Raw genomic sequence first — 72,089 nt, 5'->3', positions numbered from 1 at the left:
TTGTGTTCCCTCTCTTGCTGTGTCTCTCTCTGTCAAATAAATAAATAAAATCTTAAAAAAAAAAAAAAATTCTGATTTCTTGCATTAAGTCATATCACCCTAAAAACCTTTAAATTGATAAAAAAGAAACAAGTACTGAAATGCATCTGCCCTGGTAATGTTTGAGGTCTTCTAGCATCAGTGGAATTGGGTACCTGATTTTCTAAATACTACATCCAAAATATGATCTAAGAGGTATAAAGCACGAAATAAGCAAACATACGGATTTAGAATAAACTGAATTTTCAAACTAAATATAACTAAAATATTCAGCTATTTGACACTTACTGAGATTTTATTCATGAACTCTTAAGTATTAGTAGATTTTAATTCATATTCCCTATGTAAGTCTTCTCAGGTTCTAAATGTGCTTGCAGGAAAATATTTCACATATTTAATCAATACATAATTTTTATTAAAAAGATACCAATACAGCAAGAAAAGGCTAGTTTTGGGGGGTGCCCGGGTGGCTCAGTTGGCTAAGCGTCTGCCTTCAGCTCAGGTCATGATCCCAAGGCCCTGGGATCGAGCCCTCCATTGGGCTCTTTGCTCCTCCGGGAGCCTGCTTCTCCCTTTCCTTTGCCTGCCTCTCCCCCTGCTTGGGCTCACTCTCTCTCTCTCTGTCAAATAAATAAATAAAATCTTAAAAAAAAAAAAAGGCTAGTTTATTCTAATATAATCCATATTAACTTCTTTAAAAAAGGCTGATAGAATGAATTTTACCAGCTGTAGTTAGTGGGAAACCTACACAGGGCAATTATAGATACATGCTTGGAGATTTATTTGGAGACATTTGTACTCTAAAATTAGAATTTACATAGTTGGTTATTGGACTTTCACTTAGAGAATATGTAGAGTTTCTATTATTTTTACTGTTTCTACAACTACTATTGAACTTCAATGGTTTAGCATTTTCTTCCTGAAACAGTGCTAGTGCATTTTGTAAAATGGGATGTATGGGTACATTAAAGCAGATAAACAGCTCTCTACAAAAAAGCAAATGAACAGATGGTTTAGTTGCCATAGACACATTTTTTAATGTTAGTTAGCCTGATGCAACACGAAGTGGAGCTAGCGTCCTGGGATCTGTGTCGGCTTTGCTGCTATTTCCTTGTGAACGAAGTAATAATATTGATTTATGACATGCCTATGTAGTTAAGATCCATGGCACTCTAATGCTATGAAATGAATTTAGGAAAACGTTAGAGCTTTTCATTTGAAAATGGGTCTGGTGGATGCAGTCAAAAACACATTGTACGCTAATTCTCACACGCTTTTCCATTTTCCTTGTTTTTCTTTAAAAGATCATTAATTGGTGAAGATATTGAAGAGTACTAGAATATGAAAGGGCAAACATCAGGGACATTTAAAGAGGAGTTATAAACAAGATGAAATTAAATAAAGCAAATTTTTATGTGAATAGTGCTCTCTGGAGTGGTGCTGTGTAGTGGCCCTAAGTAATATCTACTATTTTGATATCTTTAACATACTTTTAAAATGAGCTCAGGACTTCAGAGACCTTCAACTTTAAAGGTATGAATTTAATTATGCTCCTATTAAATGAGAGCAGTATCATTTTTTATTTAATTAAATGTTAATTCACCCCTTTCTTGAAGTGTTCCCATTTCATTGTTGAAACCATTTACCTAGCTCCTCGAGTGAAAAGGCACATAGGATAATTAATAAAGAAATAGAAAATTACTGGAAAGCTAGGCTACAAATTTTCTCCGTGTAATCTGGTATTAGGGAAAAGAAATTAAAGAGGGATTGCATGAAGGAGAAAGTCCTGTGATTTTAATTTTCAAAGTCTTCTTTCAAACTAAGTTAAAACAGTTTGAGACACATATTTAATCATTTGCTATTTTTTGAGATGTAATCATATACATTTTACTCTGTAATTTCATGTCAATATCAATTTTTGGTATTCATAAACTATTAGAAATACTGAATTATTGAATATAATATCCGATAACATCATTGTAGGTAAAAACTCAATGAGGTTCCCTCATGTGATGTCTTTGAAATGTAAGTAAGGATTTATACAATGATGCGTTTGGTGTGTGAAGAAGATTTTCAATATTTACCTACCATGACTTAATTTGGCCAATACCATATTAATATACCCAATCTACCAGAAGTGGAGATAATTGATAACAGAGCTACTTCATTGTTTTTATTTTTTGTGTGAATCAATATTTAGTTGATCCATTAAAGAACATATGGGGTAATACTTCAAAGAGTATACATAGTGATATTCCCATTTATGAAGAAAATGGGAAGAAATAGGATCAATTTACATATTTTTATTAAAAATATATGACCTGAGACATAAACCAGAAATTTAATTCTTTCTTAAGCAGAAATATATTTGTTTACCTTTAAATCAGATATAATTATGTGTGCTTGAATCTAGGAGAGCAAAGCTGTTTCTTGGGATGAATGTCACTTAAAAGAAGTGCAAATGAAAAATAAATGTCTGAAGTTTCCTTCTTTGAATGAAATATGATGGCTATGGCATAAGAAAACAAGACAAGTCTACAGATAGTAAAAGTTTACTCCTGATAACTTGATAACTGATCACTGACAACCTTTTGAGTATCCACTATATGCTTAGCTTGTAAGTTAGTCACTGACAACTACTACTTGAAACTACTAAAAAACAATTCTTTCTTTTTATTTTTTCGATTTTTCTTATGTATTTAAATTCAATCAGCCAACATATAGTATATCATTAGTTTTTGATATAATGTTCAATGATACATTAATTGCATATAACACCCAGTACTCATCACATCAGGTACCCTCCTTAATGCCTATCACCCAATTACCCCATCCTCCCACCCACTTATTCTTTCTGAATCTTGTTTTGAGATAGGAGACTTTTGGCTAGCCTTAAGTAGTATAGCATGAGTCTAGAATACATTTTTTCTTCCAGTTAGCTTAAAGGGAATGGACAATTTTGCTAACCTGCAAGTTTTGCAAGAGGTTGTATATTGTTTGATCTTGTTGCTTTAATCAGCTGAATATAGCTTCGTCCCTATGCTAGGTTATATATGTCAGTCTACCCACCCTTGTTCTTCTTTTACCACCCACTTCCATGACTAAGAATAGCTCTTTCTCTGCTAGGCTCTTGACCAAACTCCCATGACTACCATCAAGAAACATCTCCGGGTTCCTCATGAGCTCTTATCTAGTATTTCTTTGTACACGCCTCCTTCTTTCATCCCTCCCTAATGCTGTGCTTCCATAGCCACCCCTCTTGAAAGAATAGTCTAAACTTCCTGTCTCCCCATTTCATTTCCAACTTCCCTTCCAAACCACTGTAGACTATCTTCCGTTCCTAACACTTAAACAAAATATTTATCTCTAACGCTACTAATGACCTCCTAAATGCCAATCCCAATAGCATCTCTTCAGTTCTCTTCCTATATTGACATTCTAGTGCTTGACATTGCCGATCATTCCATTTTTAAACTGATATATTTCCTGGATTTCCACTGCAATGCTCTTTGTTGGAATTTCTCCCCCCACACCCCCCCCCCAATTTTGTCATCTGTTTGCTTCTCCCTTGTTTGTTCTTTTTGCCCATGCTTCCATATGTTTCCTCTCTTTGGTCTCTGTGAAGGAACCTCATCCATATCCACTATTTTGACAATTTCACATATTCTGGTGACTCTCACGTTCATTTTTTCATTCAACAAATACTGATTGCCCACCTGGGATATGCAAGGTGCTGTTCTAAAGGGTAGAGAATACAATGTAAGTACCAGTGACAAACTGGCTTCATGGTGTTTTCATTATAGTTGGTGAAAGACAATAAAGAGGTAAACAATAGGCTTATATATTGTCAGGGAGTCATATGTGCTACATAGGAAATAAATCAGGGTAAGATCTAGAGACTTAGTGAGAGGAAGATGATATTTTAGTTCAAACGGTTGAAGAAGACTTCTCTTAGGAGTTATTTAAGCAGAAATCTGAATAATGTAAAGGCTAGTCCTGCATATATCATCATCTGGTCAGCAGCAGTAACTACAAATTTGAAATTACCCTTGATATTTCTGCTCTCCCATGTTCCTATTATATCTGATATTAAATACTGTTGATACTGGCTCATAAGTATCATACAAATCAGTCTACTTCTCATCTCTACCATCATTACTACCACCACCCCAGTGGAGGCTCCCCCATCTCTCACTTCGGCTATAAAATAGCCTCTTAGGGCGCCTGGGTGGCTCAGTTGGTTAAGCGACTGCCTTCGGCTCAGGTCATGATCCTGGAGTCCCGGGATCGAGTCCCGCATCGGGCTCCCTGCTCGGCGGGAAGCCTGCTTCTCCCTCTGACCCTCCTCCCTCTCATGCTCTCTGTATCTCATTCTCTCGGTCTCAAATAAATAAATAAATAAATAAATAAATAAATAAATAAATAAATAAAATAAAATAGCCTCTTAGTTCTAATTTTTACTTTTACTTCCCCTCTCTAATCAGCCTTGCACACTGTTGTCAATAAGATTTTCTCAGAATGTAACCTGGTTGTGTTACTTCCCAGCCTTTCTAGTTAAAACGCCCCGATGATTTTCACGGCTCTGAGAATAAAAAAATCAAAATCCTGAACATGGATCTAAGATCCTCAAGCTAGCCCCCGCATACCCCTCCAGCCTCATCTCACACCAAGCTCCCATCTCATTATTTCAGCCCAGCTACACTGGCTTTTTTACAGACTTGCCAAACTCCATAATTCTTCTAACCTCAATTCTGTACATGCTGTTCCCTAGACCTGAAGCCAAATTGCCTCAGTTAAAATTCCAACTCTACTGTTTACTGTGTGCCTTTGGGAAAGTCATTTAACATTTTCATGCCTCGGTTTCGTTACCTGTAAAATGGAACAATAGTAGTACATACCTCACAGGATTGTTGTGTAAAGTGCTTATGACACTGCTTATCAGTTAGCAAGTGTGATATGAGTGTTTACCATTACATAGACCCTGCAGTTCTATCACAGTGCCTAGAATATGGTAGATTCTCAATGAATGCTTGCTGAATGATAATGGATTCCCTGGTCATCCACTGGAGGCTCCTTCCTGTCTTTTTCTAAGCCACTTATCTCCAGGCCTCTAACTTACAGGTGAATCAAGTTATCCTTCCTCAGCCAGAGAACATTGTAGCTGATACCTATAATGTTCCTGTAGGTAATTTCTCATTTCCATTAAATTGACTTTCTTTTATTAAACCTAACTTTATGTTTTATAACTTGTCTTTAGTAATGAAATGGGCTATAATATTGATGCATATTTATTAGGGATGAGGACATTTCTCCACAGATGGTATGTGTTCCTTCTATTTCATACTCAGATTTAATCTAAATTGCATATGAACTATGTCTGCTCAGTTTAAAAACTGCTTATAAGCTCCTGTCCTCAACAGAAAAGAACAATTAACACATTCTTGAGTTAGAACTCAATTTATGGTTACATTATAATGAATAGTCATTTGCTAATTTAATAAACTCTATGCCTTAACTGCAAATGTTAATAGATGAAAATAGTAGCTGAACTTTGGACTGAATATGAAATACAAAATATTAGATTTTATAAAACTGTTAAACCCTTGAGGAAACATCTTATTTTCATACCAGTTTTAATATTCTGCTAGTAATCATATATCATCCAAACCATTTCAGAACAATATTAAAATAATGTGAAAATGCAACTTGTTTTTAAGGTAAATTCTGTCTAGTTTTGCAAATGATTCTGATAGAAATTCTGAAATGCCATCACCAATAATTTAGTTAACCATTATTTGTCAAACAGTATGTGTGAGGTACACTATTAGGTACTAATTTATGTTAATATCTAGACATAAATAATTTTTGTCCATAAAGATGGTTAAAGTTGATGCTAGAAGTGAAAATAGAATAGTAGCTAACAAATTTATTAGGGGCCCCTGGCTGGCTCAGTCTAAGTAGAGTGTGCAACTATTGATCTCGGGTTGTAAGTTCGAGCTCCACATTGGGTGTAGAAATTACTTAAAAATAAAATCTTAGGGCACCTGGGTGGCTCAGTTGGTTAAGTGACTGCCTCTGGCTCAGGTCATGATCCTGGAGTCCCAGGATCGAGTCCCGCATCGGGCTCCCTGCTCGGCAGGGAGCCTGCTTCTGCCTCTGACCCTCCCCCCTCTCATGTGCTCTCTCTCTCTCATTCTCTCTGTCTCAAATAAATAAATAAAATCTTTAAAAAATAAAATAAAATAAAATCTTAAAATAAGTACATAAATAAATAATAAAATCAAATAAATTTATTGATTGGTCTTCTTATTTGGGAACCCTGAAAAATATTGAATATATATATACTTGAATATTATAGTTTGCCCAAAGAGATTTTAAATATTGCAAGAGTAGAAAAGGTGCCTTTATTTGTTTATTTATTGCATCTCTCACAATTCTTAGTTCTACATATATTTAGTGAACTAACCTCTCCTACTCAAAAAAGGTATATGATATATGACCTCAGTGCTAAGCAGCATCTAGCATAGATCTACGTACACATTTGAAATATTTATTAAAGTAATACCTGGTTATGGAGAATATCTTACCTGTTCTTGGGCTTAATCTTACAAGAATAAGTGGGCACTTTTTTTCTTAATGCAGTATGGCTCTGCTAAAAAATATTCTGGATGTTATTGGTATCTCAAGATATATTTCAAGGTTTACCTTTGTTCACAAACGTTGCTAATCCTTTCATTTGGAATTCATCTTTTACCCCCATATGTGCATAGGTCTTTGTATTTCCACTGCAGCATTAATTCAGTCTGCATTGCATTCCATCTATGCGTGTGTGTGTGTGTGCTGTTGAGTGCATGTTCACAAGTACAATTGCCCTTCTTTGTCACCTCTAGAAGGTGAGTGACCAGTAGAGTATTTTCCCCAAAGTTATCCTTCAACAGTGTCTGAATTTAAACTCATCTTCTCGGGGCGCCTGGGTGGCTCAGTCGTTAAGCGTCTGCCTTCGGCTCAGGTCATGATCCCAGCATCCTGGGATCGAGCCCCGCATAGGGCTCCCTGCTCTGCGGGAAGCCTGCTTCTCCCTCTCCCACTCCCCCTGCTTGTGTTCCCTCCCTCACTGTCTCTGTCTCTCTGTCAAATAAATAAATAAAATCTTTAAAAAATAATAATAATAATAAAAAAATAAACTCATCTTCTCTGGGATGGAAAATTCATCAGAATCTCCCTCAGTGATATATTCTGATTTAGGTTAAAAATAATAATGATAATAATACAAATACAGATATTTGTTTAGCCTCATTCTGAGGTTTAAGCAGTATTCTGGGTTTCTCCTCACTTGTCAAATCCCAGCCATGCATATATTCTAAATGAAGTGATCAGTTTTGTAAAGACCATTGTTTAAATGTTCTACTAATCACTTGTGCCCAATGTTGGATTTTGTTTCTGGGTAAAATCTTAGAGAGCTTTTAATTTTAAGCTTTGAATAGCTTATATCTCCTGACCCTGACAGTCATTTACATGCAATCACAATATACATAAACTAAGTTTGGTTGAAGTGCAGTAAAAAAGAGAAAAAAAAAATCTGTTAAATCTGAATGGATGGAGAGCTGATTTATAAAAATGTCAGTCTTGTCTGTAGCTTTCATGTGTTTCCAAATAGTCAAAATTAATATGTACTCCCAAGAAGCCTCTTTGTGACTGAATTCAAATAAAGAACCATTATAGTTTAACAGACTTTAATTTTTTGCCAAAAAATACGGTATTTCTACCAGAATATTGATATAGAAAAAATTACTCCATTTTATTTTCGAATCTTTGCATAAGACTGTGTTTACAGCGCCATTATCCACAAAAGCCTTCCATAGAGTATTTTTTTTTCTTGTAATTAAAACAGTAGGAATTAATGACAGGCTGGGGATGCTTGCTGTTTTTGTAATATGAATTGGACCATTTGAATGGGTAAAAAATGTTAATACAGTGATTATTTCAGACTGAGCTAAGTCTTGTCATAAAAGATAAAAGTATTAAATTTGCATTAGATGGTTTAAAATGAAATTGAATACTGTGAAGCCATATAAAGGTAGTCCAACTTTGCCAAACGTTATTACAATTATAAAGAAATATAGAAATTATGATTCAAATAAATTCACTCTGACAGCAAAATAAACTCACTGATTTTTGTGACCCAAGGTCACTGGTTTCATTAAATCCATATATTCAGTTCTTGGCTCTTGTGTGTTTAATTGGACTCCTCTTTCAGGGGTTTATAGTTTTCTTAAAGTTAGGACCTTTTCACTAAATGTTGTATATTGTAAATTGGGAAAAATATCCTCACTTGTTTAAAAGATATATGATAGTTAAAAAAATTAAATTCTGTAGGAGACATGGATCATTTGTTACTAAAAATGTAGACGGGATTATTGGAGGCCAAATTGTTAAAATCAACCAAATAGTAAGAGATGCCTTGTTCATATGATAAAAAGGAAAAAAAAAAAAGTAGTCTCTTTTAGTGTCTTATTGTTTTAGAATATACATCTTTACCTGATGCTATACAATTGTAGTCTGATACTTTCAGGTTTTGACATGAGCTTAAAGTTTTTAAAAAATAGAATTCTGGAGAAACTGATTTTATTTTTTAAATGCTTAGATGGGAAGAAATATTTTGTGGCCTATGTATTTGTGGGTGTTAGTAAGAAAGCCTTTGAAGAAGAAACTACAAAATGCATGCTAATGTCCAAAGTCATCCTGAGTTTCTATGGGTTTTTATAACATCCGTGTATTCTTACAAAGACTTGTTTGTTTGTCCCCAATCTGTCTTCCTGTCTTATTTACCTGATAATACCTTTCCCTAGAAGAGCCCAAATATTCCAATTACTTTCTTTCTCTGCTTCTGAGGATGATAAAATACTCAAGCCAGTTGATGCAATTACAAGCTTATGATTTCTATCTGATATTGACCCTAATTATATGTAGTGATCTTCACCCTGTTCTGTGAACTTTCTGTCCCATTCTCCATGGACACCTGCTTTGCTGGTACACACAACGAAATCTGAGAATGTTCTACTTTGGGCCATTTCAAACCTCTTTTTTTTGTCTTAGATCTCCTCTCACTCTCAGCATGTGTTACCATTTCCTAATTAACAACAACAACAACAACAAAAAAAAACATAGAAGGACATGAACTTCTGCACTGCTGCTCTCTTCCAGCTCCCGGCTTCTCCTTCATTGCTGATTCAGAGAAAGCCTTGCCTTTCTTCCTTTACAGAGCCTACCTTTTTCTACACTCTTGGTCCCAACACAGCTGCAGTATTTCTCCACCATTTCTTCTCATCCCATCTCATCAGCCTCTCCTGACTCATTGGGTCCTCTCATGCATCTTACGTATCAGTTCTCCAGGGATGGTAGGTGAATGACCTCAAACTTGCTTCCTCTTTCTAAAGTGACTGCCTGTTCATTCGTGTACTTTTAAAAAGGGACACAGTTTTTTGTTGACCAGAGTTCCTCAAAACCTTGCTTACCCCTGAGTCTACTGCAATCTAGTGGCTTTCACCAAGGTGAATAATTGCTTTGGACTGATGGTATCCTCCCAAAATGTGTATGTTGAAGCCTGTTACCTTTAAACAGAGCAAAGAACAATTTTATTTAAGTAAAAGAAAAAAAAATGAGTTTATTTGGGAATAAGCAGAGAAATTGCAACTGGGGACAAGAAGCTGTGCTAAACTTCAGGCAAACCTGAAGGGACAAAGGGGAGGTCAGCTTTTATTCGATTTTAGGAGGAAAGTGGGGAAAGTTGTTTTGAAAAAAAAAATCATTGGAAAAGAGTTTAAGATCACGGCGGTTTTGCACTGGCTGTAGGCGATGGTTAGTGCATTGTTGGTGGGGGCAGAGAGGGGTCTTATTTCCTTTTCTTAGAAGTAGGAGATAAAATTCCTATGTGAAAGATGTCCTCCCTTGTCAAAACAATTATCATTCTTCCCGCTGGTTTTGTCCGCTGCAAAAACAGCACGTGCATGAGAGCCCCCTCTTCAGGGCTTCCTGATGCCATCATTTTAAGTGAGATTTCCTTTCTTTATTTTCACAAGCCCTAACACCCAATGTGATGGTTTTTAAAAGTAATTAGGTTTAGGTAAGGTCATGAGGATGTGATTAATGACCTTATAGGAAGAGACACCAGAGGGCTGGCTTCCTCTCTCTCTCTTTCCGCCATGTGAGGACACAGTAAGAAAATGGCCATCTGGAAGCTACGAATAGAGCCCTCCCCAGGGAACCCAATTGGCCGGCACCCTGTTCCTGGACTTACCAGCCTCCAGAGCTGTGAGAAGTAAGTTTCTGTTTTGGAAGCCACCTAGTCCACAGTGGTTTGTTATGCCACCCTGAGAGGACTAATACAGATTTTGGGACAAAGAATGGGGTACTGCTGTAGCAAGTATCTAAACATGTGGAAGCAGCTTTGGAACTACGTGGAGGCTGGAAGAGTTTACAAGTATGTTCGTTAAGGGTGACTGGGGTAAGACCTCAGATGGAAATGAGGAACATGTTGGAAACTAGAGGAAAGGTGATCCTTGTTATAAAGTGGCATAAGAATTTGGCTGGATTGTTTGTGTCCTAGTGTTTTGTGGAATGCAGACCTTGTGAGGGATAAAACTGGATATTTAGCTGAGATTTCGAAGTGAAGTGTTGACGGGGAAGCTTGATCCCTCCTGACTGCTTATAATAAGGTGTGAAGGGAGAGAAACGAATTGAAGAAGGAATTGTTAAGCAAAAAGTAACCAAAACTTGAGGATTTGGAAAATTCGCAGACTATTCATATTTAAAAAAGAAGAAAAAGTACAGGGGTGCCTGGGTGGCTCAGTCGGTTAAGCGTCTGACTTTGGCTCAGGTCATGGTCTCTCGGGGCCTGGGAGTGAGCCCTGAGTCAGGCTCCCCACTCAGTGGAGAGTCTGTTTCTCCTTCTCCACCTGCCCCTCCACCCCTGCTTGTGTGGGGGGGGAGGGGGGTGCACATGCTCTCTCTCTCTCAAGTAAATAAAAATCTTAAAAGAAAAAATACAAAGCATGTTCTGAAGGGAACACCAAGGGTATGTCTAGAATATTACTCAGTAAAGAGTTTATGAGAGCATATGAGCAGGAACACTGCCATTTTGAACTGAAGGGGATGGAGACAGGAAAAAATGAAGAAAGACTGTTGGATTTTTCGAGCAGCTCCTCGTGATAATGGAGCCATTTGGCTCTGAATGTGCACTCTTCTTTAAGAAGAAGAAAAAATGCCTCCGAAAGCAATTCAGAAGTTATCAGAACCACTGTCTTGGTTTTCACATGGCCTCTGTCCAAAGCCATGGGGCTAGACTACCCAGTGGAACCATGGGGATGGAGTGGGAACCCTTCCCAACTCTGCTGTGGAGACAGGACCTCTACCCCACTGGTTCCTGAACATAAGATTATTCTTGAGCCTTAAGATCTGATGGAATTCAGCTTGCTAGGTTTGGGACACATCACCCTTTCTGTCTTTCCTGTTTCTCCCTTTTGGAATCGGAATCTATCTTCCACTTGTTCCCCATTGTACTTCAGTAGCACATAATTTGTATGCTTTCACAGGTGACTAGCTGGAGAGGAATTTTACCTCAGGATGAATAATACCTCAAGTTTCATCCCCACCTGATTTAAGTGATATTTAGATGAGACTTCAGACTTTAGACTTTAGAATTGATGCTGGAATGAGTTAAGGCTTTGGGGGCTGTTGGGATGGAATGAATGTCTTTTGCATGTCAGGACATGAACTTTGAGGGGCCATGGGTAAAATGATCTTTCTTTGTGGTAGTCTGAGATGACTAATACACCAGTATTTCCATTTCTAAACTCAAGGGTCTCCATTCAGTTATCCTTTTTTACCCCTCTATTGCACTTAACAGTGTCCAGCTTCACCTTGAAATTCCCTCTTGCTCCCCAATACCAGTCTGTCCTTTTTCTTTTTTTAATTTATTTTTTTAAAGATTTTTTTTTTTATTTATTTGAGAGAGAGAATGAGAGAGAGAGAGAGAGAGAGAGCATGAGAGCGGGGAGGGTCAGAGGGAGAAGCAGACTCCCTGCTAAGCAGGGAGCCTGATGCGGGACTTGATCCCGGGACTCCAGGATCATGGCCTGAGCTGAAGGCAGTTGCTTAACCAACTGAGCCACCCAGGCACCCCAGTCTGTCCTTTTTCTTTTTCTGTATATCTGACCATTACTTTTAGTTACTTTTGCCTTTTTTTTTTTTTCCTCTTACCCTCTCAGGTAATAATGATGATTTTCCTGAATTTGATCTGGAAAAATTGCATTCTTTCATCTTGTCTTATGGCTTTATTATCAGTGATAAGCTCCCAGCTTTATTTGCTGCTCTCAACCTAAAATTAATTCTCCAAGTTATTGTCTCAGTCAAACCCTAAACCACTGTTATCTGGGTTAGTATTATAACATCCTAACCAATCTCCTTGATTCTTTCCAGTCTCTTTACCCTTATCTGTTCTTCCCTCAACTGCCAAATCTGATCATGTCAGCTTGTTTCATCCAAACTTTCAGTGGCTCCTTTGTACATCATATTAGGTAGTTACAATTAAGTTAGACAATTATGGCACTTCTAGCCTTTGTCAACTTATGTCCCATCCTCATAGAACTTCTTGTATTTTTTTTTCCCAAGCATACCATTACCTTTTAGGACTTTGTGTTTTGTTTTGTTGTGACTGTCGTTTTCTTAATGCTTTTTATCCTCTCTAGAATAGTCTTACTATATTATAGTCCAAAATTTAAATGCCTGTTTTTCACTTAACATCACCTTTTCTGTGAGACCTTCTGGAACAACACGGAAAAGTGTCACATTTCCCTTTCTCTGCACTTTCAGAATAATTCATTTACATTTTTTTATTGTGCCCCTATATCTCTCACACTAACTGAACAATTTGGAAGGAAACCCTTTGTCAACTTCATACGTAAAAGTATTAGCAGAGTGCCCAGCGGCACATAACAGCTATTCAATAGATGACTGTTGAGAGAAACAAGGAAACTTTCTTTATCCTTTTCAACTCTATATAGAGTGAACTGTATACACAAAAAAATATCATATGCACAATAAGCTAGAAAAGTATCAAGAGAAAATAACACTTGGCCTTTCTTCCTATTCTTTTTAGTAGTCTATAACCTAATGGAATATTCATACATATATACAAACATAAGGTGGCCCCAATTTTCATGCATAATATATTCAGAAAAGAGACAAAAGTAGAAATCTTAAATGTGAACAATAGATCTACATATTATAGCTGGAATTCAATTACAGATAACTTGAGGGACACCTGGCTGTCTCAGTTGGTAGGGCGTGTGACGCTTGATCTCAGGGTTGTGAGTTTAGGCCGCACGTTAAGTACAGAGGTTACTTAAAAATAAAATCTTTTTAAAAAAAATCTCAAGACAACTTGAGAGTATCGTAAAATATTTCATTTTTCTATACCTTTACTCCTCATGCAGTAAAGTATTTACAGCTTTTTCTCCATGTACTTTAGTTTTCCTCTTTTAAGAACTAATGTATGGTCATTTAGCTTAAGTTCAGTGAGTATATAGACAGTAGTGGTTGAAGACATGCTAATTTCAACATCCTTATTGATTTCCCTATTTGTCTAAATTTTATTAATTTTCTTTTTCCACCCTATTTTCTTTTAAACATCAAGATGAAGTGTCATTCAGATGATTATACAAAGAAAAGAAAGTGTACAAGCACAAAACAAAGTTTTGTTGAAATAAAACTGTTGTGGGGCGCCTGGGTGGCTCAGTCAGCTAAGCGTCTGCCTTCAGCCCAGGTCATGGTCTAGGGGTCCTGGGATCGAGCTGCATCAGACTCCCTGCTCAGCTCTGCTTCTCCTTCTGCCTCTGTCCACCCCTCGTGCTCTCTTTCTCAAATATATAAATAAAATCTTAAAGAAAAAAGAAGAAATTAAACTGTTGTATGAAAGACAGCAATACTAAAGCATGGTTGTTGGTTGATAGATAATCGTTTGTATTCTAATTATAAAAGTCTGCTTGAGAATGACTGAGAGAACTATAAATTCAAAACGAAAATGTTGAAAAATGAGAATCATCTATAAGCAAGGTGCTAGACAAATGGGACAGTAGTAATAACTACCACTGTTGAGTGCTTACTACCGACCAGGCACTAGTGCTAAGAATTTTACATGCAGTAGCTAATTTAATTCTCCTAACAACCTTATGAGAAAGGTGCTATTGTCATCCCCACTTTGTAGATGAAGATCCTGGCAAACTGAGGAACTAACATGGCTAAGGTCACGCAGATAGCTGCATTTAGTGAATGGTTGAGCTAATGTTGAAGCCTGGGAAGTCTTATTTTAAAGCTGACACACATACTGTACTCTACTGAGCTATCAAAGATGAACAGGGATGGAATGAGAATGACTCTTTAGAGCATGGTTTGTGTGATGTTTATTTTCGGCTTTTTTTTTTTTTTATGTGAAGTATTAATTGCACAAATCTGTGAGCGGGGGAGAAGTGCAAATGAAGAGGGCAACTTTCAGATTCTACTTTGGCAGTGTGTATGAGCAGCACCTAGGTTTTCCTACCAGAGTAGAAAAACATAGTATTTAGCACAAAAACCCAAAGTTTTCTGCAAGTCAAAATAGTCACTAAGCACGTTGTAATACATATGCAAGTAAGCTTGGAAATTAGCAGATATTTAATATCTTTAAAAAAAGAGCAAGAGATGATATAATAAAAATAATCACTAACAATACAAAATTACTTCCAGTAATATTAAATATTATCCTTTTTGTTCTTCCTTTAGTTTTAATCGTTATAAGACTATATGTTTGTGAATAGATTTATTATTCCTGAGAGTTCCTTCTCTCCTAACCCTGTGATTGAAAGGCAGTAGAAGACAAATGGATGAATAGATGGAATAGGGAGGGGGAAATCAATCCATCGACTACTATTTATTGATTACTATTTATTGGCTGTCTACGATGTGATGGAATTGGGAAATGTGAGAAGGATCAAACTGAATTAAGTCATCTCAGCAGGAGCGCAGTGTTTTCAGCTTCAGGCAGTTAAGGACTCTTAAGGGTTTAAAGCAAAAGAATGAAAGGTGGTCAGATTAAAACTTTAACTTTTCAGATTTGAACAAGCCAAAACATAGCTTTGTACTCCCATCCCTCTCTTCAGTGTTTCTGTTAAAAATAATTTTACAAACTACTCAGTCTAGTAGATGAGTGTTCAGTTGGGAATGAGATGTATTCGAGTCTTTTTCTACTCTTCACCTGAAACTGCTGAAGTTGTGTGATATGCAATATAGTCTTTCTAAAGCCTGAGCATAGAAGAGCCAGCCTAACTTATAAATATGTTATTTCTGCTTTATAAAGTAACTTTGATTTAGCCTTACACAGAAAGTTATTTCACAACAATGCTTGATAATCTCAGGGTTTAGTTTGAAATAGATGATAGATGATAGAAGATAGATAGATGATAGATAGATAGATAGATAGATAGATAGATAGATAGATAGAAAGAAAGATAGGGGAAAAGGACATTGTAAGGTCATATAATAGAGTGACATAATCTCCTTGGGAGTGAGGGAAAGCTTTGTGGAGGAAATGACAGCTGATTTGTGATCTAAGAGAGTATTAAATTTACCCAAGTCTGCATCTGAAGCGTGGTAGAAGGAGTCTAGCAGTGTGATTTGAGCCATGGAGTTCCAGCTGAGGAATCCCAAGAAAAGAAGCTAGAGTGACAGTCAAGCTGCTTGAGGACTTTTTTCAGTTATGGGATAGAAGAGGCGGTTCAGCACGTGACAGCATGTGTGTGCATGTGCAGATGTATCAGCGGACCGTGGAAAATGAGACAACGACAAAAATTGCATGGAGTCAGAGAGGAGAATTAAACAAAGACGGATGTATTAGTCCTCCCTGCCTACCTCTTGGACCAAGTCTGAGCTCTTATGGAGTCAGGAGCTAAAGTCAGGGAATAAGTTTTTAAGGGGACTGAGACTAGGGTCTCAAGAATAGCAATTCATGTGGCCAGGGACAAATTACAGCACAGTGTTCAGAAGCGGATAGAGCTCTTCGCTAAGGTAGTGTGGAAGATCACAGGGCTCTCGCAGGGTGAGGAGGCTGGAAGGGCATCATTCACTGTTTACAATTATCATAAGCTGCAGCTTCTCAAGCACCAAGAGATGCCACTAGAAAAACAGCAGTATTTCCACAGCAGCTCCAGCTGCAAGCTTAAAGGATGCAGAGATCAACAAAGAACCCTGAGAAAAAGAACCCAGAAAGTATTCAGGAACGTCAGTGCGGCTCACTGGAGAAACCCCAGAAATATCTGGAAACAGCTTCTAAAGGGCAAATAGCTACAGGTTCTCTGCAGGCAGGTTGGGCCAAGAAACAGTGAAATTTGTGTTATTACTATGACACCACGTATATCCCCAAACTATGAAAACTGAAAAATTCAGATGACAACTTCTTGTCAGTTTAAATACCGACAGACCATTCTCCTCTTAACTGTCATGCGATATCTGATATTTTTATGGTGACATTGGGCTAGAAAATGAGCCATGGCATAAATCAGGAATCCTTTTTCTCTTATTTCCTTACGCAGAGACTAGAGACAAAGCCCTAGAATTCTGTCAAAGAGAGAGTGCAAATTTGAAACAAAGGAAAAGCATCAAAATGGACTTCCAAATCAACTCTAAGAGATTGAAATGAAAACTGAAAGCTGTGCTTCCGATCCTTCTGAGAATTTTAAGGAGGAAGGAACCTCAGCAAGAGGAACCTGGGTAGAGAGCAGGCAGAGGGAAAGTAGCTGGGTGACTTCCGGAGGGGAGTATGTGAGTGCCACCCTAATAAGCTTTACTTGAGCTGGGTAAGCATTTGCACATGTGGGCCAGGTCCATGGCATCCGAATGAGACAGAGGTGGAACGGAATTGGATGATGCATTATATGTGGACACAAAATTGGCTCAAATCACATGAGAGCTTTTAGTGTTCTAGGAATTTTGCTTTTTTCAAGGGAAGATACTTACTCTATAATATTCAGCGGTTATAACTAAACTCAACTGCCTGGACTTATAAATGGGTAAACCACACTTAAAAAAATTGTTATTGAAAACTTTTAGTTCTGGGGCACTGGGTGGCTCAGTTGTTAAGCGTCTGCCTTCGGCTCAGGTCATGGTCCCAGGGTCCTGGAATCGAGCCCCACATCGGGCTCCGTGCTCGGCGGGAAGCGTGCTTCTCCCTCTCCCACTCCCCCTGCTTGTGTTCCCTCTCTTGCTGTGTCACTCTCTGTCAAATAAATACAATCTTTAAAAAAAAAGAAAAGAAAAGAAAAATTTTAGTTCTGTGTGATGACCATTTGCTTTGTAATAAGTATACCTCCTAAAATTGATATAATTGTCTTAAGAAAGAAAATTGTATGCACGTATTCCCACCCACTGAACTTTATAGTTTTCAGTCAGTAGCATGCAACCCTGTGAAACTAAAGAATATTAGGAATGATTTGTTTCTGCTCAATTATAACAAAGGCATCAGACGTTCAGCCTCCTCCCTATAGTGTCTGAATGTATTTGCACAATATGTGTGCTCAGAGAAAGGCTCGGCTTTTATCTGTTAATCTAGAGGTTGCTGTATTAATAGTTTGCACACTTCATTGATTTTTAATTAATTTCTAAAGAGACACAGAGGATAACTACTACAGCCCACAGACATCTCCGTTCTCATTGCAATCCACATCTTTATTGATCGGCTGCCTAAAGAGCAGAAATAATCTATTTTAAGTATACTTTTCTGAGAGAGCATGGACACTCTACAATTCACTTGTCTCTTTGTAATCATATTGGCAAGAGGTCAGTGAGAAGGAAAAACGTTAGCATGTTTAGTATTCTCTTGATCCAGGCAGATGAGCTTTTTCACCTGTTATTTATTTGGTAGGATAGCAGTGGTTTCTCACACATGCTTTTTAACTTATTTTTTGTTTGTTTCTTTATTATTATTATTTTGTTTCTTTAAGAGACTTTTGAGTCCCAAGCAGGCTGTCCTGCAAATTCTTATTTTTTTTTTAAGATTTTATTTATTTATTTGACAGAGAGAGACATAGCGAGAGAGGGAATACAAGCAGGGGGAGTGGGAGAGGGAGAAGCAGGCTTCCCGCTGAGCAGGGAGCCTGATGCGGGGCTCAATCCCAGGACCCTGGGATCATGACCTGAGCCGAAGGCAGACGCTTAACGACTGAGCCACCAAGGCGCCCCTGTCCTGCAAATTCTTGCAATGGAAATTTCCAAAAGCTTATGAAGGGGGGGATGAAATTTCTGAAGAAACATCTGAAGAAAATGTAGAGAACCAGAAGTAAAAAAATCTGTTTTCCCCGCCACCCTCAGGAATCTGTAAATGCTGTCCTCCTTCACTCTCCCTGGTATGCTAATATTACCATCTTGGGTTTGACCCTGAATGCTGCAGGTTTTGCTCTCTTCTACCTATCATAAATATTGTAGACTTCTAAATTTGTCCCACTTCCACTGCAAAGAAGAATTTCTACCTCCTGAACAGCTGTACAAAACTTTGGTCTTATTGTTCATTTAACCCAACTACAAACATCAGTTGAGTAATAGTTAAATGTCAGACAGTCTTCAAATTGTGGAAAATACACAGTTGAATTCACAAGTTGGTGGTCTGGAGAAACCATTCTAGGGGAACCCAGCAAAACTAAAGAGATTTATTTATTATGTACAATACTTTTTTCTTCATTGAAATTTTAGAGCAGCCATTGTTTATATAACAATTATTCAGTTATATATGCTGTCTTTGTTAGTTTCATATATGGTTTAGAGTCTATTGACTATAGTTGGATGTATATGGTCATATAATGTAATGTTTAAGTTTGTTGCCTATGGAGTCAAGCTGCCTACAGTCAAATCTTGGTTCTTTCTAAGCTTTGTCTTGCACTGTCACCCTTGGGTAAGTTTTTTTATTTTATTTCTTTGTGCATCAGTTTCCTCATGATAAAACAGGAATAATAGTAGTACAGATGTCATTCGGTTCTTGCGAGTTCCTATACACACAGGACTTAAGACAGTCCCCTGGCACAGAGTGCTTAAATAAATATTAATTATATATACATACAAAAATATAAAATGATAACATATGCAGTTATAATGTATTCCTCATATGATTTCAGTGTTTTCAGTCAACAAAAAACCTCTACCTGTTGCATTTTCCACAGTGACTATTACTATTTTTGTTTGTCTAGATTCTCCTACACTAAAATTAGTACTGAACAGATTTTTTTTTATATTGTTAAACAAATTTATATCATTTCACATGGTGTTAGTGTTCAATTCAGTCTTGTTTATAGTGTCAAAGAGATGGAGGTAAGTTTAGTACCCATCAAGTGTGGAATAGACTGTAAATTGACAGTGTATGCCTATGTTATATATATAGGTTTATGAGTTTGTGGATATGATTTAATGCGACGAGAAGAAATAAAGTGGATTTTGTATAGCATCATGCTTCAATCTAAAAAAGTATAAGTAAAACATGTTTTTGTTTAGTGCACAGTACTATTTGTGTATTAAAAATATAAAAATAAATAAGCTTATGGATAATGGATTGGAAGGATGTACACTAAAAACACTGTTGTGAATACTTATGATGGGAAGAAGAATGGCATTGGGTTGGAGGGCATAGGGGAACAATGGTAATGGCACACATGGATTATGGAGTATGATTAACTCAAAATTCTGTATACCTGAGATCCTAAAAGAAAACAAAGACAAAAGTCACACACATTACCTTGAGTTGGCTCCTAGAAAACAGTGTCTAAAACAGATTTGTGTGCAGGAAGTTTTTTTGGCAAGTGTTCTCAGGAGCAATGCCTGTAAAGCAATGAAAAATATTAGGTAGAAGGAAAAAGTTGAGCGATGATGAAATTGCAACAGAGATCTCACCCAATCTTAGGAGAGAGCCCTGGAACTGGAATAGTTCTTCACAGTCATCTAAGGGGGGGATGGACTTTATAATTGCATCAGCCAGTGGCTAGGTGTGGGCTGACTCTGTGAGAAGACAAAACCCCCAGCAAAGCAGCAGTTGGGTTGGAGGTATTAAAGCATCCAAAGTGATGTAGCTGAGAGTTACCAGCAGCCAACACTCCCCTATGAATCCATTGGTCCTGAAGAAGTTTCTGGGTGCTACACCACAGCACCCACTACATACATATGTGCCTGTGATACACACACACACACACACACACACTCAAATATGTTATTGGGAGACTTTTTGAAAAATACATTTCAAATATCAACAAGTATTGTCTTAATTATGCACTATTAAGCTGATGTAAATTTAGCCCTCAATATTTCAAAATCTCCTTATGAACTAGAACCTAACCAAGTTTCTTAAAGATCATAGGTGCAATCAGAAGATGTAAGAATGAACCATGAGTATTAACTCCAAGCTAGTTTAGGACAGCCACGTGAATCTGCTTTTCTTCCTCTGAAAAGAATAATAGGAGAACATTCGAGGACAAATAAGCAAGAAACAGAAATTACTTCACCTAACAGTGCTGAGTAGCCAGTAGGTATTTCATTTGGCTATCTTTTCTTTCTCTTACAGTAGTCAAATTGTATTTTTAATAAGAGGGTTGAATTTGAGGTTATTTATTTAGAAAACACATGGTATCTTAGAATATTGAATGTTCTAGGTGCTTATGAAGGCATTCAGTCCTCAAGACAATCTTCAGGGTAAATACTATTATTATCCCCATTTAATGGATGAGGAAATTGAAACACACAAATAAATTGACCAAGGACACAGAGCTACTAAGAGCTGGGGTTTATTTCTAAAGTCTGTCATCTTAAACATTGGATGCATGTGGAAACTGTGGTTTCCAGTTTCCAGTCTGTGGAAACTGACTTTTACTAAAACATATTCACGGCTCTCACTAAACATTTGAAGGGAGGCATCTACTCTATGTCTTTCTTTACTGTTCTCTGTGTCTTTTATTGGCCCACGATTTAATATTTTATATAGATCTGTTGTACAGTTCCATCTATCATGGAATAAAAATTTAAAGCTAGAGGATACTTCAGAGATCATTTAGGCCAATCTGTCACTTTTACAGGAGAGGTAAAATGAGTATCTGAGGTCAAAAGCCTAGTGAACAGCATGTCCAGGATTCCTATCTCCAACATTCAGTTCTGTGTTCTTTCTCTGCTGCCATGAACCAGCTTTCTCTGGTTGAAAAGGCGTCTCAGTTGATTTAATTACGAATCCTCCTTAGTTTCCCTTCATGCACTATTTGGATAAAGTCAGTTACTTCATCCAAAAAGGCCCCTTTCTCCCATTGAACATGCTTATGTCTTTAGCCCTAGCAGTAGAGAGCATTATAGTTGGATTTTTTTCCTCAGGCATAGAATTGCTTTTAGAAGGAAAAGTAGAAAAGAGGAGTGATTTTCATTTGAAGCTAGCTTTCCTGAAGCTTCCTGTGTTATTAAAAAAGCTTCAGGTTATTAGAATAGAAAACAGGAAAAAAAGTGTACTCTTGCTAACTCCAGAGATTAATGCCTGTGAGAGCTGACTGTAGCTTGAAATTTTTAGCTCCACACATGTGTTTGATGAAATTGTCACATGGCCTATATATGGGAAGCAAATATTTATTGTCAAAAATAGTCTGGTCTCTCTTGACTTGCGTTAGCTTCCTGCAGCTGGGCAGAATACATTTTCACATTGGATTAAAACATAATAAGAATGCATTTTTGCTAGACAGTTGTAATTCAAATATCATAAGATTGAAAAGAAGGTCATTACCTTACTTAGGCCTCGGGATCTCTCTGAAGGCTCCCCTCTCATGCACACTTGCTAGGATCTACTAGAGATGATCCTCAAAACACAACTCTCCTTAAATGCCTTTGTGTGTATCATACCGATTGACTCAAGTCCATATTCCATGTCTGCCCACTTCATTAATAGCTCTGTCCTCCTTCAGTGAACAGATCTTCTCTGACTCTTTTGTTTCCCTGATGTCTAGCACAGTGCCTGAAACATAGTGTGTGTTCTGTCATCATGTGTGGATCTGAATATTAACTCGTTGCCAACACACTTTGCATATTCTGATATGAAGGTGGTAAGAGAGGAAAGATGAATGTTTTTGTGGTCATTTCTTAAAGGGGCAAATAATTGAAAAAAACTTTATCTCCAAGGCAATAAGTCTGTTTTTTGATCCCTTAAGTCATATAAAGGCTATGCGTTTTTAGATTCACTTTATTCTAGGAATTTCCAAGTTGGCATACTCAAACAGAAAGCACTGTTTAGGAAAGAGGACCAATCCCTAGAAATCTCAGTTGTGGGCTGATTTCAGAAAACACTAATACAAATGGTGTTACCCAACGACTGACCAGTTGGATTGTATTAGGCAGTATCTCCACCTGTTGTGTTTAATGGGCATTTATAGTATAGGGTTTGGCCCATGATGCTGTTTGAAGCAATCTTCTCTTTACACTACACTGGGTATACAGTTCTTTTTTTTTTTTTTTCCTTTTTTCTACCTGTGTGATTTATGTGGCTGTTTTCCACAGCTTTTGTTTTGATATCAGCAACTGTTAATCCTTCAAAGTCCTGCAGTTGCAATGTTAACTACCAAGAGCTTTGATTTGCAATTGGCATGAGAGTATGCTTTAACCATTTCCTAATAATTCTGATTTGGTTTTGAATGACAAGTTTTTTTCCTCTAAAATCCCCAAATACAGAATTCCTCTAACACTTCAATAAGAATATGTTCACTCTAATCTAGGCCTCTGAGTTTACTTCCTTGATTTTACATCAACCTTTAGTTAAGGCTAATGTTTAATGACTCTTAGTTTCCCTACTGGTAAAGTACAATTAATATTTATCGCTTCTATGGATTATAGATATATACATATGAATATATATGAACTTATATGGATATATGTGGATATATATAATTGTTGGCAATCAGTAATACATTTTATTTTTAATTACCCTATATATTAATGAAGAAAACATACTAAGGGCTTATTTCAAGGTCATTATAAACAATGTAATTTCACTTGTGGGTTCTTATAATGACTACTAATGTCATTGAAGCCGTCTAAAAAAATTATAGGCTTTTAATGCCTCTAAGGTATAGTTCATTTTTTGCATAATTAATAAGAATAATATAATTCTTCAGCCTTGATAGAATCTATGATGGTGATTTTGGCACCATTAAACCTTCATATGAAATATTTTTTAAAAAAATTATGGATGGGTGTCTTTGGAGCAGGTGTGTATGGGGAGGATGGCATGAAGCTGGAGTTATTGAAAAGAAAACTACTAGAAATAATGTGGGTCAGTCCAAGTGTGTGTTAGCTTATCTACTGAGAGACACGCCTCACTAGTGAAAGTGTTTGCAAAAGAGTATAAAGTCTCTGAGGGAAAAAAAAATGATCTAACATTTAGCTCATGTACAGGTAATTCATTCTTTATAGGACTTTAAGTGATAAAGGCTAAAAGTTATTTGTGGTTTGCTTTTTTATCCCAGGTTTTTCCTAATTTTGAAAATATTCCAGGATCCTGGCTTCGCTTAGAGACATCAAGCACTTGCAACTGGAGGCTAAGAAACTGCTTTTTAGATAAATAGAAAAGCCTAGGCATTAACTGACTATCTTTTTGGAACATGGTGTTTTTCAGGGAATGATGTACTTGGAAGAAAGACGGCTTGTTCATCGGGATTTGGCAGCCCGAAATGTCTTAGTGAAATCTCCAAACCATGTGAAAATCACAGATTTTGGACTAGCCAGACTCTTAGAAGGAGATGAAAAGGAGTATAATGCTGATGGAGGGAAGGTGGGTATCTTTTTAGAACAATATTGCTTGAAAATATAGTATGATATTCTTTTATCTTCTTACATATTATAGGAAGAAGCCACTAAGTCTGAAGTTATGAAAGTGTAAAATCTCAATTCTACCGTTTGCCCTCTCTCTCACCCAGGGTCAAATATATTATATATACCAACATCCATTTCTCAAAAGTAGCCAAAATAAGACAATTCATCTCTAGTGGTCCTTCTGTCACATCCAGTATTGGGAAGTGGGTGGATCCTTAGGCAGTTTAGAAATTACACTTTAATCCAGGGCCATAGTAATTGTTTCATTGTTCCTAAGAACACAGGACTGACCATACAGAGAGACACAACTATTCTTTCATAGATTAGGGAGAAGCCTGACCACTACCAAGAACCATAATTCATTGGAAAGTTCATCCTTCTATTTAGCTTCTAATCCTCTTACACCAGATATAACAGATTCCTCTTATCTGGCTCTATTTTTTTAAGCTTTACTGTAGTATATGATTGACCAATTTGCTTTATTTATTACCTCATTCTCTCCACCAGAATATAGGCCACTATATCCCAGGGGTCTTAACAGTACCATTCCTCTTCTACTTTTCTGACTCTCCAGCCTCAGGTCTTGCCTGACAACTGTGTTCCCGCCATGTAGTCTCAGTGCAGGCCTTAGTTCCAGCTCTTGTTTTCCCTCGTTAACCCACTGTTTAGACTTGGCTAAGGATATCTCCTCTCCATCTGGAGGTCCTTCTAGCTTAATGTGGGAAAACTTAGATCAGGAGAGGCCAGATGAAATAAGCAAATGCATCCTTAACCTATGGTGACATATAAACACATGCTAACAAAAAAAAGTGATCGATATGTCATTTAAATATGTTTATCATGTGCCTTATTTATATGAGCCATCCAAATATATATTACAAATATTTTGCAATGATGGGCTTCCAAATGCTTAACATTGATTTTTATATGTCATGTAGTACATGATTTTTATATCTTTATAGGATCTCTTATATAACTATGTATATTCAGATCTTATCACAAGACAAATTTTTAAAAACTTCAGTTTTGTAGTATTTCCTAATCTTTCCTCAATTTTATCAGACTGTTTTGCCTGTTTGCTACCAAATTGTCGCAGTTTGAGACCACAGCTTTGAAATCCACTAGAAGATTACACAGTAGAAGTCTATAAATCACATGACTTCACTTGTCTTAAGAACATATAGCTGTAGGATTTGTCTAAAGCAAGATTCGTTATAGCTTTAAATGCCTAGTAACCATTAAGTCTTTATCAAGCCACCTGTGATTTAAACTTACTTCTTTAACACCATGTCCGTAGTCCATAAAGTCAGCTATCTCCTTGCCTGTAGGGAAATCACTTTCAGTGTGTCTTCTGTTCCCTTTCACTGAATACCATGATTCTGTCATACAGTTACCTTGGTGTCACCTTGGTGAGCAGCAAACCTCATGATTTCAAAGGCCTATTTAGTTTTAAGCTTTCTACTGCAAAGTAGAAGTGTTTATCTTTATTCCATAGAATCTAATTATATTTCCAGCTATATAATGCTGCCCTTCCTAGTTGAAACTTATTCTGCTGACCCCTCATCAGCAGGGTATGTGAGTAGTGATGTAGATTTGTACTGATCCTCTCACATTCTTTTATATAATTCCTAGTTTGAAAATGGTACATGTTTTCAGTCCTGGCTAACCAAGACAAGGGAGATCATTTGTGGCTGGGGAACAAAGCAAGCCTAACTCTGGAATTTGTTATTTTAGGTGTTTCAAGTGACCAACTTATATGAGAGGAAAAAGGTGGGGGCAAGTATAGAAAGAGACCATCTTACTGGTGGCCAGAAATTTTCTGAGGGTAAAAAAGAATAAGTGAAAATGTAAGGAATCTCATTTTGGGACGAGAGGGCGGGGGAAATGTCGTAGATCATATTTTTAGAAGCACATGTCTTAAATGTTTAGAATTGATATTGTGAGTCATAATATTAACTAGTAACTGAATTAATTGCTGAACATTAATTAAGAACTATAGTGATACTATAAAGTAAAGATACTATACTAAAAAAGTGATACTATTTTACTTTTCATTGTTTATGAAGCTTTTAAAAATAAATATATCTTTAGGTTAATTCACTTTAAGAATTTTATAAATTTCAATTCATTGCTCTCTGTATTGAGAAATAACATCTTTATTATTAATATTATATTTGTATTTTCTATACACACAAAAAAACACAATCAAAAAATACAATTGAGGCAAACCCAGAGACTCATATTTTGGGAAAAGAATATAGGAATGACTTTTTATGTAACTATAAAACTTTCACTTTTTATTTCTCTTTTTATTTCTCAGATGCCAATTAAATGGATGGCTCTGGAGTGTATACACTACAGGAAATTCACCCATCAGAGTGATGTTTGGAGCTATGGTAAATAAATCTTCCTTGTGAATTAAGGGTTTTAAGGCAAAAATAAATATATTAGGCTCATGTAAAACATCTTAAGCCAACTTATTTTATTGTGTTGGAAATACCTACTTATGAGCCTTATTTCCTAAAGGAATTAACTCTTTGCTTTTCCACTTAAAAAAACAAAACTCTAAATTGTATCATTTATCTGCCTTTTTTATTATTCCTTGGTTCTCTAAAATGTAATATATTAAAATCTCAGTTGAGTTGTCTACCATAACCTTTGGTTTGGTAACAACTTTTCTGATCATTTTGACAGAAAAAAACCAGCCAATTTTAGTTTAGGAACAATGTCATAGAGCCTCATAGCCTTGATTTTTCAAAACACTGTTTGAAAACATATGTTAAAAATAAAAGAATGTCTGTTCTATAATAAGAAATGTTATTGTTGTAACGAAGAACAATTACAGAAAGCAATAAGGTGAGAGCAATAAATGTGAGGGGAGAGATAGGAGAGAAGATTTCTAATTGCAGCTTTGATTTTAATTTACAAACTACTTTGGAATAAACAGATATATTAGAGAATGAATAACATGAACTGGGAATGGGTGATTTTAAACTTAGAGCATTCATTTAATTGCATTTAACTCAATTGGTGAGATGAGATACTTAGATCTATCTAGCTATTTACAACTTAAGTTCATCCAGGTATTAGTGAGAATGAATCAACACCTTTTCTAAGTTTAAATATGTCACAAAGAACCAATATTTCTTACAAATTAAAAGCATGATGCCCATTTAAGCAAAAAGGTGGTGTGACTTGAAAGCATGGTACAATTTAGTTTACTCAAATTTAAGTCTAGCTTTATCTTTGTTTTTGTTTTTAGAAAAAAGACTTAATCCATTCAATCACTATAGAACTTATACCTCTTATCTAGAAAAGCACAAATTATCTTAAAAAAAAAAAGTTAAGACATTTCTGTAAAGTGTTTTTTACCTCCACACACCTATGCTGTTTGTTTAAAATTTCCACAAAGTCTCCATGTATTCTGCTAAGCTTCGAAGTAGAAAGTGTGCTGTGCTTGAGATATAGACAAGTATAGGAAAACGATTGAAAAATTTTAATTGTTGAACTGTAAAGACTAAATAGAAACACAAATCTAGTATATATATTACATGAAACAAGTATATATATTATATGATATAGGTTTACAGATTATATTTTGTATGATAGACTTATATGTTACCATATAAATTTTGATATATGACATATATATTATTTTTTTCTTTTCCTTTTTTCTATGTATGTTTCCCTCAATTAAATGTGACAATCTGCTGCAAGCAATTTTAAACGACATTAAAATAAGTACATAGATAGATAGATAGATAGATAGATAGATAGATAGATAGATAGATTAGTACTCTGCTTTGAAACATAGTCCAGGTCATCAACCCATATCCATAAGGCATTTTAAGATTTTTATGATATATCATAGTTGATTGCAAAAGACATAAAAGGCAGAGAGAAACATAATGTTGTTTACAATGCACCTTTGTGGAAAATTGCCACCATTATTTTAATAAAGATGCTATGGTTTATATGTTCAAATGATAGGATTGTAAGTTTTGAGGATGTTTCTAATTCAGTTTTCCTGGGATTGTCTGTCTACATGAGGCCATCTCTTTAACCATATCTTGTGGTCACTCCTGCAAAGATATAATTGGATTATTATTGGCAGAGGTGGGAGTTTTGCTGTTCCTACTTTTGTTTTTATATGTATGTGTTTCTCTTTTTTATATTTCTATTATTTTGATTTGTAATTGCTTTGCATTTTGTTTACATTAGTTCTTTTTTTTAGAAGTTCTGATAGAGATGTGAGAGCATCTATTCTTTTATAACTGCATACATAAGTTAACAAAATGGCCTCATTAAATACATATTCTATAAATATGTATATATATTGACTGATTGAATAGAAATAGACAGCCATCTATGCACCTTTGCTTCTTAACTTGTTCCAGCCTGTCTCATGGACACTGAATCTTAATTATTGGTTCTACAGAGCCATTCTTTAATATGCAAAATTAAGTAGGATTTAATCAAGATCAAACAGTTAAATTGTGTCACTAGTTACATTTTTATATTATACCTAAGAATCATAAGATAAAAATATTAACAAGAAAAATCAGGTAATTGCTAATGATATTATTATAAAGGATAACTTGAAGTTCATATATACTTTTATATCTTAAACTTTGTATTTTTATTATTAGTCAATGATAACTGTCATGAGCTAAAAAAGACTTCAGTTTGAATTAATAATTCATTACAGATGGAAGTAGAAAAAAAAGCATAGTCCTAATTAATGGACTTTATATTAAAACATAGTTTGTATATTATATGAACCAATCAAAATTTACTTGGTAAGACTCTTATGCACAGATAGCTATTTCTGAACTTAAAATCCTTATCCTTAAGAAATGACAACTTTTTAATTGTATATTTATGAAATCAGAAAGAGGTCTATAGTGTATATATTATTGTTCAAATCAGAATCATTATTATCAAAGTTAGCTCTTTGCCTGCTGGTATTTACAAAGGGAATCACTGTTCTAGTGGTTCAAGAAAGTGATTTCATATCTATGGAATCACCAATTATTGATTCCCTTCAATTTTGTGATGCTTACTTCATATGTATTACGTTATATTTGGATCACTCAGGCTCTCACAGGTGTTAAAGATACGAATCTGTTTTATTCCACCTGTTCTCTTTGTGTGAGTTAAAAAGAGAGCCACAAGGATTTACCATAACATAAGGTAATCATTCTGGCATCCCAGCTTAGCCTACAAGACTTTTTTTTTTTTTTTTTAAGATTTTTTATTTATTTGCGAGAGAGAGAATGAGAGACAAAGAGCATGAGAGGGAGGAGGGTCAGAGGGAGAAGCAGACTCCCTGCCATGCAGGGAGCCCGATGCGGGACTCGATCCCGGCACTCCAGGATCATGACCTGAGCCGAAGGCAGTCGCTTAACCAACTGAGCCACCCAGGCGCCCGCCTACAGGACTTTTAATAGCAAAAATGTTAATCTCAAAATCAGTCAACATCAGATTTTATCTGCAATCATATTTACTTGATACTGAATACACATGTATATAATGAATTGCTTGATAGGCTCTAATGTGGTGTAGTGAAAATTAACTTGGATCAGCAAATATTAACATTACTTAAAAGTAGAAATGGGGAACAGACTCTGTATTTTGACATCCACTCTGAATTGTCTCTGTTACTCATTAAAAATTTCAAAACAATAATAAGATAATTGAATTTCCCACAAAGATTTTGTCATTGGGCTTCTCCTAATAGATATAGAAATCTGAAGAGCCTTTCTTTAGACTTTTTTTTTAAGATTTATTTATGTATTTTAGAGCAGGGGTGGGGTGGGGGCACTGAGCACAGAGCTTGAGGCAGGGCTCGATCCCATGATCCTAAGATGACAACCTGAGCCAAAACCAAGAGTCCGGATGCTTAATTGACTGTGCCACCCAGACTCTTTAGACTATTTTTGACTGCCTTCCAGGGAGCTTTCTTTTGTTATTGGCACACTGCTGGTTTCTTCATACTATGTTGTTAGTTTGCTTATGTAAATATTTGATCTCCAATTTAGGAGTCACTATATGGGAACTGATGACCTTTGGAGGAAAACCCTATGATGGAATTCCAACCCGAGAAATCCCGGATTTATTAGAGAAAGGAGAACGTTTGCCCCAGCCTCCAATCTGCACTATTGATGTTTACATGGTCATGGTCAAATGTAAGATTGCAAAATAATTTTTTTTTTTTTTTTTTTTTAAGATTTTATTTATTTATATTATTTGAGAGAGAGAGAATGAGAAAGAGAGAGAACACCTGAGAGGGGATGGGGTCTGAGGACGAAGCAGACTCCCTGCCGAGCAGGAAGCCCAATGCGGGACTCGATCCAGGGACTCCAGGATCATGACCTGAGCCGAAGGCAGTCGCTTAACCAACTGAGCCACCCTGGCGCCCTGCAAAATAATTTTATCATCACCATCATCATTCTTAGTAAAATAATAGTATGGATTAATCTACCTGCATAATGTTTTTGTATATGAAAAATATGAAAGTTCAAAAATAATTATGAAAAATCATGTAAACACCTGTGTTTTTGGCTTATTGTTAATAGGAAGCAGTATGCATCAATATGCATGCTTCCACGTTATAAAGTCAAAATTATATGACTCTTACTCTTCTGATTCATTTCACTTTGATTCTTATCATTTCCATGACAATCAAATTGTCTTTCATAAAGAGATGTAATTAGTCACAATAATGCTACTAATCTTTATAGGAAAATAGCAGTCTAGACAAATGATCTAAATATAAAGAAAGAAAGCTTGAAACTGATAGTTTAAAAAAATGAATTAAATGGAAATAGGTTTACCAGTTTTAGTCAACAGGAAATTAGCAGGGCAGAATGGGAAGTGAGAAGACATGAATCTACAGTGAAATAAAAAGATTATGAATGTTTACTTTTTTTTCAATTTGATCATTTGTTTACATCAAACGCTCTTACTTTTCTTCCTCCTTCCTGTGCCCCATACTCATATGTATTATAAATGTGTTTTGGCAGCCTCAGCTCTTAATTTAAACAGAATTAGGGAAGTCTCTGGAGTTTCCCACTTAATTTAAGTGAGATTAACATTCAGCAATCTTTCTTGTGTAATCTGGGGTTTTCCGCTTTTGATTTACACAGGGTTAGCAAAGAAACAAACTGGTGAAGGTGAATAAGCATCTTATTAATAAGAGACTTTGGACCCAGGTCTACTCAGATTTATATTCATGACATGTGTGATACATTCTGACAGTGAGGGAAGAAATAAAAAATGTGCTTTCCAGTTCAGGTCAGCATGCCCTTTTCTCTAAGCACAGTTCTATTTACTCAATATTCAGTTAGAAAGAAACCGATACCTCCCAGCAAAGTTAACCTTTTTTGATTCCAGTAGTTCCAGAAACACCTATTTTCTCATTAGCATCTTGGTATCAACAACATTTTTTTTTTCTAAGTGGATGCATACAGTTGAGCTTTGTTAGAAGAGAAAAAATTCAGGTAACATTAATGATACATGAAATGACACCCAAAGACTTCCCAGAACAAGAATAAAAATCGAACCCCCGGAAAAAAGAAATAAACCTTATAGCTTTATTGGATCAAACATCATTCAATAGTCATCTATGGAAGGAACTTTAAAAAAAAACGCATGCGTTATATAATTTGATCTCATAACTAGCAACAGAGGTGATTTAGATACTTCATTTAGATACTCTGATGAAACAATGAAAAATCAGGAAAATATTTTGCCTAATAGGGAGTTTTACCTTTCTTTTATGAGTTTTAATACCTAAGAAGAGGATCATTTGGCAAGAAAATCAAGGAAAGCTTTGTGCTTTTATTCTTGTGATCTCATCAGCTAAACAGAGCCTGGGGAGATAAGACCCACTTTATCTGGACTCCCAGCTAAATAATAATACATACCTTGAAAATTGCTGATAGTATTTTTATGCTGCAAAGGCTAGTACTTAGATAAGCTAATGGCTGTTGCTGAACAAACATTACCAATCATTTTGGATTGTTTTTTTCCCACCAGGAAAAAAGTAGCATGAGAAAGTTGCTTTCTCTTCCCTTCCCCCCTCTGTGCTGGTGTACTGCATTGTAACCAAAGCTTCATGTCACTCCTGACATAAAATAATAAATTATATCCCCATCAAAGAAAAGTTAAAAAAAAAAAAAATCAGAGATTCTGTAAGTTCCTATAGTTAGTCTAGGTTATGTTTTCTAAGAAGGAAAATTATTTTTAAATTAGATGAACAAAATGAAAAGTTTCTGTTATTCTATCGTATATTACATTTATTTCTGAATATCAACAAACTGATTGAGATAGAACCTCACCTAATTGGATTGTTTCTTTCTTTAGCTTTCTTTGTTTGTTTGGCTTTTTTAGATCATTGTTATTAAAAGAATATTTTTCAAACTGAGCCTATGTTTTCATAAAATTTACATCCTACTTCCTCTTAATTATGGGTAGAGTGACTCTTTTATTGTATGTGAATTTCTAGGTTGGATGATTGATGCTGACAGTAGGCCTAAATTTAAGGAACTGGCTGCTGAATTTTCAAGGATGGCTCGAGACCCTCAAAGATATCTAGTTATTCAGGTTGGTACATATCTCATCTTTGGGACTGTGGAAATCACCACTCATAAGTCAATTAAGCAGAATATCATGTGAAATGACTTATGGAAAGAGCCTTTCACTCGATGTCACAACCACTTCTAAGAATCTTCCCTTAGTATTCAAGTGCCTCTGGTACTGAACAGCAAGATAATTATGATTATCCATATACATAAAAAGTCCTTATCCCCAGACAAGCCTTCTAGCACTCTGCTTTTTATTAACATGCATTAAGTCATGTCCATTATTATAATCTTCCTTTTTCAGAATAAAAGGAAGATGGATTTTTAAGAATTATTTTTTAAATTTTTATTCATTTGAGACAGAGAGACACAGAGAGAGAGAGAGCACATGAGCAGGGGGGAGGGGCAGAGGAAGAGGGAGAAGCAGACTCCCCGCTGAGCAGGGAGCCCTGACATGGGGCTCTATCCCAGGACCTGGAGATCATGACCTGCGCCAAAGGCAGACACTTAACCATCCGAGCCACCCAGACGCCCAGAAGATGGATTTTTGTTTTAATCTTGTCCAGGGTTGAAGACAGTGAATTACTAGTTTCAATATATTGATATTTAATTTCCTAAAAAATATTTATAAATATAGTTTGTTTGGGGAGATATACAGTATCCAAGCAATAACTCAGATTCAAGTGAATTGATGTATATATGAATCAAATGATAGCCCAAAAAACATTTTATATTAAACACTAAAAAAAATGGATTGGAAAATTTTAAAGTTGTAATATATTTATCTATGATTATTTTTACCTAAATCATAAACAAATGGACCTTGGGTTGCACTGAATTAATTTTCCTCAATAAAACAAGGTAGCATTTATCTTCCTATCAATAGTCTGACATGAAGATAAAAGCCAGATTTTAGAATAATTTCCAGTTATCCTTTTCCCAAATTAATTTGCATAAACAACTTGTTTACAAAAATATCACATAATTTTGAAAAATTCAAAAAAATCATATTTAAGAAATAGATGAAGTAAAAAAGAGCAGGGTTTTGGTGTCTCTCCCACCTTCGTTTATGTTATTTGCTATTTGTGCTGTGATTTAGGAAGCTACAATGTTATGCCTTAGGACAAATCATGGAGCAGCCTGTATGTCCTGAGAACTCTACAGTATCAAACCAACTAAATAAAATAAAGTAAAGATTGATAAGTCAATTGTCTTTTATTATTTATTCTTAAAGTCACAGCTCAAACATCCTGGCAATGAAGCCTACTGTTATTCTCAGATCTGAAATAGATTATGCCTCCTTCAAAGCAGCCAGAACATTCTGCTTTATTCATCTCTGATGGCATTTATCACATTCTGTTAAATGTATTTATCTTACCCTGTCATATCTAAGTATGTTACAGGCTCCTTCATGACTGGTAATTGTGTTAAAGAATTATTTTTTTAAATGAGTGCATGAATTTTCAACCACTTGCTTTGATATTACGTAAATTTGCTGCAAAGTCCACATGTTTAAGGTGAAAAGAAGACTCATTTTTTGTTTGTCTGGTGGGCAAACTTTTAGGGTGATGATCGCATGAAGCTTCCCAGTCCAAATGACAGCAAGTTCTTTCAGAATCTCTTGGATGAAGAGGATTTGGAAGATATGATGGATGCTGAGGAATACCTGGTCCCTCAGGCTTTCAACATCCCCCCGCCCATCTATACTTCCAGAGCGAGAATTGACTCAAATAGGGTAAGAAATAATCATCTACCACCTCCCATATTATTTCTGAGAAATAAAATCATGCAAATATATTGTAAGCCCTAGAATTACAAAATAATTATGCAGCTCATTTCAGCAGGAATTCAGCAGAATTCCTAGATTAAAAACATACTATACCAATGAAAGGCCATGTAGCGTTAATTTCAAAACACAAGCATGGGTAATGCAATATGTACTCTGAAATATCTTTAAGATTTCAAGAGGAGAAATGTTTTCTTTGTCTTATGTTAGTTAAATCTTAGTTTTAAAAAATCTACCAGTTCGGGGCGCCTGGGTGGCTCAGTTGGTTAGGCGGCTGCCTTAGGCTCAGGTCATGGTCCTGGAGTCCCGGGATCGAGTCCCGCATCGGGCTCCCTGCTCGGCGAGGAGCCTGCTTCTCCCTCTGATCCTCCCCCTCTCATGCTCTCTGTCTCCCATTCTCTCAGATAAATAAATAAAATCTTAAAAAAAAAAAAAATCTACCAGTTCAACTAATAAAAAAATCAACCCATTCAAGCTAATAAAACTATGTGTTTATAAATAAATGAAAATTCTTAATAAGGTAGGCTCTCTTAAAAAGATGATATAACCGTAGTCAAGAGGTGATAAAAGTACAACTCTCTTTCCCTCAAGAGATTAAATATTTTCTGTCAGTTTGAAGCAGAAACAGAAAACTGCAATACCTTGGACTATATCAATCATTTTGGGAAGACTACCGAATCATTTCTTTTTTTTTTTTTTAAGATTTGATTTATTTATTTGACAGAGAGAGACACAGCGAGAGAGGGAACACAAGCAAGGGGAGTGGGAGAGGGAGAAGCAGGCTCTCCAATGAGCAGGGAGCCCGATGCGGGGCTCGATCCCAGGACCCTGGGATCATGACCTGAGCCAAAGGCAGACGCTCAACGACTGAGCCACCCAGGCGCCCCTACTGAATCCTTTCTAAGATGTAGATTTAAGTTTCAAAAGAAACTTGTGAAAAGAATTTGCACTTATTTTAAATATTAAGCCCACTCTATATGAATACCATTCTTTTTCTGAGAAGTGTCAACCCATGTGTTCATTTATTTTTAAAAATTCATCCATTATTCACTCAACATGTATTGAGTACCTCTGCACATGAGACATCATCAGATACTTGAGATTCAAAGAGTTTTGACACCACTCCACCTTCAAGAAGTGGCCAGGCTCCTACGTTTAAGAACATTATCATAGTCAGTGGAACAATCATCATCCTATTTGTCTTGACCATAAGCATAAGAAAACTTTCAACTTGCTGCTCATTTCCTAAAATGAAATTATTTGCTTTGTTTCAGATTCACAATAATAAAGTAACACTCATCTGGTGTTTACTCTGTACCAACACATATATACTAAGTCTCCGAATCCTTACAACCATCTCCTTGGGTTCTATTATCGTCCTGTCTTTTTTTTTTTTTTTAAAGATTTTATTTATTTATTTCGTCCTGTCTTATAAATGAAGAAACTTGTCACAGTTAAGGGATTTGACTGGTGTCATACAGTTAGCCAGTGGAAGGGTAGGATTCTAATGCAGGCAGTCTGCCCACATACCATTGCTTCAAAGTTATTGGAACATGTGATTTTCATGATACCATTGTTTTTCTTGACATCTACCCCAATGTTTGAGGTACGTATTGCTTGGAAAATCCGCCAAGTGATTTTCTTATAAAATGCATTCTGCAACCTACTCCATACCTTTTGCTCATTTGCCCCATTCAGAAGGGCTGATGTAGAAAGAGGCAAAAACAAACAAACAAACAAAAAACACACAAAACAAAACAAAATTCACTTTTTCTTTTATATGAAAAATATGTCATTGCATCCCAATGGGGAGAAGATAACTAAAGGTTTTAAAAGTTAAATCAATTGATAGTCACTGAGCATCAGTCCTATTTATGGGAAGGAGCAGTCTTTCAGGTATATAAAGGAAGTAGTTTTTCCCCCTCTATATGCTTAGCAAAGTGGCCAAATTATAACTTTGGTATTTATAATTTTATGTGACAAATTCATTACTTTTATTAAAACAGAGACATTTCAGAAAATAGTTTTCCCTCCTTAACATGAGATGCTATAAAGGCCAATAACTTGAATCTTTTTCTTTTATAAGGCTTCTCAGATTCCGAATCTGTTCATTTTAATTTAGGCTCAAAGCAAGGAATTCTTAATAAAGGTTTGAATTAACTAAATGAAATTAGTGAGACAAAGAAGAAACCACCTGAGGAATTATTTGGCCTTTAGTCATCATTTCTTATTCTACATTATTATTTAAACAATGTTATCTGTAGATTTCTTTTTAGTTCTTCAGGTCTTTGTTAAGGGAATTGTTCTTAAATATCATTTTATTTTCAGGCATTAAAAGGCCTTATTAATCATCTATATTTTCCTATTTTTAAAAAAAAAATCTAGTTTTATGTAGCTTCCATAGTAATTTCTAATTTGTGCAAATGCTGTTTTTCCTGCTTCTTCCTATAAAGCTAAGTTATATTATTTTATAGTTAGAAAATAAATTACTTCAATGCATTTAGGTTCTGTGCCAACTTATGTGGTAAGGGAATATGTTAAAGTGAATTTTAATCAGATGTTTCTTAAGCATATCTGTTGAACTTTGAAACCAAAAATTATTTCAGTTTCTGAATATAGACTGTTTTGCTCACTAACTGATAAGTTTTAGGTAGTGTTCTTAAATGTCTTTACAACTTGTTTCTATTTGTAAAATAAATACAATGGTAGTTAACTTATGCGATTGTTAAATAATTACCTTTTAAAAAGTGCCAGGCAAATTCTTATTCTCTTTCAGAATCACTCAAATTTCATTTTTACTTGTTTCCTTGTCAGTATCGTAAATAACTACATTTTCTTAATGAGGTTTTTCTTTCTTTTTTTTTAAGATTTTATTTATTTGGGAGAGAGAGGGAGAGCGCGCACGCGCGTGCATGGGTGCACACACACACGAGCACGAGCGGGGTTGGGGGGAGGGGCAGAGGGAGAGGGAGAGGGAGAACCTCCCAGAGAGGGAGAGGTTCTCCCCTGAGCAAGGACCCGAACTCAGGGCTCCATCCCAGGACCCTGGGATCATGACCCCAGTGGAAGGCAGACACTCAACCGACTGAGCCACCCAGGTGCCCCTCTTATAAGGTTTTCTATACATTATCTATAAAAAAACCCTGTTGCTTCGGTCACTACTTGACAAGCAAATTATTTCTGCTGATGTGTTTTTATAGCAAATAAGATAGAGAAGTCATTTCTTCTATGGTGCTTTTGATTATTTCAAACTCTGTGTGTATTTTGATTCATTATAACTTTAAAGCAATGAGTCAATTAAAAATACAATGTTGACATTTATCCAGCAAATTGATAGATACGAATGCAAATAATGCTAAAAAATACCCAACTAATTTATAGCTGTTGTTGTTATTATTGTTGTTATTGTTAGTGCCCTTTTAATATTATCTTAAATACCTTTATCACAATAATGTACCAAAAACTATGATTCTAGCATGATGTAAATAGGAAAGCACAAGAAACTGACTTCTACACACTTCAGTTCTGTACATCTATGAAATGGGGATAAAAAAATCCTCTCAAAATATTGTGAAAATTAACTTTTTAGGATATCTAAGTGTGCTCCCCATTGATGGATATGTAGTAGATGCTCAATAGTGTGGAAATAAATGAAGACCCACCAAATGAGAAATGTAAAGGCTCTTTATTCAGACCTTGCTACATAGAAAGGGAGTTAGCCACCGCCACTTGCATTTTGGCAGAGACTCAAAGGCAGACAAAAGAATGGGAAAGCTTTATAGTGGAGAAAAGGGAAGGCTTGAAGTATGCCTTGGTTGGAGGCTGTTGGTGTGGGGAAGCTGTAAGAGGGGGTAATTAGAAGTGGGGCATTCAATGTGATTAGTTCGAGGTGCATATTTGTCCTTCTCTGGTTTGTCCTAAATTGAAAGTGGTGACAAAATTTAGGGAAGCTGTTAGTTAATCAAGTCTTGACTACTTTGGTTCAGTTGTTATAGATGTTATTGTTTAGCTTCCTGGATTGCTGCTGGAGGTGACAATCTGACTTCCTGCAAGTCTAACTTAGAGCAGACTGGCTTCCTGGGCTGTTTATTGTAGGTATGGTTTCCTAGGTGAGTTGCTCTAAGTTGGGAGTTAGACTTGTATTTTTATGTATGATCTGGCCATTGTCCATTTGTGTATTCAGTTTTTAGGTTTAGGTTCCGCTGCTGTCTTCTTTCTCTCTTGATGTATTTATTTAAGTACATAATGCCTGATATTTTCAATTAAGTGCTTGCACGTTTTTTTAATTTCCGTGTAGATATTTTTCTCTTGATGTGGATAAATTTTTTTTCTTTTTCTTTTGAGTTACCTAGATTTATATTTCTGTGGCATAGTGAATTGCATACCAAATGCAGCAGCAATTAATAAAAATAGCTAATAATCTGATGTGGCTAAAGATATATTAGCTTTAATGATATTGGAAATTTTTATCTAATTTAAAAACTTCAGTGCATTTTTGTAGACAAGGTCTCAATTGTTGCAGGATCATTCAGTCATTGGTGATGAATAGTTTTAGAGATGCAGTGTTCTACCTCTTTCAAAGCATATCAGCTAATTCTCAGTTATCCAGACCAGGGGAAGACAAAGGAATTGTAGCTGCTGCACATTGGTGTAGCCGGAGACCCATAATGGGTCTCTCGTTGTAATTTAAACTTTTCTCCACTTCTTTTAGATCTGCTAAGAAATAACTATATTAACGGATCTGTTTTTTTCCTTCTCTTTTTGCCCTTTCTTTTCTAGAATAGGTTATATAAATGAGTTGAAAAATAGAAAAAATGAGGGCAGAAGAAATAAAGGATGAAGAAAAATAAAGGAGCTTAGTTTCTCAAAAATGCGATCAGTTTCTAAATAATTAATTATAGGCTGAATATTTGCTTATAAAATGGGATTTTATATATTTTATTTTGTGCTACTATCACTTTTCCCTCAGATTAAATTTTGTAATTTTGATAAGAGTATACTAGGAAGGTTACCACACACATTGTAATTTCCTTTAGGATTTTTACCAATTCACCACACAAAAATAAATAGAAATACAAGAACACTTTGGTCTCCTCTATAGGATTTATGATAGTGTGCTAAATATGCTTCCTAATGATATATATAAACTAGAAAAAATTCAAGCAAATGGATGATACAGGAACAGTGATGTCTTTTTCTATAATGACATTTCAAAACATAAGTTTCAATTGCATTTGTCGTTACTGTTCAATAAATCAAAGCCATGATTCTTATTTTATGAAATAATGAAACTAATAATAGTAATATCCCCTTAAACTCATTGATGGCTTAACTCTAATCAAGGTACTATGCTAGGTGTTTTAAGTTAACTATTTCATTTCACTTTTATTTCACAAAGCTCTCTGAGGTAGGCACTAATATTCGTCCCATTTTAAAAGTTAAGAAAATTGAGCTGTGGAGAGTTTAGATAACACAAATAATAAGGAGCAAAGCTAGAAATTGAGGCCAGCTTTCAACAATCCCGCATGGAGGCCATACCTAAAATAACAGTGGGGTGGAGAAAAGTTCCTCATTTCAAGCTGCTATTAAACTTCTTACTACGTATGAAACTAACACTTTTCATTCATTTAATGGCAATCGGATAAAAGAAAATAAGTTGGTTGTGAGAAATCTCACATTCTAGAACAAACTCTTTGGCATTACAGTCTTAATCATATCATTTAACCAAATTCAGTTTCTCCATTTAGGTGATGAGAAAAGTGAACTAGATAACTGATAAGTTCCTTATAATTTTAAAAATTACCTTATTATCGAATGACTTTTTTGAACTAATTATTATATTTTATACATTTACATAATATATCTTCTAGAGAATATTTAACTGGAAAATGGCCAAAAGCATTTTGGGTTACCTCTATATACTTTTGTTCCTATGTGATTTAATACAGAAGAGAAAAACTTAAGGACACAAGTTAAGGAAGCATCTCATAGCTAAATGATGTAGTGGGAGAATTTTGTGATGATATAACAAGGTTACTCTGGTTGCAATTTACCAAGGATCAATATCAATTCTAACAACAGCTGCTACTTGATGATAAATGATTGTAGTCTCAGGATATTGGTTTTACATTTCTTCCAAGATATGTCAAGGATTCCTGCATGGTATCCTTGATATGATGCTTGGGATTTTTTTTTTTTTAATCTATTAAGCCCGAAGGAGGAGCTCTTCTTACTATGGCATTCCATATCACTAGGTATTTTTTTGTTCCAAAGTTTTCCCCATCTACGTAGTAATTTTTAAATTGTTCAAGTTATTATGATTAAAGAATAAATGAATTAATATGTTGAATGTTTATCATGGGCTAGGCACTGTGTTGGACAATGAGGGTACAGAGTTACAAATCAAAAGTTCTGCCTGAAAAGAGTTTATATTCTAGGTGAGGAGATAATATTCTGCAAGCAATGTGCCAGATATTATAGGAAAAAGACAAAGGAGACCAAATCAGCTTAAGTGGCTACAGAATGTCATTTGAGCTGTATCATTATTAGAGGATGAGGATGTAGCTTGCAACAGGAGTTTTGGTAGTGTAGGTCTGAAATGGGTCAGAAGGAAAGCTAAACAATAAAACCAATCAAACAAACAAACAGACAAAACCCACATGAACAAGGGCAAGGAGATGTCTTTTTGAGTATACTTTTAAAACTCTGTGTTTTTGTAATATTTCCTATTGTACATGTTGAGAACTCTTCTATGTTATCAGAGGAGGTGGGGTGGGCTTCCTCCCAAATTTCCTATTTTTGTCATTGTTATGAAGGCTTGAAATATGATTTGAAATCTCTTGCTTCTCATTAAAATCATCCAATTCAAATCAACATCCTTTTTTGGCGTTGCTCAAAACAGCTCTCAAATATCTCTCTTCTCTTTCGTCATGATTATAATTCAGGCCCTTATCACTTCACAGAAATTACTAAGATGTCTCCCCAACAGACATCCGCATTTTTTAAAAATGGGCTCTATTTCTAAATATAGTGTTTACGTTGTACCCAATACAAGACAATATTACTGAATATTTTGAGCACTAAGTCCTTTCATTTTTTTGTCCTCATCGATTTAGAGCATACCTATCATTTTTATCAATGGGATAACTTTGAATGATATATGTTATATTAGCTCTCTCTTTATATGATATATAATCCTATTGTCAATAATAGTTGAAGGATTTTTGAACATTTATCCTGGGAAATTCCATGGTCATTCCAGTTGACCAGTCTCTGCAATTTATTTTTTACTACTCTCTAGCTCAAACACATAAAATTGCCCAGAGCTCTAAGCATTATCCCATTGTTGATCTCTTTCAAAATATAGATCATGTTGGGGCTTTCTGTTTTAGTTTGGAGGTGTGAGTAGGTAGTTAATTTATTTTAACAAAGAGGTATCTTTCCTAATGCATTATAGATTTGTCTCTTTTTTTCTAAATGAGAATATAATGTCAAATTGCCTTTGCTTATTCTTCAAAGTTCTTAGCAATGTCAGGGATATTAAAAATGGTTCTAATACCTCTGATTTACCACTAATTTGAGAATATCCCTCACCCTCTCAAATGATAGTTTTTATACAGTAAAATATCAAGTGACCTTTTTGTGCAATGTTTTCTCTACCAGTGACTTTCTTAAAATCTGGATGTATTAGCTTAGTTACACTATTCTTTGTAAGCTTTTCTTCTCTTTTTCTTTTCCCCATTGCTATCATTCTTTTATTTCTTACTGACTTCTTGTGGGTTTTCACTGAATTTAGATCATGACATCCTATTAAACATACAGAGAAACCCTAGATTCTTCATTTAACCTTATATTTAGAAATTACAAACAAAATCAAACTATCAATATCTTAAGTAAAAAAGAGATAATTTTTAGACCTCTTTCTCTAATGGTATCTTCATGTATCATAAAAATCACTTCTAGTAGATTTGGACTTTGGGTAGCACCTCTTTGTTGTAGTACATTATGATTTCCTCTACAGTTGTTTATTCTTTAGAGAATCTGCTTTTTCTATTAGCAAATGATTGTCTATATTCCTTTCAACGTTTTTTCTTATAATAAATATTACTGTTATTCTCTTTCTTTTCAAGCTATAAACAAAGTCTAGTTCTCCATATGTGTAAAACTCACTACTAATGCCTATAAATGTGTGCTTGCAGATTTGATAGAAGTGGAATATTTCCTATGTCATGGTAAATCAGAGTGATTTCTCCACTCCTGCCACAAGTTAAAGTGGCAACAAGATATTTAGAACTTTCCAGCTTCAACCTTGATGAAGGAAATGGGGTTGGCAGTACATACATACATACATACATACATACATACATACATGCATACACATATAGCAATACATTATTTCGTGTACATTAAAGTCTATGCTCCCACTTACACACAGACTAGAGCTCTCCTTACCAAATCAACAACATAATCTTCTTCCCTATCATTTATCACTGCCTTTTCCTTCCTTTCTTCTAGCATGTATAACTTTCTCTGGACACTTGTTTCAACAAGATTTTCCCTAGGTAAAATATAACCAGTAAAATAGAAATATAACCAGTGTAGTTTGTCCCTGGCCCAGGTAAATAGATCAAATAAATACAGTAATTTGCAACACTGACATGCCCCATTGTAGTATGAGATGGATGCGTAAGTAATTGTAAATTCATGGAGTATCAGTACTGGAAGGGGTCTTAAAGCCCTTCTAGCACAAACCCTCTCATTTTATAGATGTATAAACCAATACTCAAAAAGATAAAACCTATAGCTCAGCATTCTTTACTTTTACGGGAGAGGTGGGAAGCCATGTTCCAATCTCTCATGTCTAAGTCTAACATTCAGTACTCTGTTGGCTCATGGTTTTTTACTGGTCAAAACCATGGAAATCTTGATTTTGACCTCAAGTCTAATGAGATTTAGCATCAATTGGTTTAAAAGGCTCCCGCTGGGAGTGCAATGAGAAGCCAGAGACCCTGCTGCTGTTTTGCTTCTTCTGTTTATTCTTCTGTGAGACTCCCCATAATCAAGAGTTAATGGTTTAGGAGGGTCGAATGGAACTGACAGCACCAAGAACAAATTTTTAAATAAATAAAAAAATAAAAAAGTAAACCAGGGAGAACAACGTCTGCATTGGGACTTAGTAATTATAGGCTTGAAAATAAAATGATCTTTACAAGTTTCACAAATGTTTCAAAATTTTCACATACATACCTAAATATAGCTACCATTTATTGACCACATAGTTATGTGTCAGGTTCTGCTCTAAGCTTTTTACACTTACCTCCTTAATCTTCACAACAAGGGTAGGCAGAGAATATTACTGTTCACATTTTATGACGATAGAAACTGGAGATGAAGATGTAAAGTCTTTTTGTTGAGACTTCCAGCTTGAATGATAGAAAGTGAGATTTGAACCCAGGTCTGTCTGGTCTACACTCTATGCTTTTAATTTCCAACCTTCATTTGGGGAAAGAACATGGGACATCAATATATCCAATAAATAATAATTAATTATTTTAAAAGCCCAATAATTATTCAAATGAAGTTCGTTAAAAAATAGTTGGTACAGATTTCTAGTTTCTGTCATTTCAAAAAAATATTTGGGACAATCTTTATGAAAATTTTTTTTACTCTAGCTTACAAAGTAATATTTCAAAAAATCCCCTCATCCTTCCTTGAATCTTCTGAGGACTCAAAGTCCACTACAAGCAATATAATTATAAAAGCAGAGAGTCACTTCCATTCTTGAAATATTCTCAAAAATAAGTGATAGCTGAAAAGGCTTTGAAGTTTACAAAGTTGACATATGTAGGATTTTATTTTCACACCAGAATCCCCATTTCGGAGTAAACAAAATTCCTGTCCTAGTAAAATGACTTGGTAACTTAGTTAAAACCTTGGTTACTCAAGAACCAAACTAAGTGTCAGGTCTTCAGACTCCCAAGTGAGTGACTAATCTATTAAATAATGATTGTTCTGAGAGGATTTGTAGTCATCATTGTTTGTAGCTTTTTATCGGTACAGGAGTTGGATACTGCCAAACAGGTTCCTACAACACAGAGACACCATGGACCAGTGAAATGCTGTTTGTTTAAGAAGAGTCCGGTGTTAAAGAACATTTCAGTGATCTTTATGAAATTATTTTACACTTGAGCAATTGTCAGCTGTCATAAGAAAGCTTTGTAAACAATCAGAAGAGGCTTTTTCCCTTCTTTGTCCAAATGTACTAAAGAAGAAAATCAGAGCTAGGAAAGGAAACAAAGAGGAGGGAGGGGCAACTAGAGACAATACTTAGATTTGGAATGTTAATGACTGTTTTATCTAAATCATTTAGACGGTTATTTTTTAGTATTATTGCCACAAGATTCCTAGCTCTGCTGTACGTTATTGGAAACATCTCATCAAGAAGCCTATTCTTTACTGTACTAGACCTGGAGAGCACAATTGTGAGTTTCTTTACCCTTTATACAATAGAATTGGGAGATTATCATCAACTTTCTATTCATATTTTGTGGAGGTTATTTAATTAATGTATATCTGTATTTATTTATTTATTTTTACAAATCCATCTTTGTCTGCCAGAGCTCCCTGTTCAGGCCAGCCTCTTACGATGATTACTCCTGCAAAGGCTTTAGAGAGAGATGTTCTATTTCATTCTCAATAAGGATTGATGGCATTTTGAGAGGTTCAGAATATCCTTTGATTGCTCTGGGAAACGGAATGGAGAAGATGGTTGTGGATAGTGGGGGGTGGGCTTGCTCATCAGCTTCCCTTTGTGCACTTCCTGCTGTTGAACTTACCCTAATCACAAGCATCTTGTGTTTCAGCCCCTTCCCTCACTCACCTGCCCAAATGAAAAGTTCCCTTTTTCAGTTGAGAATTCTGACATACCAGAGTGTTCTAAAGCAAGGCTAATTTGTGCTCTGTAGTTTTTACTCAGATGCTGTAAATGAATGGCTGTGGACCAGCCTCTCATTATACTTGAGCAAAAGCTGAATTGAGAGATGGGTAGACCACCGTGGGAAAATTCCAAATGCAATGGCTGTATTTCTTATTGCAAGATGTTTTCTCCATTGTGATGACAAAAGTACTGCAAATCAGAGAGGGAAAGGAATTGGAAGTTTAATTCACAACTAATTCCAACAATAATCATACACTGTGGTTAGTAACATCCAGGCTTTTTTTCTGTCCCTGGAAGAAAACAAAAACGTTTAAAAGTCTTAGCATATTGGAGATGTAAAATATACATAATTCAGATTCATCTGGAGTCTGGTATAGTCTGTTTTTAGTTAGAGCCAGTAATACCTGTGGTAGCTGCAGTAGAGAGACCAGGCTATTGGATATTCTGGGTTGAAATGAATGGACTCATTCTTTTATTCCTGATAATCCCATATATTTATAAGAGTATGAGATGATTTAAAATAAATAAATGATAAGAGGTGATGCCTATTCTTATGTGCCAGATACCGTATTCTCTAATATTTATTAGTTCATTAAATCTCATGAAGACTCTGGGAAGTATTTAAAAAAATTTAAAAACCAGGCAGCCTGGCTGTAGCATCTGGAGATGCTGTGCTCTTCACCAGAGTGATGCATCTCCTCTCTCATTCTGACTTTTTTTTCTGTTTTATTATTGCTCTATGTTCAGTACTCAGTACTTTAAAGATGAGTACATCAGTAAAGTATTCTGACTTTTTAAATTTCTTTTTAATCATCAAATTCCTTATGAAGGTTAATTTCGATCTTTAAGGGGTTATCTGAATAGTCTTACTCGTAATGCTTATCCACGAATTCAGACAGACATTTTCATTCATCTCTGTCAAATAAGAGATTATTACAAGCAAGTAGTGAAGAGCAGCTATTCATTCAATCATTTATTCATTGATCAAACATTAAGGAGTTGTTTACCATGTATCCTAACTTCATGATTACCTACTATGGACACATCCAACCCTGTACTCAAAAAATTTACAGGTGAGTAACTAGCCAATAAAATGCAATGAGAAGGGGCGCCTGGGTGGCTCAGTCAGTTAAGCGTCTGCCTTTGGCTCAGGTCAGGATCCCAGGGTCCTGGGATGGAGCCCTGCACTGGGCTCCCTGCTCTGCGGGGAGCCTGCTTATCCCTCTGCCCCCTCCCTCTGCTTGTGTGTTCTCTCTCTCTCTCTCTCTGTTAAATAAATAAATAAAATATTTTTTTTAAAGTGCAATGAGAAGAGTGTTTACAATAGAGACAGAGTGCGTAAGTGGTCATTTGAACAAACTGGTGTTTTTAAATGGGGAAAGCAACAAGGTCAGATTGGCTTCTAGTGAGAAAATTCTGGCAGCTTTTGGAAACATGAACTAAAACAGAGATGGATTATCTGCTGAGGCAAAGGAGATAGTATGTAAAGTTTCATGTAAATGATGGTTTCTTTTTGTTTTTGTTTCTGTTTTTATTTTGTTTTGTTAGTTTGTAAGTGATGGTTTTGGAATAGAATCAACAGGATTTGGGTACCAGTTGGACATTACAGAATGAGATAGAGAAATCAAGGTGATACCATGTTTTCTAATTGGAAGATTGAGATGATGTTAACATTGTTAGTGAATTAGAACAGAGGATGTAGAATAAGGACATACAATTAATATTTTGGAATATAAGTAGATAACGCTCTAGATCAAGTGAAATTAAGTCTTGATTTGGAAGCCATTATTATTCATGATTCATGACATATTGTTATTCCTCTTTTTTTTTTTTAAGATTTATGTGAGAGAGAGAGAGCTCATGAGCTGAGGGAGGGGCAGAGGAAGAGGGAAAAAGAATCCTCAAGTGGACTCCCCACTGAGCATGGAGCCCATCAGAGGACTCAATCCCAGGACCCTGAGATCATGACCTGAGCTGAAACCAGGAGTCGGCCATTTAACCAACTGAGCCACCCAGGCATGCCAATATTGTTACTCTTTCAGAGAGGAGTTTTGGTAGCGTGGAGAGCAGAATACAATTGACTGAAGAGTAAAGGCGGGAAGTGGGAATTTCTTTGAAGAATTCTGCCATGTGAAGGAAAGAAAGGAGACAGAATGTGAGCTCAGAGAGAAAGTGGTCCCTTCAGTAGGAGCAAGTTCTTCCAGACTTCACTTAGTCCCTTCTTTCTTTTTCCCAACAACAAAAGTAATTCTCGCCAAGACTTTGTGAGTTTGCTGGGTTTTACTGAAGACAGAACAGGTGGGCAAGACTGAAGGATCTCATCTAGAGAAAAATCTCCTGCTAACTTACCCTTTTCTCTACTCTTTGCCTTTTTCAGCTCTGTTTTCTCTCAGATTAACCTGGGGTTCCAAATTTTTCCTTCTGGGTTGTATATATATTTTCTCTCTCTTATCTGAAGGTTTAGACTCCGCTCTTGGTTGATTTACCTTCTACTCCAAACATTTCACCAAGTTTTTTGGTAATTTTTCACAAAGTCAGTCAGTTATCTCCCAGGAGATATTCAGACCAGTTGTAATAACAAATAATGAATTTTCCACTTCATTTTAATTTTGAGAGTAAACTGACTCCACATAGAGCCATTTAGATTTTACTCTCCCTATTATATAGAAAGCAAGGTTGTCAGAGAGAGGAGAACAGAGTTGTGCTAGGGAACTTAAAAAGATTGGCTAAGCATTGAAAGAAATGCAGTGGTAAGATGTGAACGAAGACTAATGAGGGGCCAGTAAATCTGAGGACTCTCAAAGGTAGAAAACATGGCTTTTTAGAGGCAGCATTCCACTTGGATACATGATTGTTCAGTCTCACCGAGAGAACTATGAGCAACAGAGAGAAAAAAATGTTTGAAATATCAAGAATTGAGAATTTGTAGGTAGCTGCACCAAAATAATACGAAAACTGAAGACGCTAAAGGTTATACTGAGGGTAAATGAGGTAATTAACCATTGGTACAATTGGGGTGCCTGGGTGGCTCAGACAGTTAAGCAGCTTGCTTCGGCTCAGATCATGATCCTGGAATCCCAGGACCTAGCCCCGCATCAGGCTCCCTACCCAGCAGGGAGTCTGCTTCTCCCTCTGTCCCTCACTCCACTCTCGTTCTCTCTCTCACTCTCTCTCTCAAATAAATAAATAAAATCTTTAAAAAATAAATGAAATGAATCTATCATCTATTATCTACATGATTGTGGATAATTGTATACTTACTATGAACTGAATGTTATATTAGTTCTTTCTTTATATACATTCATATAAAAAAAAGAATGCTAACAAGAGAAGGGGCATTCTTTCCCCCATTTGGGCTAAGGAAACTGGGACTCAGAGAGGTTGAGTAGCTTGTGACAGAGCTAGTAAGTACACAGAATTCAAACCAGTATCTAGCTTACTTCAAAGCTCATGCTGGTAAAATAAAGTGTCAAGCAGTTAACTGAAGAGCACACAAAAAAGGCAGAAGATCTGATTGAATCAGAGAAAGGGGATCACCAAAGTGAATGAATAGAAGGCTATGGTCAGAGAAAAGGATATTTTTAAAAATTCTATAATGCGAGTTTTTCCTGTTGTTATTATATAGCCATGTGGTAAAGTGAGGTAGAGGTCTTAGGCAAGGAGGAAGCTCAGAAACTTAGATATACCATGCCATTCATGGTGAAAGGGATTAAGTGAGTCAGATATCACGGAGCAATTGGAATGATACCAATGAACAATCTGGGTGTTGGAAAGTGCCTGCAAAGACAATAGATAATCACAAGGATAAGGACCTGTGGAATAATCATTTAGTATGAACCTCAAAAAGAGGAGGGGTTTGAATGAATTTTGAAGACCTATGATCTGGAAGCTTACAGCATATTAACCCAGGCTCTGATGCCTGAGTTCAATCAGGGAATGAGCATTCTTTGCTAGAAAGGATATTCCAAGGAAGCCTTCTGGATATGCAGGATGACTGCTCATAAATGTCAGATTTCTTTTCCTTTTTTTTTTTTAAGATTTTATTTATTTATTAGAGAGAGAGAGAGAGAAAGCACAGGCATGCGTGTGTAAGTGTGCGAGCAGGGGTGGGGGACAGGAGGAGAGGGAGAGGGAGAGAGTCCCAAGCAGACTCCATGCTGAGCATGGAGCCCAATGCAGGGCTTGATCTAAGGATCCATGAGATAATGACCTGAGCCGAAATCACGAGTTGGTTGCTTAACCGACTGAGACACCCAGGCACCTCATGAATGCCAGATTTCTGATAAAGAATAAACTTAGGAAACATTCTCAGAAAAGTGAGGGTAAAGCATGGATGGATCAAGATTATGTGGAGCCAGACACATCATTGGAAGTAGGGGTGGAGCCTCTTTAAGAAAAAGAATACAAAAGTAAAAATCTTACTTTTTCAAAATTTACCAAATTCCAAAACCATGTGAACCTATGACGGGCTCTTTCCCAGGCTTTGGAAGGGGCTATACAATTGACGAGCCTAAAATTCTAAGCTTTATCGCTTTAAAGTAGATTCACTCTGGGCAGAGGTGAGAAAACAGGCAAGAGTAATGGCCGCCAGGAACGAATGTATTCTTGGCTTAAATAGCACATTAGTGAAAGCTTCCTTTGGGGCTTCTGGTATTTAGAAACTCAAGATGGATAGTGTTGGCCCTGAAAATTTAATATAAAAACAACAAACCCTTTATTTATTGTGCTTCTTTCCTCCCTTCTGGAGGAGGATGGTCCAGCATTTTTAAAAATTTTATTTGTGGGCTGATAAACATTTTATGAATGTTCACCTGACCATATGCTTAGGATGAGCTTGTTACTTTATTTTGCTTTTCTCTTCACCAGAATTTATAAGCAGGAGAATATGAAGGTATTTCAAAGCAAATAATTCACAACCTGGGCTTGTGTCAAGCTCTCTTGGAAGTATCTTCTCCTCCTGCATAATTGACACCCAACATGCTTTTGTATGGTAACGGGCTGGATGAAAATCCTAGAAGTTCTGTCAGAGTGCTAATATTACTTTGAATTGCTCCCTCCTGAGCTTTTGGTTACCTACCTTTCAATAATAATTTGAGAGATCAGTCCTAGGAGTGATCAAAATGTCCTCTTCTCACTTACTGTTTTTGGCAAAATCTAAGCTTTTACTAGCTATCTTTTTAATACTCAGATAAGTAAATTTGGAACAAATAAGAGAGATGAGATATTAACAGAACTGGTTGCTCATTATATTTCAAGAGGTTGTTATCCTAAAAGATGATGCAGATGAATTAGAAACAGCTTCTAAAACTCTTAGATATATTTATAAGTAATAAAAACAGTAAAGTTTCCTAAGAGAGCCTGGGGTGCCTACCATTTAAGATTTACAGCAAGAAAGGCAACCTTCCTCTCCTTTGTGATTATATTTGTAAGATCGAGCATTAATACTTTCTTTTGTCAAAACATAGCTACACATTAGCTTATTATCTTCCTTTCGATATGATAAATAATAATTGTGCTGGTGTAATAAAGGACAAAGCGACCTGGGGAAAAATACTAGGGTCTTTTCATATCTGTCTAGTACTTTTTTGGTTTGTTTGGTAGTCCTTGGGAGAAAGCCCAGGGTATGTAATATGTGCGAGAGTTCAATCTATTTTATTTTTCCCAACTCCCAAGTCATCTATCAAATTATTTCAGATTGTAAATCTAAGCACTTTTCTGTAACTTAGCTACTTTCTTTCCGAGATGTATCTTTCTTAAAGATGTTAGGTATGCTTTTAAAATCTATAAAATGCTTAATGTATTAAAGAGGTGACACACAAGAATTCTCTCTCCACCAGAGTCTGAGAGTTCAAACATTTCCTGCATTACCATGTGCCTCCCTTAATGTGCTAGCTTTCCCTGAAAAGATCAACAATCACAGAGAAGAAAAAAATCAACCTAAGCACACGTTCAGCACTGAGGACTTCTCCTTGGCCTGTTGACAATGCCTCAGCATGAATTCTGAGACATATCTTATTAGGAGTCTGTCTGGATGCGTTCAAGTGTTCACTAGAAGTGACTCAAGAAAATCAAGTCCAACACATACTCTGCCGAGATGTGCATTTCTAATGTTTGTGTTTCATTGACTTTCTCACCCCCATCATCTAAAGAAAACAAAAGTAATGAAGATTTTATTTCAGTTTATCATAATCTCTACTATTAGGTAACTCAGTTAATTTATTTTAGTGGGTTAAAGAATTTATCTTTGGACATAGAATATGCACCTTTCTGTGACTAAGTGGTGTGAGAGCGTTCTGTGGGGTCTTGCTTGGATTTACTGGTGCACCAAGAAAAACATACCATTATTCTTAATTTTCAAAGGAATATTTTACAATGGCTTTGAATGGTGTATTAACCCATATGCATTCAAGGGAAACCTGTCGATTATCTCCCACTATTTTATTTACATCAATAACACTAATCATTTTTGACAGTTGTTTCCAACGAAATATGTGATTCCAAATTTGCAAAATAGCCTCTTGGCACACAGAGAAATCTGTAGCTGCATGAGGACTCTTATCCTGCTAAGAAACATGTGCTTATTTGATTTGCAGCATTTAATGTGGTCTTCTGTGAGTGATACTTGGACAAAGTCCGCTGTATTTTCTTTCTTTTTTTTTTTTTTTTTAAAGATTTTATTTATTTGACAGAGAGAGACATAGTGAGAGAGGGAACACAAGCAGGGGGAGTGGCAGAGGGAGAAGCAGGCTTCCTACAGAGCAGGGAGCCCGATGTGGGACTCGATCCCAGGACCCTGGGATCATGACCTGAGCTGAAGGCAGACGCTTAATGACTGAGCCACCCAGGCGCCCCTCCGCTGTATTTTCTTTAATTGACTAGAAAAAAATACCATGTCACACGTGTATATGACATTATTTTATTCAAAGATACTTAACATGAACACAAACTTGTAAGACTCATCAAGCAGGCAGGACAGACATTATCGTTCCCCTTTTACAGAGGAGGACACTGAGCTCTGAAGAAAACTTACCTAGGGCAGCAGCGTGGTAGAATGGCAGTGTTTCCTTTTCAAGGGCTCTCCTCCTGCACCTTCTTCCCTTTGTGAGACACCCACTCTGTAATTTTGATTTAGAGTGTCATTCACTTGTAACTTTGATTTTCTATACTATTCAACCATAATTATCCTAAAAATGCCTTTTGAAAAATTTAAAGTGGTCCTTCCCTTCCGGTGTCTGCGTTTTGCACCAGTGTAGAAATCCAGGTAGGCGGTATGTACCACTTAAAAACGCATACTGGTCAGGATTTCTGTTTGACCTGATGAGCCAAAACTGCATTTTCCATCTGCCTGATGGCAATTTATCCTTGAGTCTGTCTTTCCTAGTGTTCTTAGTTAACAATTTATATCTTCAGGGATAAAGCTAAAGCCTGAGTTTGCTAGACCTCCAAAGCATTAGGAAATACAAAGATGTCTCAAGAGGTTGTTGTCATACTAGTGATAGAATCTTGAAGTTTTATAACTACATGGGAAATGTGTGTTACATTTGGAACTACTCACTATAAGAAGACTTTTTTTTTTTCCATAAGAATTAAGATTTCAAACAATGCCTCCAGAAAGAGTAATCATTGATAAGAAGAGTGAGTGTTCTAGATGAGAGATAATATTCAGATTACTGTATTGGGGTTCAATGTCAATTTAAGACTCACCATCAGTATCTATAGGCTAAGATGTGTATAATATATAATTCCAGGAATGCTAAAAGCATATCCTTTAAAACATATCTTGCTGGCTGGCTAGCTGGGGTCCCTGAGATTCTCATTAATAGAGCCACTCTTTGGGTTTCATATACTGTTCTATCTATCCATCCATCCTTTGATCCAATATACCTTTTACTGAAAATTTCGCCATGTCCATGTCCCTGTCCTGTGTTAGGCATTGAGGATATGGTGACTATTAGAGTAAGTCCTCTTCTGAATAAGCTTATAGTCTATGGAAGAAGGCATACTAATGAAGTAAATAAACAACTAGAATACAGTGATAAATCATTCATATGGGGTACATGATAAGTTCTTAATAATTTTTTTGGATCAATAGTTAAACATAGGGTGTGAGTTACTGCGTCAGAATGGTACATCTTTGCAAGGAGGATATAGATATAGTCGTATTTCCAATAGAACCAGGGCAGGAATCAGTGAACTCTGGAGTCTGTTAGTGGGGAGTAAATAAACCTGGGCCAGAAACTAAGAAGGCAAGCTTGGTGAGGAAACATTGAGATCAGACCTCACCTGCTTTACAGTTTTACTATGTTGCCCCTGTCTTAGGCAAACATATTCTAAGGACATCAAGTAGATCTTTTTTCTCCCCATTATAAACCATAAACATATTTTTTCTAATTAGGGCTATTGATTTTGGCTTGCTAGTAATTAGCTGTGTGACTTTGAGGAAATCATCTCTGTTACCATAGCTGAAAATAGAGTGTGTGGTGATTGGGTGATCTTTGGAATCCATGTCAGATTTAAGTTAGATTCTCTTATTTCGAGTCTATTTTATATTTTGCCTCCTTCATATTTTTTTTTTTTTAAATTGAAGTGTCAGCCATTTTAGAATTTAACAGGAAATGATTATGACCATGGTCCTGGCTAATTTAAGTTGACTTTGGCAGCAAAGAGTGTAAATGGGAAACTAAGAAGTATTGGCCATTTTTTTTTTATTTTTTTATTTTTTGAAATTCCTAAGTGGTTCACAAATAGGTACACGAATTCTTTGTATATTTCCTTCTTCCTTTTTATATGCAGCAAAATCAAATTTGGGGGCTTTTGAAAATGGTACAACTGCTTAGACTATAGTCAACAAGTAACTCTTGGGGAGAGCTTTTTTCTCTTGGGGTGCTACCTTCAATCTAATATTCATTTTGGCTCAGATCAGTTGTAAATACCATCCTGTTTCTGTGAAATGTAACTGGTGTTTGCTCTGGGCTGATGGGACAGCCATGTGCTGTTTGCTCTGTCAGTTGCTGTACCCGAGTATCCACAGTACATTATTCAGATCAGCTCTCATGAACCAGCTGTCCTAATTCCAGGTGGACTGTGAGAAATCTTTTTACTTACAGCAACAGCTGTGCCACCTGGTAGCTTAAAGAGCAGTGGTTGGATGAATCAACCATTGTTACAAATTCACTTTTTATCTGGTAAACACTTTGCATAAACTAGTGTAACTGAAGATATCTCCAACCTGGTCCATGCTGAAATGATGTGAACACTGTAAGCCTTATCTGTATTATGTTAAATTGTTTGCTTATTGTCAACACCTATCATGAAGACACTGAATAAAATCTACATGCCAAAACTAGATTTATAAAATTTACAATTCTATTTCCCATCATACTGCTTTCCATCTCTCAAGACACAACTATGTCCTTCATATTCTTTACATTCTCACACAGAGATTGCTCTAAATACTGTTATTGCTATTTTTAATATATAATAAAATTTCCCAAGCTTGGGTTACTGCTAAGGAGGACGTTGAACTATACAATATTTTACTATTGCCTTATTATTAGCAAGTAGATAAAAATAACTCCAAACAACCACTAGAGAAATATTTCTAAATAGAATTCTTACACATAGTGTTTTAGTGAACAAGATTCATTTAGTTGATAAACAATATGCACAGGTGAAAAATAGTAAAAACAAAACAAAAACAAGCCACAAATGATCTGACAGTCTGTTAAAAAAAAAAAAAAGGTTCATTTTGAGTGGGTTAAATAAGCCTATTATTTTGTTTCAAGCTATTAATTTTCTTAGTGTGTATATGAATGCATTGGCACATGCACACACAAAGCCTAAAATTGTGATATTAAGTCTTTATTAATAATACAAAAGGAAGCATACTATACCTAGGCCAAGGTTTAGCATTTCAAATTCCAGAATAATGTCATTAGGCAGAATATTCATTTTACGTACAAATAATTCGACAGTTAAAAGTGATTTTTCCCAGGCGCCTGGGTGGCTCAGTTGGTTAAGCGACTGCCTTCGGCTCGGGTCATGATCCTGGAGTCCTGGGATCGAGTCCCGCATCGGGCTCCCTGCTCGGCGGGGAGCCTGCTTCTCCCTCTGACCCTCCCCCCTCTCATGCTCTCTCTCTATCTCATTCTCTCTCTCAAATAAATAAATAAAATCTTTAAAAAAAAAAAAAGTGATTTTTCCCACTGCCCGTTCCATAGTCTGACTTCTCTTTTCAAAGATAAATAAACCGAGGGCCCAATAGATCAAGGAATTTGTTAAAGGTCACATGGCTTAGTGGCAAAAAGTTCAAGAAAACAACCCTACAGGTAGAAGGACTGCAGGTGACTACTTGTTCCAGATCTATGGAATTGCTGTCTTCAGAATTTTCCTGGCCTCAAGTCATCGCTCATGTACTAAGAAGTCTTCATTAAATAATCTTCGTGATGTTGGGATAAAAAACACTCAAGCAGAGAGGCAATTTTAGGATTCACTTTAAGATTTAGATTTCCCAAGAATTTGGACATAATAAAGACTTAATGATTTCATTTTTACTTTTAAACGAAGATGCTGCAATTGAATCAAACGTTCTTAAGGATAGGTTAAAAAAAATAAGAAAAATGACCATGCTTTTTCTAACTGAAACGAACTAGTGAGAGGTCTTTAAGAAACCTCCTAGAAGTTCTCCTCTTTAGATTTCTAGCAGCATATGTTAACTAGAAGCTAGGTGATAACTACAAAAAAAGTTTAAATACAACAACTGAAAAGAAATATAAACATACAAAAGAAAACTGCCAGAAACCAAACAACCAACCAACAAAAGACATATAGAATATGCACCAGGATGAAGAGATATAAATGCTGTGTGATTACTAATCTCAGGAAGGGTGACAAAATTCTTATTGATTATCTTGAATGAAGCTAAGGAATGTTGGCACCAATGCAAAATCATGCTTCTTTATACCCTTTATTTTTTGACTGTGCTAATAATGCCCTTCGACTTCACGTAACACCAGCAGATTTAAAACCAAAAGGTAGGGGCGCCTGGGTGGCTCAGTTATTAAGCGTCTGCCTTCGGCTCGGGTCGTGATCCCAGGGTCCTGGGATCGAGCCCCGCATCGAGCCCCGCATCGAGCCCCGCATCGAGCCCCGCATCGGGCTCCCTGCTCAGCGGGAAGCCTGCTTCTCCCTCTCCCACTCCCCCTGCTTGTGTTGCTTCTCTCGCTTTGTCTCTCTCTGTCAAATAAATAAATAAAATATTTAAAAAAAAAAAAAGCCAAAAGGTACAAAATGAGGAATTTTCAGCTTCATTTTATGGACTCATCTAGCCATGAGTATTTTAAAGGGGAATATCCTCTTGTTCTACTGATATTTGGAAAGGGTATAAGAATTGTTGCTTGGCGATAAAATAGTGTACTTGCCCTTAGTCAAGCAGGAAGAGGAATTTATTGACTAAGCCCTGGGGTAGGAACAATAAATCCATAAGCAAGAGTGCTGTCATGGAAAATCTTTGGATCTCTCTATCTATGGATCGATCCCTCATCTCCTCTATTAGCTCTTAACATTCTACTTATGGTTTCCTTTTCAGCTCAAGTCCTTGTAGTTAGTTAAAATGCAAATAAGCTGGGAGAGGTGATACTGTAAAGCATTACTAGTATTTTATAGCTAAGGGTAGTGAGTTAAAGTCCTCCTTGAAATTAATTTTTCACAAGAAAAAAAATCGTGAGAATTCATTTGAGAGAAGAGTTGAGGCACTATGCAGGGGCAGAGAGAGGGTACAGATAAGAGAGAAAAGAAATGCTAAAGTCAAAATCTACAGGTGGCATGCATGATAAAGAGTAATAGATTCAGATAGCCACTAATGGCTATGTGTACATGGGAGGTACTTTTTTTTTTAAAGATTTTTATTTATTTATTTGAGAGAGAGAGAATGAGAGCGAGAGATCACAAGAAGGGGGAGGGTCAGAGGGAGAAGCAGACTCCCTGCTGAGCAGGGAGCCTGATGGGGGACTCAATCCCAGGACTCCAGGATTATGACCTGAGCCAAAGGCAGATGCTTAACCAACTGAGCCACCCAGGCGCCCCAACGGGAGGAACTTTTAACTTCCTTGTCCTCAGTTTTCTCATCTGTGAAATGCAAGTCATGATTTTTAGTGATGATACATACCTTGAAAGATTATAAGAATAAATAAAACCTAAGATAGTCTCTGACATATGGTAGGTACATGATACATGTTAGTCTCACTTCCTATTTCTCAGTTTGCCTAAGAGTAGTCATATATTTTTCTATGAAACAGAATAGACATTATAATTAGTTGGACTTCAAGAACTGAGTTAGGAAAGTAGAGTTATTAATGTTTATAAAAGGCACCCTCTACAATTTGTAAATTCTGAATTGACTCCTATTCGTCTTTACTGATACCATTCATAGCTTCCCTTCATTAAAAATTATTTTCAGTAATAGAGTAAATGAGACATATGAGAGAGATAAGATGTTCTAGGGTTAATGAAAAAGGAATGAACAAAGGATGAGAGCCCAAGTTAATATTCCTTCAACTGAATCACAGGCTTATTATTAACTATTTGTTGATGTATTTAAAATACTATTATATAATTTTATATATTTTTATTTATTGTTAATCATTACTAATTTATTTTGTGTGTGATAGAGTAAAAAAGTTTATTTTTCTATTTTTTTAATTGTTTTTCAGTGTGATTCTTTTTTGCTTCTTCTTCACTAAAGAGTCCAAATTATCCTATATTTAAGTTTGCTTTATGTTTGATTCTTAAATTTGGAATGTAGTTTTATATTTCTCATGGGGTTCCCAATCGCTTTTCTTCTTGATTATCAAAGAAACATATGCCTTTTTTACAATATCTATAACAATATCCATATTTTATTGAGGTATAATTGACATAAAATATATATTATTTTCAGGTGTACAATATAGTGATTCAACATTTGTATACATTGCAAAATGACCACCACAATAAGTGTAGTTACCATCTGTCACCTTACAAAGTTAAGACAATGTTATCGACTATGTTCTCGAGGCTGTACATTACATCCTCATGACTTTATTTTATAATTGGAAGTTTGTAGTTCTTGACTCAAAAAGCAGCATTCCACATAATCAAACAAGTAGATGGAGAGTGCATTAATAAATAAACACATGCATAAATAGACAAAAGATGTTTTGTGTAATTTGTATATACAAATTATATGTGTGCGTGCGTGCAAATGTGTGAGCCAACTGCCTAGATTCAATAGGGTTTCTCCTGGTTCTTGCTGGTTTTTCGTACGTGGACACACTGCTTTCTCCTGGCTGCTTTATGAAAAATGGAGATTCTAAATCTAGGTGTCTCAAACATTGATATGTTGAACTTGGTTGTGAAAAAATATGTAAGTTATAGCCATGCATCAGGAATTGGACGTAATGCCAAAAATATTTTATCTGTCTGCTACCTGACCTGTAAAAATGTGAAAAGGCCCATCAGAGTGTTAAGAATACATGCCAGGGAGGATAAAAAGTTGAGAACCCTTAATAGTTACATGTGTTTAGGTAATAAATTAGTGCAGATGGATTAGTAACATCTTACAGAGATACATTGTGTTTTAGTTAAAAGGATTTAGAGTATTTCTTGACCCTATAGGATTAAAGTTTCTAGGGTCAAGAAATACTCTACCTATAGGTAATATTGATAGGTACAATTATCTGAAGATAAAAAACCTCTCTCTCATTAAGTGCATGTTTAATTTAGATAGAGGTTAGGCATTAAGTATGTATTTTTGTTTCCTAAGAACATAGATTTGTCTGATATTAAAAAAAATATTAAAAGACAAAACCCATCTGGTTAACAATTTAAAATTTCCCAGGAGCAATATTAAACAATATAATGTTTTAATTAAAACAATAGATATGAGAAATACAGTGCATATAATAAGACAGCTTCATATTTTTATCATTCAACTGAAATGCAAATTTCGGAACATGATGTATGTAAAGTGCATTTAACACCATATTTGATATATTTGCTGATATTTGCCTTCTCTATAACCTCGGGCATTTGAGTCTAAATTAATCATACAATGTCCCAGTGAAAGGGCCACAAAATTAAACTTGACTCCATCACCCTTACAAATCCCCCCACCAGAAACAAATTCCCTATCACCTGCCAGTTTATAACCCACCTCTTTCTATCTCTGCCCTGCTGACCATAAATCCCCTCCCCAGCTAATTGAACAGATGCACCCAGTACTTCCCGAAGATCCGCAAAGCTGGGCTTTGATGGACAGCAGAAAATGGCACAATGAAAAAAACAAAAGCCTTTTAACTGAGAGCACTGCTTTGTTCTGCTCAGAACTTTAAGGTCACTCCAGCGTGTTCTGACTGTGGGGATCTTAATTTTTACTCAACCAATTTACTTGCAGCTGTCATTCTGATATTAAAAGTTCAGCTCTTCAAGTGTGGGAAATTGGGGCGGCGGGGAGGGAGCGGGGCGGCGAATGAGAAGAGCTTGCTACAAACTAAAAACAGCAAAAACAAGTAAAATCTGGCTTGGCTCTCAAGTACAAAAAGTTATTTTCAAAGCCTATAAATTATGACATAGTGATTAACATGTAATTTAAATATATTTAAACAACAATTATATCACATTTCCAGCCCCGCTAATTGGCCTCACAGATGTTCCCTTGTAGCTACATTGCCCTTCCAGGGGGAAATGAATGAGGTACTTTTTATCATGGAAAACAGAAAAAAAAAAAAAGCAAATTAAAAAAAAAAAGGAAACAAAAAAATAAAAAGCAGCCAGTAACCCCAAAAACAATGAGTTCTAAAGGGACTTTGCTTAGTATTTTTTTTTTCCATTTTAATGCAGAAAACTAGGAAAAACATGAAGACACTCCTATTACTGTGATGGTATCTGGCAGTATGTCCAGATCCAGATTTGGCAGGTTGCTGATGGAAAGACTTGTCAAAACAGGGAGAGCGCCTGCATTCTAATATGGCATGGCCTCTCTTCAAGAGGTCTAGTTATTTTTAACACAACGTTTTTATAATTGCAGACAGCCTAGCCCAGATAATGAATATATACAATAAAGTATTTCCTGATGAAGAATGACTTGCGAGTTATTCCTTTGATCACTTCTCCCTCAAGTTTTATAAAATATAAAATGTAGAGCCATAGCCATCCGTGCTGTTCTCTGAACTGTGAATCTAGTCAAACATGACCCAGTACGGCAACTGTTGTGAAGTAAGAGGTCAAAGGAACAGCAGTAATTACTAATATTTTGGAATACTTGTCTTCTAATATGTAATCATAGAATTCAAATAAATTCACCGCAGCTTCATCTTACTCTTGCTTTTTCTTCTAATAATCTCAGGTAATATTTGATCGTTCAGTATAAATTGCAAAAGGCCAGTGGTCACGTCTCTCCTAGTGTCTCATGGTATCTCCAGCATCTCACAGTTCCTGTGCTTTCATTGGAGAGGTTTAATAAATATTTGTTAAATGCTTGCTCAATAATCAGGGTTTAATGATAGGGTAAGGCCAAGGTTTATAATATGATCAAGTTCCACCAGGCACTTGTCATATTTCCCATACCATCCCTCTATTTTACATCTCACTGGACTATACAGCAAATTCCCCTCAGATTTTATGAAAAAAAATGTATTTAATTTCATATCTTTCTAAAAAATAATAAAATATACCTATACTGAAGGTGATATGGAGAAGAGGGAAGCACTTTTCAATGCCTCTTTGATGAGTAGCTTTGGCATTTTGATTGCTTGACTTTAATAATTTGATTTAGCAAATGTGAATATTTAAATTTTATATATCCTTTACATTTTTATAGTGTGCAGAGCTTACAAAGTTCATTTATATACGCCTTCTTACTTTGTCTTCACTAAGATATAAAGAGTGAGAGGCCAAGAATAAAAATGATGATCTGAGATGTTTCACGATTGACGACATCATTTGTAACTGGGCCTGGAGCTCAAAGATCTAACAAATCATAAAACAATGTGTCTACTGGACAATACTACCTTCTATGCTTAGCATATTAAATGTATCTCTAATTTTCCATGTCATGATCTTCAAGACGTTCTTAGTTATTAGAGAAGGAAAGAGATCAATAGTTTCTATCCCATCATGTAAATGACTCAGTTTTGAGGAAAGTTAAAATGTAAACCTAATGTAGGAGTTCAGAACTTGGCCCCAGGGTTATTAGTCCCAGGAGACTAAGTTAATTATGGGAAATTGTGTTATCTGGTTGCTATTAATTTATATTAAACAGTTAATATCCATGGAACCATATTCTTCTTAGAGTTTGTTTTATGAATCTCTAAATTGTAAAAACACTGGCCTGGAATAATACTTAGCCAAGTTTCATACATGTGTGCAGAGAATGCAAGCTTCATAAAATCAACTGTTTTTATCTGCATTATTCATTATCTCCAGTGTCCAGAAAAGTGTCTGGCACATAGATAGTAAGTTCTCAAGAAATATATTTAAAATACATATATTATTAAGAAATGGTGTTGATACTCATATAACCCCCTCTACTTACTCTAAGTATATTGTCCTTAATATTTTATCATATTTTTATATCCACTTTTATTTAGCTCATAGGATGGAGTATTAAGCTATAAGAATACGGATGCCTTTTTTTTTTTAACTGAAATCTAATTTTAACTGATTCTAAATACATGAAAGTAATATATGCAAAGCATATTTCCAGGACTGGAATTAATTTTCCAAGATTTTCTTCTGTTTCTTAACTTACAAAAAATCAGACTGAGGAGAAAACAGTATGTATTTTTTAAAAGGAAAGGCTAAGAAATTGACCCTTTGCTGAAATAGTGAAAAATAAATGTAACCTGGTAGTAAAAATTATTCAAGGAAAATTGAAATTCACTTCTATCTCCTTCTAGGTAAGTTTCTTTTTACAAGAGAGAACCAATGCTGTGGTATATGGCCATTTCAGCCATACAACCTGTAAGGAAGGAAATGGTTCTTTATTTAAAACTATAGTTAATTATTTACCATTTTTATCTTTCTCCCAGGGTTAATGAGAAAAATAGTCATTGTCAACTTCATTTTTAATCCATTTGAAATTTTACTTTTTCTATGTAATTTTTCTTTTCAGGGATTGAACTAAAATATTTCATACAATATTTAATATTCTCAAAACACAAAAATAAACTTATTTATAGTCAGAGTGCATAAAATTTTACCATTTAGCAAACTTCACTGTTGTGCATGTTTTCCCCTTAGGTTCATACAATTCATGTGGCTTTTCTTTTCTTTTTTTTTTTTTTTCTTTTCATTCATAATACCTCTTATTATATCCATCATTCCATTTTTCTTTCCTATTAGAGTGAAATTGGACACAGCCCACCTCCTGCCTACACCCCCATGTCAGGAGTAAGTATTTCATGATCAACCTTCATCTTTTCATATTTTTGGCCTTTGCTTATCATGTTTCTTCTCTCTTGTCTCCCCATAGTTTCCTCATTTTGCTTTTGCCAACAGTGAGTAAGACTTTGCTGTAGATTGTATAGCTGGCTTTGTGGATATGTTTTACTTCAGCAGATAATCCAAAACTGAGATGCCATGCACCAACAGTAGCTTTTGATTTTTACCTGAAGGATTTACCTGGACTCATAAATTATGCTTCTGGTTGAGGAGGTTATCATTATTTCCATGATTATAGGTTGTGTGCTAAAAAGTCAGAGTCTCAGTAATGATTCCCTAGTTAGGTACTTGGAGACTCAAAGTCAGAGTGACCACAGAAGAGACGGCAGTAAGGAAATATCACCAACCAAATGGCATTACTGTGCTTCTGTTCTTAATGTCGACTGTCTACAGTTAATAACATTTCCATTTGTCATGAAATTTGAATTGTATATCAAAAATGGGCGACTGTGGGAAAATGACATGAAATATTTTGTATTAGGTCATATGTTAGGTGGTCAGTAAAATTTAAATAGGTATTTCCAAATTCTTTCCCCAGGATCACTTTGTAAGAAAAATTGGAATTTTAGGGGGTTGTAACTCAAACTTGTCAGCCATTCAGGGGGAAAACTCAATTAAGAAACTCTGACTTTTGTCTGAAAGACAAGGTTGCACATCCTTTTGGTTATTTTTTTTAAGGCTATTCCTAATAATAACTTATTGTGTCTAAATGTGTCTCTCTGTTGACAGAACCAGTTTGTATACCGAGATGGGGGTCTAACTACAGAGCAAGGAGTGCCTGTGCCCTACAGAGCCACGACCAGCACGATCCCAGAAGCTCCAGTTGCTCAGGGGGCCACAGCCGAGATTTTTGATGACTCCTGTTGTAACGGCACCCTACGCAAGCCAGTGGCACCCCACGTCCAGGAGGAGAGCAGTACCCAGAGGTACAGCGCTGACCCCACCGTGTTTGCCCCGGAACGGAGCCCACGAGGAGAGCTGGACGAAGAAGGTTACATGACCCCGATGCGAGATAAACCTAAACAAGGTACAAACAGAATGTGCAGAAATGACTGTCATTCGGCATTTCACTTCCCTATCAAAATGAGCAATACCGTGTAGAAGGGAAATTGCCAAACCCCTGGACTGCGGAACATCTGTGACCCAGAAGAGGCCTAGGCTGCTGCTCTGTGTAGCATATTGTCCAAACCCACACCATTTACACCATCCGGGGGCTTTTTAGAAATCCGAACCTCAGGCACCACCTGAATAGGAATCTGCATTTTAACAAGATCCCTATGTGACTTGTATGCCTAGTCAAGCCTGAGAAGCACTGATCTAAACTTATCTTTATTGGACCATCTTTATTGAATATTTGAGTGAGGTGGCACATCACAAGATTTTGGAACCATGGCTTCATTGAACTTATTGTGGAGATCATAAAGACTGGTATTTTGATGGCACCAATAAAAGATTTGGTCAGTTCTTTAAAATTTGGCATCACTGGGATGATCTTGTTCATTACAGGAGATTATTATTCCTTATATGACACATTTCAAAAATTAAAGTTCTGATGCTGCATTTACTTCAAGGTGTACCATCATGTCTTGAAAATATTCAGTTTGTGGTTCTACAAAGCTCAGCGATGACTTTACGAAGTTAGTAGTAGAAATGTTAGACATCCAAATCAAATGACATTTCAATTTTGAAAAAGCCACTTTCCTTCCACGTTAACAGCATCACAGAAAGGAGAAGATGGATGATTGTTATTAAAAACTGATTATTGTGTCTCAGAGTCTTCAGGGTCAAGTAAACTTTATTTTAAGACTCCATATGAAGGCCCATTATGTCCTTGAATATATGGTTATATTTAATTTTATAAAATGCAACTAAGGGATCCCTAAGTACATATTGTAAGTAACCTATTAAAGTGTCTCTATCTAGAGGTATAGAAAGGTATTACTGTACTGAAGAATTAGATGTATTGGAAGAATTGGATAGTAGCCCAGTAGTGACACAAATGTAGGTTTTGAGAAGATTTGGCAGATAACCCCCTGAAAGTGCAATACTCTCTGGGAAGAGTCTCAGCTCAACCATAGAGCTGTTTCTCCACTTAAAACTGCAAGGCTGCAAGTTTGCATCAGGAAATCGATAAGTAGCTTGCATTGCGAAAAGGTAACATGAATCTTCTAAGAGAAAACACAAGGCAGCCTATATAGACTCACTGTAGAGCGTCCCTTGATTTTGTCCCTGAATGTAAGTTTCTACAGAAGATTATTGTACTCCAGCCTACTTCTCGGAGAGTAGAGAATTTTAGTATAGACATTCCTACACTTTCAGTTAAGAAGTTTCAGGAACCTGGTAAGGAAAATCAAATTCTGCCTCCCTTAAAAGCATTTTTTTTTCATACATTTTTCTTAAAATGACTGTCACTTTGAAAACCATTCAAATTCCAACATGTTATGAAGTGAAAAGTTCTCCCTACTCCTTTAGGGACAATAATGAAAATAGTACAGTAGAACAAGAAGACTGCTCAGTAGGAGTTTTAGATCTGAGTTCTAGTTCAACGCTAGTTGTATCCCTCATACATCATTTAATCTTGGTTTTCTGTTTATAAGGCTGAAAAAAATACAGCTTCACTTCCTTTCTCACAGGATTGTTGTGAGGATGATGTAAGCTCCTGTCATTCCTATATATGATGGTGGGATAGTCATTACTATCCTTTAACTTGCACATGATGCTAAATACTTAAGTATATCAAGCAGGCCTATATCAAGGGACAAATCACCCTGATTTGATGAGATTATTTTTCTCTACTTGTCAGGCTAAGTATAGAGGACAGAAAGTTTGTTTCAGAATGGTGGCATCTCAACAAACAATTGTACCTTTTCCCTGCCCCAACACCAAAATAGCAATAGCTAAAGTGCCATATCTGTGTATACATTAAAAGAGGTCTACTGTATGTGTGAATATAGGTCTGTATGTAGTCTATAGACATATAGACATAGAGGAGGAATTAAATTTAAGAAGAGCAGCATTGATTAACACCTCTTAAAAAAATTCCCCGGTCAATATTCTATAGTAATTTATTAGATCAAATCACGCAAAATAGCCACTATTATGACTGGTTTCAACCTACAAAAGAGTTATTTCATATGATCAAACTAGTTTCTATTTCGTGATTATGGTTAGCCAGTGGAAGTAAATGTTCTAATTGCAATTTATTCATAGGCATATGTAATGTCACACAAGTCAATTTAGTGACATGTTAGATGTCTAGCAGATTTTATTAGTTGAGTCTTCTCTTTGGATGTTTTCTTTCTAATGTGTGAAGCTTTCTGGAAAACATTGTATAATCAAATCCATTTTACCTATATGGACATCACAGCAAAAAACACACAGACTGAAAAACGCCATTCCTTCACTTCATCCATTCGTCTTGGCATGGAGTTAAGCTATAGACCTTTTGATTTTCCAGTACCCTTTTAGAAATTCTAATTTCTCCACATTTAAAAGCTATTTAACCCCGTATTTTCAACCCCGTTGTCATATTTTCCAACAACAAAAAATACTGACTTTTAGAAAACAGAAGCCTTTAAACAGTGGCCTCCTATGTAGCAGAAACAAATGGAATTAGAAGGAAAAAGGAACAATCTAGGGGACAGGAACTCTGCTTCCGGCCTGAGTTTGCCTTGTTTAGTCATTAAGAGTTTTGGCCCACCTACTCTTTGTTCATATGACAAAAGTAATCAACAAAATAGTTTTTGTGAAAATTCACGAAAACAAATCCATGGCTTTATTGTTCTGGAAAAAGAAGCTAACCATCCTGTATAACCTTTGTCTGATTAACATTTTCTGGAAAGTAGATATTAACTGATACTTTTGTATTCCATCAGAATACCTGAACCCCGTGGAGGAAAACCCTTTTGTTTCTCGGAGGAAAAATGGAGACCTTCAAGCTTTGGATAATCCCGAATATCACAACGCTTCCAATGGTCCACCCAAGGCAGAGGATGAGTATGTGAATGAGCCACTGTACCTCAACACCTTCGCCAACGCACTGGGGAATGCCGAGTACCTGAAGAACAATGTACTGTCTGTGCCGGAGAAGGCCAAGAAAGCATTCGACAACCCTGACTACTGGAACCACAGCCTGCCACCTCGGAGCACCCTTCAGCACCCAGACTACCTGCAGGAGTACAGCACAAAATATTTTTATAAACAAAATGGACGGATCCGGCCTATTGTGGCAGAGAATCCGGAATACCTCTCTGAGTTCTCGCTGAAGCCAGGCACTGGGCTGCCTCCTCCACCCTACAGACACCGAAATACCGTGGTGTGAGCTGAGCAGTGGCTTTAAGAGAGAGACATGCCCGCTCCAATTTCCCGGCCGCCTCTCTTTCTCTTACGGTCTTCCTTCTATTCCCAAGGCCAGTAGTTTTGACACTTCCCAGTGGAAGATACAGAGATGCAATGATAGTCATGTGCTTATCTAACTTGAACATGAGGAGGAAGAGCTGAAAGAGAAAGACAGGAGGAACCACACTGTTTCTTCCTTTCTCTGCATGGGTTGGTCAGGAGATTGGAACAGCTAGAGAAGGACCAGCAAATACAACAAGGCAATACTGCCTGCTGTCAAGCTAGTTCTCAATGTTTTCTCTTTTTTTCTTTTTTTCAATTTTTTTTTTTTTTTAATGCAGATCCCTGAAAGACCCATGCTATCTGTTCCTATCTGTAGGAACGGACGTGTACATTCTCAGTACCCTTGGAAATCGTAATAAAGTTTCCATTAGAACAAAAGGATAACCTTTTCTGTAACATACGATAGTAACTGAGATTGAAAATCCAGTTTCTTTTTCCAACGGTTTCTATCCTAACAAGCAAGGGCAGCCAACTCAGCTTTCATAATTTCTTAATCTCTCTCAAAGTTATAACTAGTAATTATGTTTGGAGGGATTTTTTTTTTTTTTTTTTTGGTCTTTTCATTTTGTTTCATTTTGCTTTGCTCTTTCCCTTTATATTACTTTTTTCCCCACATATTCTGACTTTAATTTCTGATTGCAAATATTTTTACATCAGAGTTTCTTAAGTGTTGCTATAAATTGACAGAATTGTAAAAAAATATTTTAATATGGTGAAATGACCATTATTTTAAATATAGAGCCTTTAAAATTAGAAGGGGAGGCCAAGATACTAGTCAAGTGTAACATCAAATCTGTCATGTTTTACACTTTTGACTATGTACCCCCACGTCCTTTACATTCTTCAACATTTTCTTCTCCATAAATGACAGTACTTGATAGGCAGTTGGTAACGTAAAGAGTAAAAGGGAAACTAAGAGACAGTTCTGTGTGGTTCATGAAAACTACTGACACTTTCAGGGGTGGTCCAATGGGGAATCCATTGAACTGGAAGAGACACTGGATTGGGTATGTCTACCTGGCAGATACTCAAAAATGTAGTTTGCACTTAAGCTATAATTTTATTTGTTCCCTTTCTGAACTCCATTTTGGATTTTGAATGAAGCAATATGGAAGCAACCAGCAAAATAACTAAAGTACATTTTTTTAAAAGAGCTAAGATAAGGAAAGACTGTGGAAATGCCGAACCAAGCAAATTAGGACTTTGGAACAGTATCCAGAGATTATGGTGAGAGGGCCAGCACATTATCTACAAGTGATATCACATTTGCTCTGCAAGGAGAGTTATCCAGTTTATATACTCCACATGAAGGAATGCAAGTAAGGATTGGCTTGATTCCATGGAATTTCTAGTATGAGACTCTATTTATATTAAGTAGAAGGTAACTCTTTGCACATAAATCGGTATAATAAAAAAATACACAAATGTTCGCAGTTTATAGGTAGGTTCTTGGGTTAAAAGTTGTAAATAAACATGAAAAAATTCTCATGTAATTATTTTAATATCGAACATACTAATCTTTTGATACTTTGTATAATAACACTTTCTTCATACTCATCATCCTAGTTCTAGAACCATCTTTTTATGTATCATCTTAAAAGAACACCTACTAAGATGAGCAATGGGAACAAATGGTAGGAATGAGTCTCCTGGAACAAGAAAATCAGGTAGTCTCTCTTTTCTAGGAAAATCTGCTTGGACAGTCATTTGAATTAAATTTTTTTTTTTCAAATGCTAAAATTTTGGCATCAAATTCAAGTCTATTGCCAAAAAAGAAAACAATGAAACTAAAAATCTCTGTTGGTAAAGCAGAGGGTTTACAAGGAGAAAAAAAAAAGATGCAAAGAGATCTAGGTTTCTGCCTATTTTGAAAAAGTAAATCAATCCATCCATTCAATTCCCTTGTTTTTTCAACTGATATTTATTTAGTCTACTAAGAGCACTGTGTAAGTGGAGAACATTAACATAAATGTAATATTATCCCTAACTTAATGATTTTAAGTCAATTTATTTGGAATGACATTTGAATTTCCCCATAAGTTCAAGGAATAAGATTTTATGGACTGTTTTGTGAGCAGTCATCATAAAATCTGTTGTTTGTTAAAAGATCTCCTGTGAACTCACTTGGAACATGAATTAAACAACCTACAAATTACTGAAGTTGACAAATAGGATAGTTTCAGTGTTATCATCCAAACATGAACTGGTAGAAGGATATTGCCTCACTGGCTAATTAGCCTATCTAGATTCTAATTTGACCATTAAGTCAACAGCAGGTGTTGGTCTTTGGCCAAGAACCTTGGAGGTATCAGGACTGGTTTCTTACTAAGTTATGAGAAATGAGGTAAGCTAAAAGTGTGAAGTAGAGCAAAGGAGAGGTTTGTAAGACCCCTTCTAGTGAGGTTCAATCATGAACTTTTCTGGGTTGAAGACACAGAATGACTTACGGGCTACAGCCCAACAGCTTCAAACTCTCCCAGCCATTCAGAGGAGTCTCCAGAGAAAGGGGACCTCACATAAGTTCTTATGAGAATTTGGATATAAGCCTCCCTTTCTAGATAAATCTATACCAACTTACGACTTACAGCACCCTTGTTGGATAGTAGAACTTGATTTTTTTCCTTCTGTTTTATAATATTCATATGGTTTCTTCTGGGATATGGAAAACAGAATCACTTATTTTGAGAAGGGAAGAAAAATAATTTTTTTACTGTTAAGGTAATAGAATGTATTCAATGAATGTAGTTTCCTTCATTCTAAGAACACAAAACCCTTACACATCAGGTAATCTACCACTAACAACTAGAGATAGATGCAGGTACAATCCAAAAAAACCTAAAATGCTTCACAAAAACCACTTTATTGTTCCTTTTGAATGATTTCTATAGTACATTTTTTATTTCAATTGTTTTAGGATTTCTCTCTTATTTTTGTCCCCCTGGAAAAATATATTTCAAAGTGTACAAAAGGAAGAAAAAAATCATTTTGTCCGTTCCAAAAAATAACTTATTCAACCCAGTAGAGTGAAGTTTTAAAATGCCAATCGAAGGCTGCAAAGTGCATCAGAATATCAAATCCCAGAGGCTAGTTGTATCAATGCAAACATGCAGAACCAATTAAGTAAATTTGAGGAAAATTAGTAGTAAAGTTACACAGACTATATATTTTTTAAGTCACCAAATTTTGTGGCCTATCTTGGGGAATCCCATCTAAAGATCCCAGATAAAGAAAAACTGTATAACTAAATGGTTCTTTAAAGAACCATTCTTTAGTTCTTAGATGAGAAAGATGTTCTCTAAATCAGAGTAGACCCAGAACCACAAAGCATCCAGCACCATAAAGAGGTTCTTGGACTACTAAGATTTGGTTTTCCAAATTTCAGTGGTACAGGTTAGGGTGAGAGTTCTTTCTCAATATTCTTGAAATAGAATTAAAAACAGTGCAAACTCAAATTTTTTTTTAAAGATTTTATTTATTTATTTGACACACAGAGAGGGAAGGAGAGAGCAAGCCCAAGAAGGGGGAATGGTAGGCAGAGGAGAAGCAGGCTCCCTGCTGAGCAAGGAGCCCGATGTGGGGCTTGATCCCAGGACCTTGGGATCATGACCTGAGCTGAAGGCAGCCGCTTAACCGACTGAACCACCCAGGAGCCCCTCAAACTCAAATTTTATTAAAATATACAAACTAAAAATATGAGATTCTCTTTTAGTAGATCAGGAAGAATGACTATTTGTATATTGAGAAACAGAAAAGAAGAGATAGTGCTCTATGTGTTATAATGTATGTGTTAATACCTTCTAAAAGTAGGATGTGACATGAAGATTGTGCATATTCCCGATGCTGAGGACAAACCAGTAGAAGGTCTGTGAGGTTCTGCTGCTAGATGAAGTCCAAGGGGCTATCAACATGCTTTTTGAAGTGTCTAAGTGAAAAGAAAAATAAAATTGTTTCAGCCCAACAGGGAAGGATGTAAATACATGTTTTCTAGAGCTAACTAAACTTTATTTCAAAACTTGAATTATTCATCCATCTATAAATGTTGATTATTTAACTAGTATGTAGTTCATAAGGTAATAGAAAAGGTGATCATGAGAGCATGTAAATAGCTGGGCAAAACCATGATAATGCTGTAAGATGTAGATTTAGTTAGGTTATCAGATATTAAATGATTTTAATATTATTAAATAAATCAAACTAGAAAATCAACCACAAACTACTATGTAACTAAAATAAAATGCAGGATATGAAAATGTAGGATGGATTTTGCATAGTAAAAAATAAGTTTGCCATTTAAAATTGTTATTTGTTAGGTTTAGCTGAAAGTAGGCATATAAAGAGCTGGTTCCACTTGTGAAAACTTGCTTTAAAGCATTGCAATTAAATTTTTTCTCATTCTTTTATTCTTTTACCATTTTTAATTGCATTGAGTGTAAAGAGAATATTTTTTTTAATTTGTTTTGCAAACACCACCTTGCAGAGTTTAACAGGCAAATATGTTACGTGACTTTAAGTAAGAGGTCTTCAAAATGAAGTAAAGGAAATGTAAATATTCTATTACCTTATGCAGAGACAAAGATTGAGTGGTGCCATTTAGTAAACAAACAAAATACATTTAATTTGTGAAATGTCCCTTTTTTCCATGTTACCTTCCCATTTCCAAAAACAAACAAAAAAAGCAATTAGTTAACAGTATTCTGATAAATAATGCTAAACCAAGCATTTCAAACTGCTGTTATTTCCATTATTTTGGACTCTGGTTTTTAGACCAATGATTTTTAATATTGCAAATGAGAAGTCCAGGTGTATTAACTTCTAGTTATTAGAAAACCAGATAAACTAACTTCTGTATATGCCAAAGGCAAGAAAATTCTGCTGTGCCTCTCTTTGTGTATATGGACTTTGAAGGGCAGCCTTGTACCCATGTAGACACATGAAGGCAGACTCATGTCTCCTGATTGCCACTTGC

At 35.9% G+C, this 72,089-nt stretch overlaps 1 protein-coding gene across 1 annotated transcript; it reads left to right on the top strand.

The window, feature by feature from the left end:
- The first annotated feature begins 19,419 nt into the window (after positions 1–19,419).
- Positions 19,420–68,510, top strand: ERBB4 (erb-b2 receptor tyrosine kinase 4). The gene is made up of 9 exons (XM_064585839.1): positions 19,420–19,425; positions 23,741–23,896; positions 26,258–26,333; positions 29,979–30,125; positions 32,447–32,544; positions 34,087–34,257; positions 62,624–62,671; positions 63,452–63,749; positions 66,598–68,510. The coding sequence occupies exons 1-9, from the start codon at positions 19,420–19,422 to the stop codon at positions 67,041–67,043; spliced, it is 1,446 nt and encodes a 481-aa protein (XP_064441909.1). The 3' UTR covers positions 67,044–68,510.
- The last annotated feature ends 3,579 nt before the right edge of the window (positions 68,511–72,089 follow it).

Source organism: Mirounga angustirostris, unplaced genomic scaffold (genome assembly GCF_029215605.1).
Source record: "Mirounga angustirostris isolate CCGP_5_RB_7025 unplaced genomic scaffold, mMirAng1.0.hap1 SCAF_3, whole genome shotgun sequence".
Taxonomy (NCBI): Eukaryota; Metazoa; Chordata; class Mammalia; order Carnivora; family Phocidae; genus Mirounga; species Mirounga angustirostris.
The sequence above is the reverse complement of the archived record's forward strand: the minus strand, read 5'-3'. Positions and strand labels throughout refer to the sequence as shown.

What these genes read in the sequence shown, in the direction of transcription:
- ERBB4 (XM_064585839.1), top strand. An exon ending in CGAGAATTGACTCAAATAGG is followed by an intron (nt 34,258 to 62,623) that starts GTAAGAAATAAT and finishes CTTTCCTATTAG; the next exon opens with AGTGAAATTGGACACAGCCC. An exon ending in GCGAGATAAACCTAAACAAG is followed by an intron (nt 63,750 to 66,597) that starts GTACAAACAGAA and finishes GTATTCCATCAG; the next exon opens with AATACCTGAACCCCGTGGAG.